A 72089-nucleotide genomic window follows, 5' to 3' on the forward strand; every position below is an offset into this window, starting at 1 on the left:
GACGCTGCTTTATCAATCGTTAAGACTAAACATTAAAACAGTTGACTTATCTAATGTTGACGCTGCTTTATCAATCCATACGACTAAACATTAAAACAGTTGACTTATCTAATGTTGACGCTGCTTTATCAATCGTTAAGACTAAACATCAACAGTTGACTTATCTAATGTTGACGCTGCTTTATCAATCGTTAAGACTAAACATCAAAACAGTTGACTTATCTAATGTTGACGCTGCTTTACCAATCCATACGACTAAACATCAACAGTTGACTTATCTAATGTTGACGCTGCTTTATCAATCCATACGACTAAACATTAAAACAGTTGACTTATCTAATGTTGACGCTGCTTTATCAATCATTAAGACTAAACATTAAAACAGTTGACTTATCTAATGTTGACGCTGCTTTATCAATCCATACGACTAAACATTAAAACAGTTGACTTATCTAATGTTGACGCTGCTTTATCAATCCATACGACTAAACATTAAAACAGTTGACTTATCTAATGTTGACGCTGCTTTATCAATCGTTAAGACTAAACATTAAAACAGTTGACTTATCTAATGTTGACGCTGCTTTATCAATCCATACGACTAAACATTAAAACAGTTGACTTATCTAATGTTGACGCTGCTTTATCAATCCATACGACTAAACATTAAAACAGTTGACTTATCTAATGTTGACGCTGCTTTATCAATCCATAAGACTAAACATCACAACAGTTGACTTATCTAATGTTGACGCTGCTTTATCAATCGTTAAGACTAAACATTAAAACAGTTGACTTATCTAATGTTGACGCTGCTTTATCAATCCGTACGACTAAACATCAACAGTTGACTTATCTAATGTCGACGCTGCTTTATCAATCCATACGACTAAACATTAAAACAGTTGACTTATCTAATGTTGAGGCTGCTTTATCAATCCATAAGACTAAACATTAAAACAGTTGACTTATCTAATGTTGACGCTGCTTTATCAATCCATACGACTAAACATCAACAGTTGACTTATCTAATGTTGACGCTGCTTTATCAATCCATACGACTAAACATTAAAACAGTTGACTTATCTAATGTTGACGCTGCTTTATCAATCCATAAGACTAAACATTAAAACAGTTGACTTATCTAATGTTGACGCTGCTTTATCAATCCATACGACTAAACATCAACAGTTGACTTATCTAATGTTGACGCTGCTTTATCAATCCATACGACTAAACATTAAAACAGTTGACTTATCTAATGTTGACGCTGCTTTATCAATCCATACGACTAAACATTAAAACAGTTGACTTATCTAATGTTGACGCTGCTTTATCAATCCATACGACTAAACATTAAAACAGTTGACTTATCTAATGTTGACGCTGCTTTATCAATCCATAAGACTAAACATTAAAACAGTTGACTTATCTAATGTTGACGCTGCTTTATCAATCCATACGACTAAACATCAACACAGTTGACTTATCTAATGTCGACGCTGCTTTATCAATCCATACGACTAAACATTAAAACAGTTGACTTATCTAATGTTGACGCTGCTTTATCAATCCATACGACTAAACATTAAAACAGTTGACTTATCTAATGTTGACGCTGCTTTATCAATCCATACGACTAAACATCAACAGTTGACTTATCTAATGTTGACGCTGCTTTATCAATCCATACAACTAAACATCAACAGTTGACTTATCTAATGTTGACGCTGCTTTATCAATCCATACAACTAAACATCCAGACCAACAGAATATTCCTGAGTTCTCTTCAATATAAAGTACTTTGTGACATGTTCTTAGGACTTTATGAACACAATGTGATTGACTGATTGTATATCTCACTCTAGTTGGCGGTGCACCACAGTAAGTCTATGTGGCGGTGCAGAGAGCCAGCAGACTGCAAGATATCTGCGCCTGATACGGACCGCACGTTGTCCTTCGTCAGGCAGATCTCCCAGCAGAGACTCATGACCCTCAGGAAGAGGAGGAGTGGTCTCAGCATCTCCCTGGGAACACAGGACAACGGTAGGAATGGCCCCCGACTGACTGAGATACTAGAGGTACAGCTGACTGAGATACTAGAGGTACAACTGACTGAGATACTAGAGGTACAACTGACTGAGATACTAGAGGTACAACTGACTGAGATACTAGAGGTACAACTGACTGAGATACTAGAGGTACAACTGACTGAGATACTAGAGGTACAACTGACTGAGATACTAGAGGTACAGCTGACTGAGATACTAGAGGTACAACTGACTGAGATACTAGAGGTACAACTGACTGAGATACTAGAGGTACAACTGACTGAGATACTAGAGGTACAACTGACTGAGATACTAGAGGTACAACTGACTGAGATACTAGAGGTACAACTGACTGAGATACTAGAGGTACAACTGACTGAGATACTAGAGGTACGACTGACTGATATACTAGAGGTTCAACTGACTGAGATACTAGAGGTACAACTGACTGAGATACTAGAGGTACGACTGACTGAGATTCTAGAGGTACAACTGACTGAGATACTAGAGGTACAACTGACTGAGATACTAGAGGTACAACTGACTGAGATACTAGAGGTACAACTGACTGAGATACTAGAGGTACAACTGACTGAGATACTAGAGGTACAACTGACTGAGATACTAGAGGTACAACTGACTGAGATACTAGAGGTACAACTGACTGAGATACTAGATCTACAACTGACTGAGATACTAGAGGTACAACTGACTGAGATACTAGAGGTACAACTGACTGAGATACTAGATCTACAACTGACTGAGATACTAGAGGTACAACTGACTGAGATACTAGAGGTACAACTGACTGAGATACTAGAGGTACAACTGACTGAGATACTAGATCTACAACTGACTGAGATACTAGAGGTACGACTGACTGAGATACTAGAGGTACAACTGACTGAGATACTAGAGGTACAACTGACTGAGATACTAGAGGTACAACTGACTGAGATACTAGATCTACAACTGACTGAGATACTAGAGGTACAACTGACTGAGATACTAGAGGTACGACTGACTGAGATACTAGAGGTACAACTGACTGAGATACTAGAGGTACAGCTGACTGAGATACTAGAGGTACAACTGACTGAGATACTAGAGGTACAACTGACTGAGATACTAGAGGTACAGCTGACTGAGATACTAGAGGTACAACTGACTGAGATACTAGAGGTACAACTGACTGAGATACTAGAGGTACAACTGACTGAGATACTAGAGGTACAACTGACTGAGATACTAGAGGTACAACTGACTGAGATACTAGAGGTACGACTGACTGAGATACTAGAGGTACAACTGACTGAGATTCTAGAGGTACAACTGACTGAGATTCTAGAGGTACAACTGGCTGAGATACTAGAGGTACAACTGACTGAGATACTAGAGGTACAACTGACTGAGATTCTAGAGGTACAACTGACTGAGATCCTAGAGGTACAACTGACTGAGATTCTAGAGGTACAACTGACTGAGATACTAGAGGTACAACTGACTGAGATACTAGAGGTACGACTGAGATACTAGAGGTACAACTGACTGAGATACTAGAAGTACAACTGACTGAGATTCTAGAGGTACAACTGACTGAGATACTAGAGGTACGACTGAGATACTAGAGGTACAACTGACTGAGATACTAGAGGTACAACTGACTGAGATACTAGAGGTACAACTGACTGAGATACTAGATCTACAACTGACTGAGATACTAGAGGTACAACTGACTGAGATACTAGAGGTACAACTGACTGAGATACTAGAGGTACAACTGACTGAGATACTAGAGGTACGACTGACTGATATACTAGAGGTTCAACTGACTGAGATACTAGAGGTACAACTGACTGAGATACTAGAGGTACGACTGACTGAGATTCTAGAGGTACAACTGACTGAGATACTAGAGGTACAACTGACTGAGATACTAGAGGTACAACTGACTGAGATACTAGAGGTACAACTGACTGAGATACTAGAGGTACAACTGACTGAGATACTAGAGGTACAACTGACTGAGATACTAGAGGTACAACTGACTGAGATACTAGAGGTACAACTGACTGAGATACTAGATCTACAACTGACTGAGATACTAGAGGTACAACTGACTGAGATACTAGATCTACAACTGACTGAGATACTAGAGGTACGACTGACTGAGATACTAGAGGTACAACTGACTGAGATACTAGAGGTACAACTGACTGAGATACTAGAGGTACAACTGACTGAGATACTAGATCTACAACTGACGGAGATACTAGAGGTACAACTGACTGAGATACTAGAGGTACGACTGACTGAGATACTAGAGGTACAACTGACTGAGATACTAGAGGTACAGCTGACTGAGATACTAGAGGTACAACTGACTGAGATACTAGAGGTACAACTGACTGAGATACTAGAGGTACAGCTGACTGAGATACTAGAGGTACAACTGACTGAGATACTAGAGGTACAACTGACTGAGATACTAGAGGTACAACTGACTGAGATACTAGAGGTACAACTGACTGAGATACTAGAGGTACAACTGACTGAGATACTAGAGGTACGACTGACTGAGATACTAGAGGTACAACTGACTGAGATTCTAGAGGTACAACTGACTGAGATTCTAGAGGTACAACTGGCTGAGATACTAGAGGTACAACTGACTGAGATACTAGAGGTACAACTGACTGAGATTCTAGAGGTACAACTGACTGAGATTCTAGAGGTACAACTGACTGAGATTCTAGAGGTACAACTGACTGAGATACTAGAGGTACAACTGACTGAGATACTAGAGGTACGACTGAGATACTAGAGGTACAACTGACTGAGATACTAGAAGTACAACTGACTGAGATTCTAGAGGTACAACTGACTGAGATACTAGAGGTACGACTGAGATACTAGAGGTACAACTGACTGAGATACTAGAGGTACAACTGACTGAGATACTAGAGGTACAACTGACTGAGATACTAGATCTACAACTGACTGAGATACTAGAGGTACAACTGACTGAGATACTAGAGGTACAACTGACTGAGATACTAGAGGTACAACTGACTGAGATACTAGAGGTACAACTGACTGAGATACTAGAGGTACAACTGACTGAGATACTAGAGGTACGACTGACTGAGATACTAGAGGTACAACTGACTGAGATACTAGAGGTACGACTGACTGAGATACTAGAGGTACAACTGACTGAGATACTAGAGGTACAACTGACTGATATACTAGAGGTACAACTGACTGATATACTAGAGGTACAACTGACTGAGATACTAGAGGTACAACTGACTGAGATACTAGAGGTACAACTGACTGAGATACTAGAGGTACAACTGACTGAGATACTAGAGGTACAACTGACTGAGATACTAGAGGTACAACTGACTGAGATACTAGATCTACAACTGACTGAGATACTAGAGGTACGACTGACTGAGATACTAGAGGTACAACTGACTGAGATACTAGATCTACAACTGACTGAGATACTAGATCTACAACTGACTGAGATACTAGAGGTACAACTGACTGAGATACTAGATCTACAACTGACTGAGATACTAGATCTACAACTGACTGAGATACTAGAGGTACGACTGACTGAGATACTAGAGGTTCAACTGACTGAGATACTAGAGGTACAACTGACTGAGATACTAGATCTACAACTGACTGAGATACTAGATCTACAACTGACTGAGATACTAGAGGTACAACTGACTGAGATACTAGAGGTACGACTGACTGAGATACTAGAGGTTCAACTGACTGAGATACTAGAGGTTCAACTGACTGAGATACTAGAGGTACAACTGACTGAGATACTAGAGGTTCAACTGACTGAGATACTAGATCTACAACTGACTGAGATACTAGAGGTACGACTGACTGAGATACTAGATCTACAACTGACTGAGATACTAGATCTACAACTGACTGAGATACTAGATCTACAACTGACTGAGATACTAGAGGTACGACTGACTGAGATACTAGATCTACAACTGACTGAGATACTAGAGGTACGACTGACTGAGATACTAGATCTACAACTGACTGAGATACTAGAGGTACAACTGACTGAGATACTAGAGGTACAACTCAGAGCAGGGCTCTATGGGGGTGTGGTCACAGCAGGGCTCTATTGGGGCGGGGTCAGAGCAGGGCTCTATAGGGACGGGGTCAGAGCAGGGCTCTATGGGGACGGGGTCAGAGCAGGGCTCTATGGGGACGGGGTCAGAGCAGGGCTCTATGGGGACGGGGTCAGAGCAGGGCTCTATGGGGACGGGGTCAGAGCAGGGCTCTATGGGGACGGGGTCAGAGCAGGGCTCTATGGGGACGGGGTCAGAGCAGGGCTCTATGGGGGCGTGATTAGAGCAGGGCTCTATGGGGGCGGGGTCAGAGCAGGGCTCTATGGGGGTGGGGTCAGAGCAGGGCTCTATAGGGACGGGGTCAGAGCAGGGCTCTATGGGGGTGGGGTCAGAGCAGGGCTCTATAGGGACGGGGTCAGAGCAGGGCTCTATGGGGACGGGGTCAGAGCAGGGCTCTATGGGGACGGGGTCAGAGCAGGGCTCTATAGGGACGGGGTCAGAGCAGGGCTCTATGGGGACGGGGTCAGAGAAGGGCTCTATAGGGACGGGGTCAGAGCAGGGCTCTATGGGGACGGGGTCAGAGCAGGGCTCTATGGGGACGGGGTCACAGCAGGGCTCTATTGGGGCGTGGTCAGAGCAGGGCTCTATAGGGCGTGGTCAGAGCAGGGCTCTATGGGGACGGGGTCAGAGCAGGGCTCTATGGGGACGGGGTCAGAGCAGGGCTCTATGGGGACGGGGTCAGAGCAGGGCTCTATGGGGACGGGGTCAGAGCAGGGCTCTATGGGGACGGGGTCAGAGCAGGGCTCTATGGGGGCGTGATTAGAGCAGGGCTCTATGGGGGCGGGGTCAGAGCAGGGCTCTATGGGGGTGGGGTCAGAGCAGAGGTCTATGGGGACGGGGTCAGAGCAGGGCTCTGTGGGGACGGGGTCAGAGCAGGGCTCTATGGGGACGGGGTCAGAGCAGGGCTCTATGGGGACGGGGTCAGAGCAGGGCTCTATGGGGACGGGGTCAGAGCAGGGCTCTATGGGGACGGGGTCAGAGCAGGGCTCTATGGGGACGGGGTCAGAGCAGGGCTCTATGGGGACGGGGTCAGAGCAGGGCTCTATGGGGACGGGGTCAGAGCAGGGCTCTATGGGGACGGGGTCAGAGCAGGGCTCTATAGGGACGGGGTCAGAGCAGGGCTCTATGGGGACGGGGTCAGAGAAGGGCTCTATAGGGACGGGGTCAGAGCAGGGCTCTATGGGGACGGGGTCAGAGCAGGGCTCTATGGGGACGGGGTCACAGCAGGGCTCTATGGGGACGGGGTCAGAGCAGGGCTCTATGGGGACGGGGTCAGAGCAGGGCTCTATGGGGACGGGGTCAGAGCAGGGCTCTATGGGGACGGGGTCAGAGCAGGGCTCTGTGGGGACGGGGTCAGAGCAGGGCTCTATAGGGACGGGGTCAGAGCAGGGCTGTATGGGGGCGTGATTAGAGCAGGGCTCTATGGGGGCGTGGTCAGGTCAGGGCTCTGTGGGGGCGTGGTCAGGTCAGGGCTCTGTGGGGGCGTGGTCAGGTCAGGGCTCTGTGGGAGCGTGGTCAGAGCAGGGCTCTATGGGGGCGGGGTCAGAGCAGGGCTCTATGGGGGCGTGATTAGAGCAGGGCTCTATGGGGGCGGGGTCAGAGCAGGGCTCTACGGGGGCGTGATTAGAGCAGGGCTCTATGGGGGCGTGATTAGAGCAGGGCTCTACGGGGGCGTGATTAGAGCAGGGCTCTATGGGGGCGGGGTCAGAGCAGGGCTCTATCGGGGCGTGGTCAGAGAAGGCCTCTATGGGGGTGTGGTCAGACCAGAAGACTGAAGGCTGTAATCGCTTCCCAAGGTGCTTTAACAAAGTACTGAGTAAATGGTCTGAATACTTATGTAAATGTTATATGTCTGTATTTAATTTTCTTCAATTTGCCCCCAAAAATTCTAAAAACCTGTTTTTGCTTTGTCATTATGGGGTATTGTGTGTCAATTGATAAGGGGGGGGGGGGGAAACGATTTAATCCATTTTAGAATAAGGCTGTAACGTAACAACATGTGGAAAAAGTCAAGTGTTCTGAATACTTTCCCAATGCACTGTAGTGCCCCATGAGACTCCGGTGGAACGTAGTGTACTATATAGGGAACGGTGTGTCATTAGGGACAGAGCCCTAGGGTAACTCATGTGTTAGTGTGTGAACCTGATCTGCCTGATCTCACCTCCACCTAATGACACACACACACACACACACACACACACACACACACACACACACACACACACACACACACACACACACACACACACACACACACACACACACACACACACACACACACACACACACACACACACACCCTGATGTCCTCCCCAGTTGGCATTGATACAAACATACAGTAGATAGATAAGCAGCTTGTAGCTGCCACTGTGATAAATGACTGGGATTTAGATTCAACTATTGGTATGAACAGTGTGAAGACAGTAACATTTATTCATCTTGATAAACCAACTGGGGTAGTTAGAGATGATTCCCTATCGGGTGGCTTATTCCCTATCGGGTGGCTTATTCCCTATCAGATGGCTTATTCCCTATCGGATGGCTTATTCCCTATCGGATGGCTTATTCCCTATCGGATGGCTTATTCCCTATCGGATGGCTTATTCTCTATCGGATGGCTTATTCTCTATCGGATGGCTTATTCCCTATCGGATGGCTTATTCCCTATCGGATGGCTTATTCTCTATCGGATGGCTTATTCCCTATCGGATGGCTTATACCCTATCGGATGGCTTATTCCCTATCGGATGGCTTATTCCCTATCGGATGGCTTATTCCCTATCGGATGGCTTATTCTCTATCGGATGGCTTATTCCCTATCGGATGGCTTATTCCCTATCGGATGGCTTATTCCCTATCGGATGGCTTATTCCCTATCGGATGGCTTATTCCCTATCGGATGGCTTATTCCCTATCGGATGACTTATTCCCTATCGGATGGCTTATTCCCTATCGGATGGCTTATTCCCTATCAGATGGCTTATTCCCTATCGGATGGCTTATTCCCTATCAGATGCCATTTAAACCAACTGGGGTAGTTAGAGATTATTCCCTTTCGGATTCCTAGTCATTTATCAGTATACCTAGAGTGTGTGTCTCTCTTTCACTCTCCATGTCTCTCTCTCTCTCTCTCTCTCTCTCTCTCTCTCTCTCTCTCTCTCTCTCTCTCTCTCTCTCTCTCTCTCTCTCTCTCTCTCTCTCTCTCTCTCTCTCTCTCTCTCTCTCTCTCTCTCTGTCTCTCTCTGTCTCTCTCTGTCTCTGTCTCTCTCTGTCTAAGTGTCTAGGTGGGTCTGAATCTGACTGTAACTAAGTGTGTGTGTCTAGGTGGGTCTTTATCTGACTGTAACTAAGTGTTTGTGTCTAGGTGGGTCTGTATCTGACTGTAACTAAGTGTTTGTGTGTCTAGGTGGGTAGCAGAGACTTGCATATTGAATGACCTTCATTTAAAAATGATGATGATGTAATGTTTGGAACAGAATCTTATATAATGCATTCTCCCATCTGGACACCAGGGGGCAGTGGTGGTCTAAGAAACAACAGTGTAGCCACAGCAACAGCAACGTTTCCAACAATAACCGAGCGCATGAAACTCACACATTACATCATCTCTGGGCCCCGGTCCAATGGAGTGCACTATATAGGAAACAGAGTGCCTTTTGAAGCACAGTCCTTGTCTCTAATAACTGTGGATGTAGTTCAGTCCCTTTCTCTAATAACTGTGGATGTTGTTCAGTCCTTTTCTCTAATAACTGTGGATGTAGTTCAGTCCTTGTCTCTAATAACTGTGGATGTTGTTCAGTCCTTGTCTCTAATAACTGTGGATGTAGTTCAGTCCTTGTCTCTAATAACTGTGGATGTTGTTCAGTCCTTGTCTCTAATAACTGTGGATGTAGTTCAGTCCTTGTCTCTAATATCTGTGAATGTAGTTCAGTCCTTGTCTCTAATAACTGTGGATGTAGTTCAGTCCTTGTCTCTAATAACTGTGGATGTAGTTCAGTCCTTGTCTCTATTAACTGTGGATGTTGTTCAGTCCTTGTCTCTAATAACTGTGGATGTTGTTCAGTCCTTGTCTCTAATAACTGTGGATGTAGTTCAGTCCTTGTCTCTAATAACTGTGGATGTTGTTCAGTCCTTGTCTCTAATAACTGTGGATGTAGTTCAGTCCATGTCTCTAATAACTGTGGATGTAGTTCAGTCCTTTTCTCTAATAACTGTGGATGTAGTTCAGTCCTTGTCTCTAATAACTGTGGATGGTGTTCAGTCCTTGTCTCTAATAACTGTGGATGTTGTTCAGTCCTTGTCTCTAATAACTGTGGATGTAGTTCAGTCCTTGTCTCTAATAACTGTGGATGTAGTTCAGTCCTTGTCTCTAATAACTGTGGATGTAGTTCAGTCCTTGTCTCTAATAACTGTGGATGTAGTTCAGTCCTTTTCTCTAATAACTGTGGATGTAGTTCAGTCCTTGTCTCTAATAACTGTGGATGGTGTTCAGTCCTTGTCTCTAATAACTGTGGATGTAGTTCAGTCCTTGTCTCTAATAACTGTGGATGTAGTTCAGTCCTTGTCTCTAATAACTGTGGATGGTGTTCATCTCTTGTCTCTAATAACTGTAGATGTAGTTCAGTCCATGTCTCTAATAACTGGGACAAAACAACATGTTTTATCACAAAGTCAGAAAGACAGTTTTGTGTCCTGTGTCAGGTCAATATGGGGGGAGAGGGAGAGGGAGAGGGAGATGGAGAGGGAGAGGGAGAGGGAGAGAGAGAGAGGGAGAATGAATACACCATACTGAATCCTCCAGGTGGACAATTGAAGGACACTCATGTCATGTACATTTAGTTGTGTAAACTCAGACCTCAGTATTTACTGTCTAATGTAACCTTGAAACCTTCAGGTCATATGAATATTAGATTGTTGCCATGTCAGAATCCCTGTTTGTCTCACTCTGTGTCCTCTATTGAAAACTGTGACCTTCACTTCAATAACACTTACACAGTGCAAGACATGCAGGCAGGCAGAGACAGACAGGCAGGCAGGCAGGCAGGCAGGCAGACAGACAGACAGACAGACAGACAGACAGACAGACAGGCAGGCAGGCAGGCAGGCAGGCAGGCAGACAGACAGACAGACAGACAGACAGACAGACAGACAGACAGACAGACAGACAGACAGGCAGACAGACAGACAGACAGACAGACAGGCAGGCAGGCAGGCAGGCAGGCAGGCAGGCAGGCAGGCAGACAGACAGACAGACAGACAGACAGACAGACAGACAGACAGTTCTCTACAGTCTTCCCTATAATGTACCATCCAGTCAGCCTTGGCAGACGGTGTGTTCAGAAGCCACATTAGACACCAGAGGTGCAGCCACATGCCACATGTCACAGTCATCTCTGGAGAGATGGTTAATAAACACAGACTGATTCACAGACATCTGTGGAGAGATGTTAACAAACACAGACTGATTCACAGACTGATTCACAGACTGATTCACAGACTGATTCACAGACTGATTCACAGACTGATTCACAGACTGATTCACAGACATCTCTGGAGAGATGTTACCAAACACAGACTGATTCACAGACTGATTCACAGACTGATTCACAGACTGATTCACAGACTGATTCACAGACTGATTCACAGACTGATTCACAGACATCTCTGGAGAGATGGTTACCAAACACAGACTGATTCACAGACGGATTCACAGACTGATTCACAGACTGATTCACAGACTTATTCACAGACTGATTCACAGACTGATTCACAGACATCTCTGGAGAGATGGTTAATAAACACAGACTGATTCACAGACTGAATCACAGACATCTCTGGAGAGATGTTACCAAACACAGACTGATTCACAGACTGAATACATTTTAATTCAATTCAATAAACTGAGTTACGACAGAGTTACAACATCATGTGTTAATGCTGCAGGAAATAGTTTAGTCTGTCCATGTCTCTGTGTCTGTCTCTGTGTCTGTCCCTGTCTTTGTCCCTGTCTTTGTCCCGTCTCTGCCCTATGTCTCTGTCCAAGTGGTCTCTATCGCTGGCTCTCTCTCTGTCCCTGTCTCTGTCACTCTCTCTCTCTGTCTTTGTTTCTGTCCCTGTCCATGTCTCTGCCTTATGTCTCTGCCTCATGTCTCTGTCCCTGTCTCTCTGTCCCTGTCTCTGTCCCTGTCTTTGTCCCTGTCTCTGTCCCTGTCTCTCTGTCCCTGTCTCTGCCCCTGTCTTTGTCCCTGTCTCTGTCCCTGCCCCTGTCTCTGTCCCTGTCTCTGCCTTATGTCTCTGTCCCTGTCCCTGTCTTTGTCCCTGTCTCTCTGTCTCTGTCCCTGTCTTTGTCCCTGTCCCTGCCCTATGTCTCTGTCCCTGTCTCTGCCCCTGTCCCTGTCTATGTCTCTGTCTCTGTCTCTGTCTCTGTCTCTGTCTCTGTCTCTCTCTCTCTCTCTCTCTCTCTCTCTCTCTCTCTCTCTCTCTCTCTCTCTCTCTCTCTCTGCCTTATGTCTCTCTGTCTCTGTCCCTGTCTCTCTGTCCCTGTCTCTCTTTCTCTGTCCCTGTCTCTGTCCCTGTCTCTGTCCCTGTCTCTGTCCCTGTCTCTGTCCCTGTCTCTGCCCCTGTCTCTGTCTCTCTGTCCCTGTCTCTCTTTCCCTGTCCCTGTCTCTGTCCCTGTCTCTGTCTCTGTCCCTGTCTCTCTGTCCCTGTCTCTCTTTCCCTGTCCCTGTCCCTGTCTCTGTCTCTCTCTCTCTCTCTCTCTCTCTCTCTCTCTCTCTCTCTCTCTCTCTCTCTCTCTCTCTCTCTCTCTCTCTCTCTCTCTCTCTCTCTCTCTCTCTCTGCCTTATGTCTCTCTGTCTCTGTCCCTGTCTCTGTCCCTGTCTCTCTGTCCCTGTCTCTCTTTCCCTGTCTCTGTCCCTGTCTCTGCCCCTGTCTCTGTCTCTCTGTCCCTGTCTCTCTTTCCCTGTCCCTGTATCTGTCTCTGTCCCTGTCTCTCTGTCCCTGTCTCTCTTTCCCTGTCCCTGTCTCTGTCTCTGTCTCTGTCTCTGTCCCTGTCTCTGTCCCTGTCTCTGCCCCTGTCACTGTCTCTGTCTCTGTCCCTGTCCCTGTCTCTGTCTCTGTCCCTGTCTCTGTCTCTGTCCCTGTCTCTGTCTCTGTCTCTGTCTCTGTCCCTGTCCCTGTCTCTGTCCCTGTCTCTGCCCCTGTCTCTGTCTCTGTCCCTGTCTCTGTCTCTGTCTCTGTCCCTGTCTCTGTCTCTGTCCCTGTCCCTGTCCCTGTCTCTGTCTCTGTCCCTGTCTCTGTCCCTGTCCCTGTCTCTGCCCCTATCTCTGTCTCTGTCCCTGTCTCTGCCCCTGTCTCTGTCTCTGTCCCCATCTCTGTCCCTGTCTCTGTCCCTGTCTCTGTCTCTGCCCCTGTCTCTGTCTCTGTCCCCATCTCTGTCTCTGTCCTGTCCCTGTCTCTCTGTCCCTGTCTCTCTTTCTTTCCCTGTCCCTGTCTCTGTCCCTGTCTCTGTCCCTGTCTCTGTCCCTGTCCCTGTCTCTGTCCCTGTCTCTGTCCCTGTCTCTCTTTCCCTGTCCCTGTCTCTGTCCCTGTCTCTGTCCCTGTCTCTGACCCTGTCTCTGCCCCTGTCTCTCTTTCCCTGTCCCTGTCTCTGTCCCTGTCTCTGTCCCTGTCTCTCTTTCCCTGTCTCTGTCTCTGTCCCTGTCTCTGTCCCTGTCCCTGTCTCTGCCCCTATCTCTGTCTCTGTCCCTGTCTCTCTGTCCCTGTCTCTCTTTCCCTGTCCCTGTCCCTGTCTCTGTCCCTGTCCCTGTCTCTGTCCCTGTCTCTGTCCCTGTCTCTGTCCCTGTCTCTGACCCTGTCTCTGTCCCTGTCTCTGCCCCTGTCTCTCTTTCCCTGTCCCTGTCTCTGTCCCTGTCTCTCTGTCCCTGTCTCTCTTTCCCTGTCCCTGTCTCTGTCCCTGTCTCTGTCCCTGTCTCTGTCCCTGTCTCTGTCCCTGTCTCTCTTTCCCTGTCCCTGTCTCTGTCCCTGTCTCTGTCCCTGTCTCTCTTTCCCTGTCCCTGTCCCTGTCTCTTTCCCTGTCCCTGTCCCTGTCTCTGTCCCTGTCTCTGTCCCTGTCTCTGTCCCTGTCTCTGTCCCTGTCTCTCTTCCCTGTCCCTGTCTCTGTCCCTGTCTCTGTCCCTGTCTCTGTCCCTGTCTCTGCCCCTGTCTGTCTCTGTCCCTGTCTCTGTCCCTGTCTCTGTCCCTGTCTCTGTCTCTGTCCCTGTCCCTGTCTCTGTCCCTGTCCCTGTCTCTGTCCCTGTCTCTGTCTCTGTCTCTGTCCCTGTCCCTGTCTCTGTCCCTGTCCCTGTCTCTGTCCCTGTCTCTGTCCCTGTCTCTGACCCTGTCTCTGCCCCTGTCCATGGTGCTGAAAAGCCCAGTTCTCTCTCTTGCTTATCAGCATTTAACCAGCCTCCATCTGGAAAACACTCTTTCAAATTCCATGTTAATACAAGACAAGCGGCCAATATGCCTTACTGTATTATATATATATATATTTTAAATGTATGAAACCCCCCCCCCCACCTCTCAGTTGAAGGCTGCGTCCCAAATGACACCCTATTGCATATATATTGCACTCCTTCTGACCATTGCTGGGCCCTGGTCAACAGTACTGCACTCAAGAGGGAATATGGTTCCGTTTGGGACACGGAGAGATGACGGAGCGTACGGTGCAAGAGGCTCACTGAACAACATCCACAGTTATTAGCTCATTAAAGCTGCCTGAAAACTTATGCCACTGTTGTTTATCACAGTAGAGCAATCTGAGACTTCTCTCTCCTCTCTTCTCACTCTCTTCTCCTTCTCTCTATCTTCTCCCTCTATTCTCTCTTCTCTCTCTCTCCTCTCTCTCCTCTCTTCTCACCCTCTTCTCTCTTCTCTTCTCTCGTTTCTCTCTTCTCTCTCTCTCTCTCTTCTCCCTCTATTCTCTCTTCTCTCTCTCTCTCTCTCTTCTCCCTCTCCTCTTCCTCTTCTCTCTCCTCACCCTCTCTTCTCTCCTTTTCTCTCTCTTCTCCCTCCTTTCTTCTCTTGTGTTTCTGCTGTCTGTCATTGAAGCCTGTTACTGTGTGATGCTCTGACAGCAGCCATTAGTCTCTGTCCAGGAGAGGAGAGGAAAAAGGAGAGGAGAGGAGAGGAGAGGAGGAGGAGAGGAGAGGAGAGGAGAGGAGAAGAGAAGAGAGGAGAGGAGAGGAGAGGAGAGGAGAGGAGAGGAGAGGAGAGGCGGATGAGAGGAGGAGGAGAGGAGGAGGAGAGGAGGAGGAGAAGAGAGGTGAGGAGGAGGAGAGGAGGAGGAGAGGCGAGCCTAGGCGGAGGAGAGGAGGAGGAGGAGAGAGGAGAGGAGAGGAGGAAAGGAGAGAGGATGTGGCGTGACCGTGAAAGGGGAGAGAGGGATGAGAGGAGAAGAAGAGAGGAGAGGAGGAGAGGTGAGGAGAGGAGTGAGAGCGGGCCACCTACAGGGAGGAGATGAGAGGGGAGAGGAGAGAGGAGGGAGAGTGGCCCTGCCATGGTAATTGCCTTTCTGGGATAATCACTCCAAGCCAGAGCCAGGACCCTCCATACACTGTTGGATTATATGACCCCCACCCCACTGCTGCTCCAAAACTGGTGCTCTGGAGAAGGAGTGTGGCGTCAGACTGATTATCTCTCTCTGCTTGTGTCCCAAATGACTGTATGTAGTGCACTACTTTTGACCAGGGCCTATAGGACTCTGGTGAAAATTAGTGCACTTTAAAGGGAGTAGTGTGCGATTTGGGATATACTTGCTCTCTCTCTCTGCATCCTTCCTCGTACATGCATGAACAACATCCTCCTGAAACACAGGGGACATTTTGATTGGTTAAGTCCTCCCGTCCCCCGTCCCCCCCCACCTCTCTCCTGGGTGCAGTTAATACTTGTCAGAAAAGGCAAATGGCTGTCTTTAAAAACGGGAGGCACGGCTCCACAGCTGTGGTGAAAATACACCACAGTGACTACGGTTACATGCACACTATAATACCATTATTGTGGATAGTCAGATTAATATAATAGTTGGATTAAAAAAACGTTTTACACACTTTGCAAGAAGAACGATTTCCCTAATAATCCTGTTTACATGGACACGTCTGAAATCTGATTGGACTATGATAAATGCATCACGTCGCCAATCAAAATAGACGTGGTACCACAGCGGCCATGTTTATTTTATTTTGTTTTGTTGTATGTGAAAACTACTTGTTAAGATGCATCCGTTTCAGTTGTTTATGAACTCACTTCACTGGTGCTGAAGAGGGAGGCTCACTTCACTGGTGCTAAAGAGGGAGGCTCACTTCACTGGTGCTAAAGAGGGAGGCTCACTTCACTGGTGCTAAAGAGGGAGGCTCACTTCACTGGTGCTAAAGAGGGAGGCTCACTTCACTGGTGCTAAAGAGGGAGGCTCACTTCACTGGTGCTAAAGAGGGAGGCTCACTTCACTGGTACTAAAGAGGGAGGCTCACTCGGCTGGTGCTGAAGAGGGAGGCTCACTTCGGCTGGTGCTGAAGAGGGAGGCTCACTTCACTGGTGCTGAAGAGAGAGGCTCACTTCACTGGTACTAAAGAGGGAGGCTCACTCGGCTGGTACTGAAGAGGGAGGCTCACTCGGCTGGTGCTGAAGAGGGAGGCTCACTTCACTGGTGCTGAAGAGGGAGGCTCACTTCACTGGTACTAAAGAGGGAGACTCACTCGGCTGGTGCTACCACGTGCTGGAGCTCTGATTTTAAGGTGTTAACATGTCCTAACAATTCGAAAAGGTGGCTCAGAAAACCAGGTGTTTTAATCGGCGTATGTTTACTTCCGATTTTGACCTGACGCCAATTTAAGATAAGCAGAGTAAGGAGTTTACACGACTAATGTATAATCTGCCTACTACCTGCCCAGGGACTGCGGATGAAAATTAGCCGCACTGGCTTTAGCCCGCACTTCCACTGAGTACGTCCAGATTAATGTGCAACTAGTCCCTGTAAAGAACAAAATCAATAAACTCAAAACAACAGCCTAGGAACAGTGGATCATCTGGTCTAGGATATCTAGTGGGTTAACTGGTCTAGGAACAGTGGGTTAACTGGTCTAGGAACAGTGGGTTAACTGGTCTAGGAACAGTGGGTTAACTGGTCTAGGAACAGTGGGTTAACTGGTCTAGGAGGAACAGTGGGTTAACTGGTCTAGGAACAGTGGGTTAACTGGTCTAGGAACAGTGGGTTAACTGGTCTAGCAACAGTGGGTTAACTGGCCGAGGAACAGTGGGTTAACTGCCTTGTTCAGGGGCAGAACGACAGATTTTGTTTTACTTTGTCAGCTCGGGGATTCGATCTAGCAAACCTTTCGGTTACTGGCCCAACGCTCTAACCACTAGGCTACCTGCCGAGCCAATATAGAGTGGATCAGAACCTAGGCTGTGTACTGGAGGTATTGTTCTATAGGGTTCTGTACATTAGAACTACCTACATGCTATTCCTCAAGAAAACAGCCTTCGTCTCATTGTCTTGTTAAGAATAGGACACACATCTCAGTGGCGCTGCTGTCTAAGGCACTGCATCTCAGTGCTCGAGGCCGTCACTACAGACACCCTGGTTCGGTTTCCGGGCTGTATCACAACCCGGCCGTGATCGAGAGTCCCAATGGTACGGCTCAACAATTGGCCCGGCGTCGTCCAGGGTTAAGGGAGGGTTTGGGCCTGGCTAGGGCCCGTCCATTGTAAAATAAGAATTTATTCTTAACTGACTTGCCGTAGTTTAAATAAAGGTTAAATATATATATTTTGTAAAATAAAACCCAAGGACAGAAGGTAGGGTTGTATTCACCGTGAACAACACCTTCTTGTTCTGAATGGAACCATGTTCAGTGTTCAAAGCATTTTCATGTCAACTCAATCAGCACTTTAGAACTGAAGGATACAGCAACATTCCGTGTTCAATGCCATTTCCCAACCACATTGTATAGACAATGAATAACACTAACAGCCAATAGAAAAGAACGGAAGTAGGAATGTGTTTCATTTTTTTATTTTATTTTAAAGACGGGTCGAGGATGTTGGCAATGAAGCTCAGTTATTTTCTTAACTTCGTTTGTGATCAGGCTTTTAAATGTTAAACCATATTTCTGTGTGTTATGAAACAGGTAGAAAGTGTTCCAGGATACTGAATGTGTTTTCTAACTGCCTCTAGCCGTAGTATCACAGCAACGTACGGTTTTATCAACCCTGGTTGATGGGACCTGGGAGAACTCAACTGTTAATCCATTATGTGTTTATACATAGTATCTGTCCCAAATGGCACCCCATTCCCTACATAGTGGACTACTTTCAACCTGAGCCCTATGGTCAAAAGTAGTGCACTATATATGGTTTAGGGTGCCGTTTGGGACGTAGCATTGGGCAGAGTGTAGTCAGAGTGTTGTCAGAGTGTAGTCAGAGTGTACAGTAGGCAGAGTAGTCAGAGTGTAGTCAGAGTGTACAGTAGGCAGGGTGTAGTCAGAGTGTACAGTAGGCAGGGTGTAGTAAGAGTAGTCAGAGTGTAGTCAGAGTGTACAGTAGGCATGGTGTAGTCAGAGTAGTCAGAGTGTAGTCAGAGTGTACAGTAGGCAGAGTGTAGTCAGAGTGTACAGTTGGCAGGGTGTAAGCAGAGTGTACAGTAGGCAGGGTGTAGGCAGAGTGTACAGTAGGCAGGGTGTAGGCAGAGTGTACAGTAGGCAGGGTGTAGGCAGTGTAGTCAGTGTACAGTAGGCAGGGTGTAGTCAGAGTGTAGTCAGAGTGTACAGTAGGCAGAGTGTAGTCAGAGTGTACAGTAGGCAGGGTGTAGTCAGAGTGTACAGTAGGCAGGGTGTAGGCAGAGTACAGTAGGCAGGGTGTAGGCAGAGTGTACAGTAGGCAGGGTGTAGGCAGTGTAGTCAGTGTACAGTAGGCAGGGTTTAGTCAGAGTAGTCAGAGTGTAGTCAGAGTGTACAGTAGGCAGAGTGTAGTCAGAGTGTACAGTAGACAGGGTGTAGTCAGAGTGTACAGTAGGCAGGGTGTAGGCAGAGTGTAGTCAGTGTACAGTAGGCAGGGTGTAGTCAGTGTACAATAGGCAGGGTGTAGTCAGTGTACAGTAGGCATGGTGTAGTCAGTGTACAGTTGGCAGGGTGTAGTCAGTGTACAGTAGGCAGGGTGTAGGCAGTGTACAGTAGGCAGGGTGTAGTCAGTGTGCAGTAGGCAGGGTGTAGTTAGTGTACAATAGGCAGGGTGTAGGCATGGTGTAGTCAGTGTACAGTAGGCAGGGTGTAGTAAAGTGTACAGTAGGCAGGGTGTAGGCAGAGTACTCAGAGTGTAGTCAGAGTGTACATTAGGCAGGGTGTAGTCAGTATACAGTAGGCAGGGTGTAGTAAGTGTAGTCAGTGTACAGTAGGCAGGATGTAGTCAGTGTACAATAAGCAGGGTGTAGTCAGTATACAGTAGGCAGGGTGTAGTCAGTGTAGGCAGAGTACAGTAGGCAGGGTGTAGTAAGTGTACAATAAGCAGGGTGTAGTCAGTGTAGTCAGTATACAGTAGGCAGGGTGTAGTCAGTGTAGTCAGTGTACAGTAGGCAGGGTGTAGTCAGTGTACAATAAGCAGGGTGTAGTAAGTGTACAGTAGGCTTGGTGTAGGCAGAGTGTAGTCAGTGTACAGTAGGCAGGGTGTAGTAAGTGTACAGTAGGCAGGGTGTAGGCAGGGTGTAGTCAGTGTACAGTAGGCAGGGTGTAGTAAGTGTGCAGTAGGCAGGGTGTAGGCAGTGTGTAGTCAGTGTACAGTAGGCAGGGTGTAGTAAGTGTACAGTAGGCAGGGTGTAGGCAGTGTGTAGTCAGTGTACAGTAGGCAGGGTGTAGTCAGTGTACAATAAGCAGGGTGTAGGCAGTGTACAGTAGGCAGGGTGTAGTCAGTGTACAGTAGGCAGGGTGTAGACAGGGTGTAGTCAGTGTACAGTAGGCAGGGTGTAGGCAGAGTACAGTAGGCAGAGTGTAGGCAGTGTACAGTAGGCAGGGTGTAGTCAGTGTACAGTAGGCAGAGTGTAGGCAGTGTACAGTAGGCAGGGTGTAGGCAGTGTACAGTAGGCAGGGTGTAGTCAGTGTACAGTAGGCAGGGTGTAGTCAGTGTACAGTAGGCAGGGTGTAGTCAGTGTACAGTAGGCAGGGTGTAGTCAGTGTACAGTAGAAGGGTGTAGGCAGTGTACAGTAGGCAGGGTGTAGTCAGTGTACAGTAGGCAGAGTGTAGTCAGAGTGTACAGTAGGCAGGGTGTAGGCAGTGTACAGTAGGCAGGGTGTAGGCAGAGTGTACAGTAGGCAGGGTGTAGTCAGTGTACAGTAGGCAGGGTGTAGTCAGTGTACAGTAGGCAGAGTGTAGTCAGTGTACAGTAGGCAGAGTGTAGGCAGTGTACAGTAGGCAGGGTGTAGTCAGTGTACAGTAGGCAGAGTGTAGTCAGTGTGTACAGTAGGCAGGGTGTAGGCAGTGTACAGTAGGCAGGGTGTAGTCAGTGTACAGTAGGCAGAGTATAGTCAGAGTGTACAGTATGCAGAGTGTACAGTAGGCAGGGTGTAGACAAGGTGTAGTCAGTGTACAGTAGGCAGGGTGTAGGCAGTGATTAATACAGAGACTGTTAATCCAGCCATCAGTGAGGTGAAAGACAGTTTTATAACCAAACCACCAGATTAAAATAACTCCCTCTCATATCATAAAAACATGGCCTTTGAGAATTATCCCAGTCTGTGTGATAGATCTATCCATGATGCCTCCTCCCAGTCAAAAAACTATGTTCAAAACACGATGGGGTAAACGTACAAACAGACATGTCAGGTCTACATGTGTCTTCTGAATGTGTCCAGTAGCTAGCAGTCTTTGAGTTAGCTATGTTGAGTCCCCCAGTACAACAGGAGAACAGTAGCTAGCAGTCTGAGTTAGCTAGGCTGAGTCCCCCAGTACAACAGGAGAACAGTAGCTAGCAGTCTGAGTTAGCTAGGCTGAGTCCCCCAGTACAACAGGAGAACAGTAGCTAGCAGTCTGAGTTAGCTAGGCTGAGTCCCCCAGTACAACAGGAGAACAGTAGCTAGCAGTCTGAGTTAGCTAGGCTGAGTCCCCCAGTACAACAGGAGAACAGTAGCTAGCAGTCTGAGTTAGCTAGGCTGAGTCCCCCAGTACAACAGGAGAACAGTAGCTAGCAGTCTGAGTTAGCTAGGCTGAGTCCCCCAGTACAACAGGAGAACAGTAGCTAGCAGTCTGAGTTAGCTATGTTGAGTCCCCCAGTACAACAGGAGAACAGTAGCTAGCAGTCTGAGTTAGCTATGCTGAGTCCCCCAGTACAACAGGAGAACAGTAGCTAGCACTCTTTGAGTTAGCTATGCTGAGTCCCCCGGTACAACAGGAGAACAGTAGCTAGCAGTCTGAGTTAGCTATGCTGAGTCCCCCAGTACAACAGGAGAACAGTAGCTAGCAGTCTGTGTTAGCTATGCTGAGTCCCCCAGTACAACAGGAGAACAGTAGCTAGCAGTCTGAGTTAGCTATGCTGAGTCCCCCAGTACAACAGGAGAACAGTAGCTAGCAGTCTGAGTTAGCTATGCTGAGTCCCCCAGTACAACAGGAGAACAGTAGCTAGCAGTCTGTGTTAGCTATGCTGAGTCCCCCAGTACAACAGGAGAACAGTAGCTAGCAGTCTGAGTTAGCTATGCTGAGTCCCCCAGTACAACAGGAGAACAGTAGCTAGCAGTCTGAGTTAGCTATGCTGAGTCCCCCAGTACAACAGGAGAACAGAAGCTAGCAGTCTGAGTTAGCTCTGCTGAGTCCCCCAGTACAACAGGAGAACAGTAGCTAGCAGTCTGAGTTAGCTAGGCTGAGTCCCCCAGTACATCAGGAGAACAGTAGCTAGCAGTCTGAGTTAGCTATGCTGAGTCCCCCAGTACAACAGGAGAACAGTAGCTAGCAGTCTTTGAGTTAGCTAGTCTGAGTCTCCCAGTACAACAGGAGAAACTGGAGTCTACCAAATGGCACCCTATTCCTTGCCTAGTGCACTTCTTTCAACCAGAGCCCTATGGGCCCAGCTCAGAAGTAGTGCACTATATAGTGAATACGGTGGCATTTGTGTTGCTGTTACATGTTACAGTGAGGAGTGTCTTAGACGTTAGACAACATGGCAGACAGGAAACAGGACTTAATGTGATCCCCTTCATCTCTCCATTCAGAATGCAAAGGTTTCTGATGACCCTTTGAAGGTCGATTAGGGGATTAAGAGAATAGAGGTTAGTCTGTCACGCTGATCTGGTAACCAACGTTTTTTTAGCTGACACACAGACGGCATCTCATCTACACACTGGAGGCTGGTGTCATTTTGAATCGGAGGCCGTCCCACTTTTGCAAGCCAAGCCGTCCCACTTTTGCAAGCTGTGCAAGCCAAGCCAATCCAATCCAAGCAAATCCAAACCAAGCCAATCCAGGCCAATCCAAGCACATCAGATGTTTTCTGGATCACAGAGAGAGGGCTCCTGGCCCCAGGTGAAATTACATACTATGGAGTAGTATATGTTGCCAAAATGCAGAGTAGTATCTAGTATTCATATTGACATTATACAGAGTAGTATCTAGTATTCATATTGACATTATACAGAGTAGTATCTGGTATTCATATTGACATTATACAGAGTAGTATCTAGTATTCATATTGACATTATACAGAGTAATATCTAGTATTCATATTGACATTATACAGAGTAGTATCTGGTATTCATATTGACATTATACAGAGTAGTATCTAGTATTCATATTGACATTATACAGAGTAGTACCTGGTATTCATATTGACATTATACAGAGTAGTATCTGGTATTCATATTGACATTATACAGAGTAGTATCTGGTATTCATATTTCCTCCTTATGCATTAAGTCAGTACTGTAGCAGTGATGATTCTATACAGTCAGAGGTGAGGAAGTGAAGGGGTTTTAACAGTAATGACTCTATACAGTCAGAGGTGAGGAAGTGAAGAGGTTTTAGTAGTGATGATTCTATACAGTCAGAGGTGAGGAAGTGAAGGGGTTTTAACAGTGATGATTCTATACAGTCAGAGGTGAGGAAGTGAAGGGGTTTTAACAGTAATGATTCTATACAGGAAGTGAAGGGGTTTTAGTAGTAATGATTCTATACAGTCAGAGGTGAGGAAGTGAAGGGGTTTTAACAGTAATGATTCTATACAGGAAGTGAAGGGGTTTTAGTAGTAATGATTCTATACAGTCAGAGGTGAGGAAGTGAAGGGGTTATAACAGTGATGATTCTATACAGTCAGAGGTGAGGAAGTGAAGGGGTTATAACAGTAATGATTCTATACAGTCAGAGGTGAGGAAGTGAAGGGGTTTAGTAGTGATGATTCTATACAGTCAGAGGTGAGGAAGTGAAGGGGTTTTAACAGTGATGATTCTATACAGTCAGAGGTGAGGAAGTGAAGAGGTTTTAGCAGTAATGATTCTATACAGTCAGAGGTGAGGAAGTGAAGGGGTTTTAACAGTAATGATTCTATACAGTCAGAGGTGAGGAAGTGAAGGGGTTTTAACAGTGATGATTCTATACAGTCAGAGGTGAGGAAGTGAAGGGGTTTTAACAGTAATGATTCTATACAGGAAGTGAAGGGGTTTTAGTTGAACGAGACATTGGCACATTTTATCAAAGACATTTGCGTAACTTTATTAACATATTTCTGTAGTTACGTTTCAAAATCACTCCACTCTGCTGCACTGAAAGACACATCCAAGCAGATAGTAGAATAATTGCCTTTGGTGTCATTACCCAGTCTAGTCAGATAGTGTAATAATTCCCTGTGGTGTCATTACCCAGTCTAGTCAGATAGTAGAGTAATTCCCTGTGGTGTCATTACCCAGTCTAGTCAGATAGTGTAATAATTCCCTGTGGTGACATTACCCAGTCTAGTCAGATAGTGTAATAATTCCCTGTGGTGACATTACCCAGTCTGGGCAGATAGTAGAATAATTCCCTGTGGTGACATTACCCAGTCTAGTCAGATAGTAGAATAATTCCCTGTGGTGTCATTACCCAGTCTAGGCAGATAGTAGTATAATTCCCTGTGGTGTCAATACCCAGTCTAGTCAGATAGTAGAATAATTCCGTGTGGTGTCATTACCCAGTCTAGTCAGATAGTAGAGTAATTCCCTGTGGTGACATTACCCAGTCTAGGCAGATAGTAGAATAATTCCCTGTGGTGTCATTACCCAGTCTAGTCAGATAGTAGAATCATTCCCTGTGGTGTCATTACCCAGTCTAGGCAGCTAGTAGAGTAATTCCCTGTGGTGTCATTACCCAGTCTAGGCAGATAGTAGAATAATTCCCTGTGGTGTCATTACCCAGTCTAGGCAGCTAGTAGAGTAATTCCCTGTGGTGTCATTAGCCAGTCTAGTCAGATAGTAGAATAATTCCCTGTGGTGACATTACCCAGTCTACTGTGTCATCCTCCCAGAGCAGAGAGAGGGAGAGAGAGGACTTCACATTTCATTATTTACATCAAAACTGGGTTTAAATATTATTTGAAATAATTTCAAATTCTTTAGCTGGTCTTGATTTAGCTTTCTTGACGTAATGGACCAATAGAAAAAAATCCCAAAACGTCAAACCCAACCTACTTGGCCCTCCAGGCAAGATAGAGGAAACGCTTGGAAGTATTTGAAAGATTTCAGATAGTATTTGAACCCAGGTCTGATTCAGCCTACACCGTCTATCGTGTTGTGTTGTTGACTGTATAATGCAGATGGACGTTCAGTTGGACTTCACTGAGCCACAGGAGGCTGTAACTCTAATCCAGAAATACCCATGGCAACGTGTTGTTGGTGTGTGTCGTTAGCGTGTTGTTACCACGTTGTGACTATGTTGATACTTGGTGTTAAGAGCTGTGTATGTTCTTCTTCTTGATTTACAGGGATTGGACAAATCATACCAAAGCACCTGCCTGGACGACATACACTAGTATACCTTAACGATCCATCTTCAGGTGTTTTCAACCGTCTTGTTTGATACCTGGGGGTGTTAAGAGTAGTGGTTGTCTCGGTGGTTCCTTCAGGTGTTTTCAACCGTCTTGTTTGATACCTGGTGGTGTTAAGAGTAGTGGTTGTCTCAGTGGTGTCTTCAGGTGTTTTCAACCGTCTTGTTTGATACCTGGGGGTGTTAAGAGTAGTGGTTGTCTCAGTGGTGTCTTCAGGTGTTTTCAACCGTCTTGTTTGATACCTGGTGGTGTTAAGAGTAGTGGTTGTCTCGGTGGTGTCTTCAGGTGTTTTCAACCGTCTTGTTTGCTACCTGGTGGTGTTAAGAGCAGTTGTTGTTGCCTTCAGGTGTTTTCAACCGTCTTGTTTAATAGCTGGGGGTGTTAAGAGCAGTGGTTGTCTCGGTGATGTCTTCAGGTGTTTTCAACCGTCTTGTTTGATACCTGGGGGTGTTAAGAGTAGTGGTTGTCTCGGTGGTTCGTGTCTTCAGGTGTTTTCAACCGTCTTGTTTGATACCTGGGGGTGTTAAGAGTAGTGGTTGTCTCAGTGGTGTCTTCAGGTGCTTTCAATTGTCTTGTTTGATACCTGGGGGTGTTAAGAGCAGTGGTTGTCTCAGTGGTGTCTTCAGGTGTTTTCAACCGTCTTGTTTGCTACCTGGTGGTGTTAAGAGCAGTTGTTGTCTCGGTGGTGCCTTCAGGTGTTTTCAACCGTCTTGTTTAATACCTGGGGGTGTTAAGAGCAGTGGTTGTCTCGGTGATGTCTTCAGGTGTTTTCAACCGTCTTGTTTGATACCTGGGGGTGTTAAGAGTAGTGGTTGTCTCGGTGGTTCGTGTCTTCAGGTGTTTTCAACCGTCTTGTTTGATACCTGAGGGTGTTAAGAGTAGTGGTTGTCTCGGTGGTTCCTTCAGGTGTTTTCAACCGTCTTGTTTGATACCTGGGGGTGTTAAGAGCAGTGGTTGTCTCAGTGGTGTCTTCAGGTGTTTTCAACCGTCTTGTTTGCTACCTGGTGGTGTTAAGAGCAGTGGTTGTCTCAGTGGTGTCTTCAGGTGTTTTCAACCGTCTTGTTTGCTACCTGGGGGTGTTAAGAGTAGTGGTTGTCTCGGTGGTGTCTTCAGGTGTTTTCAACTGTCTTGTTTGATACCTGGGGGTGTTAAGAGCAGTGGTTGTCTCAGTGGTGTCTTCAGGTGTTTTCAACTGTCTTGTTTGATACCTGGTGGTGTTAAGAGCAGTGGTTGTCTCGGTGGTGTCTTCAGGTGTTTTCAACCGTCTTGTTTGATACCTGGGGGTGTTAAGAGTAGTGGTTGTCTCGGTGGTGTCTTCAGGTGTTGTTAAAGGCATTAGACAAGGAAGCTTAAGTAACACCAAAGCCTAGTAAAGAAATGGAATGGAATACACCTCCTGTTCATCTCAATTAAACGGCTCTTTCAAGTGTTGTTGACACAACCGCCTTGTTTGTCAGAGAAATTCGTTTTTAGTGAACTATTTTTTTTTTTGCTCTTTAACTGTGAAAATATACTGAGGATTGACAGAGAGTACGATCATAGGTTTTCCTTCGAAAAAGCATATTAACCCTGTAGCTCATATCATAGTGAAATACAGTGACATCAATTTACAAGAGTAGCAGATAGCAGAATATTGCTCCTGTCCGGTATTCCCTGCTTTAAACAGATAATGACTTTACCAGCCCAGCCTAGCTATGTAAATTAGCCAGGGTCTGATATCTTGACTATACTGAGCAGCTCTGTCGTTGAACCGTATGGCTGTTTCCCCAATTCGCACCCTATTCCCTACATAGTTCACTACTTTTGACTAGAGTCCAATGGGCCCTGGTCAAAAGTAGTGCCCTATGTAGGGAATAGGGTGCCGTTTGGAACGTATTCTATGTCTGTCTGAGGGAAGCAGACACCAAAGTACCTAGTCATCCAGTCATCTTCAATGCCCAGCCAAATCTAATGGATATAATGAAGGGGATATATATTTTTTTTAATGTTGTATTTAATTTGATTTAGCATTTTTATGAGACACCCCCCCCCCCTCTCCATTCCCCATTCTAAATCACATTTAAATGTTCAGAGTTTGTAGTCACGTTAACTCTTCTGCTCACAGTGTGTCTGTGTGGTTGGTTGGAAGGAACAGCTAGTGTTAATGAATGCAAAAACATTTCCATAAAATATTCAAAGAAGACCCATTATTGCTGTGGCTGTTTCATCTTTGCTGCTAAACTTCAATCCGTTTTGCATTTAAAATGCATTAAATGCCTTTGGTAATCTAGTCTAATCTGCAAAGCAACATTTTTTGTCAAACTGGTTTTGACTTATATTATTATTATTATTAAACACAAAAATATGTAACATCATTTTATGATGGTAATTTTTTAAAATGTCTCTGTTATAATTAGAATCCTTGCTCATCAAGTACTTAAAACAAGCATGTAATTGTCTTGTTTATCAGATCCTTTAATCTTATTCTATGTACGAATCTTAAACAAATTACTCCAAAAACACAGAATTAGTGTCAACGCAATTGTAAAACTGTGTGCAAATGTTCTTTTTTTTACTGAGCTAAATATATGTTAATAATGAGATAATATCTAAATACTATGTCTTTAAAGCCACATTGCAGGGTCTTATTTTCAGCCCAAATGGCAGCCCTGACACTCTGTTTGAGATCTACTCCTATGAGCCGTGCTGTCTGAAGGGCTGTTAATACCATGAATAATGTTCCTTATGTGTACTGTCTGTGTCTGTGTTAATACCATGAATAATGTTCCTTATGTGTACTGTCTGTGTCTGTGTTAATACCATGAATAATGTTCCTTATGTGTACTGTCTGTGTCTGTGTTAATACCATGAATAATGTTACTTATGTGTACTGTCTGTGTCTGTGTTAATACCATGAATAATGTTACTTATGTGTACTGTCTGTGTCTGTGTTAATACCATGAATAATGTTCCTTATGTGTACTGTCTGTGTTAATACCATGAGGTGTCAGTGTTGTGCTGCGGCTGGTTAATGGTAACGCCTCCTTCCTCTGATGCAGACGGGGAGGTGCAGACTGATGAAGGCCCTTTAGAGAACGCAGACCAGTCTCCACAGAGTGACCTGTCCTCTGACGAGGTTAAACACACCTCTCCACAGAGTGACCTGTCCTCTGACGAGGTTAAACACACCTCTCCACAGAGTGACCTGTCCACTGAAGAGGTTAAACACACCTCTCCACAGAGTGACCTGTCCACTGACGAGGTTAAACACACCTCTCCACAGAGTGACCTGTCCACTGACGAGGTTAAACACACCTCTCCACAGAGTGACCTGTCCACTGAAGAGGTTAAACACACCTCTCCACAGAGTGACCTGTCCACTAATGAGGTTAAACACACCTCTCCACAGAGTGACCTGTCCACTGAAGAGGTTAAACACACCTCTCCACACAGTGACCTGTCCACTGAAGAGGTTAAACACACCTCTCCACACAGTGACCTGTCAACTGAAGAGGTTAGACAAACCTCACACTTACATATATTGCTTACTACTGTACATGTGTACCAAGTTTCATGCTTTAAAAAAAAGTGTACATTATTTTCTATATTATCTATAGCTCAAATACAATTTCAACTGTTTGAATGTTCAACATATTGTGTCTGAAAGACTTATGATAGGCTCACGATAATAGAATCATATTAATTTGCTAATGTACAATTAATTTCAGAAGCCAACAGAGGACAGTAAATCTACTGACACAGAGGAGAGTCCAGAGGGAGAAAAATGTGAAAAGGAGGAGACTGCAATATCTGAGAACTCCACCGAGGAACAAGGTGATAACAAGGAAGAGTCTACTGAAACCACAGAGGAACAAGGTGATAACAAGGAAGATATCACTAAAACCACAGAGGAACAAGGTGATAACAAGGAAGAGAATACTAAAACCACAGATGAACAAGGTGATAACAAGGAAGAGTCTGCTAAGACCACAGAGGAACAAGGTGATAACAAGGAAGATATCACTAAAACCACCGAGGAACAAGGTGATAACAAGGAAGAGAATACTAAAACCACCGAGGAACAAGGTGATAACAAGGAAGATATCACTAAAACCACAGAGGAACAAGGTGATAACAAGGAAGATATCACTAAAACCACAGATGAACAAGGTGATAACAAGGAAGATATCACTAAAACCACAGATGAACAAGGTGATAACAAGGAAGATATCACTAAAACCACAGAGGAACAAGGTGATAACAAGGAAGATATCACTAAAACCACAGAGGAACAAGGTGATAACAAGGAAGATATCACTAAAACCACCGAGGAACAAGGTGATAACAAGGAAGATATCACTAAAACCACAGAGGAACAAGGTGATAACAAGGAAGATATCACTAAAACCACAGAGGAACAAGGTGATAACAAGGAAGATATCACTAAAACCACAGATGAACAATGTGATAACAAGGAAGATATCACTAAAACCACAGAGGAACAAGGTGATAACAAGGAAGAGTCTACTAGGACCACAGAGGAACAAGGTGATAACAAGGAAGAGTCTACTAGAACCACAGAGGAGGACTCAGACAGTGTGGTTGGGGAGAAGAGCCTGCAGACCAAGCAACAGGGAAGTCTGGAGAACCTGGTCCTGGAGAAATGAAGGATGGAGAGGAGAAGGAGGCGGAGGCACAGGATTAAGCTGAGGAGGTTGGAGAAGCAGGGTATGACGGTCCATCTTCAACAGATGGAAAAGAGGAGAAAGAGAAAGTGGATAGAGGAGGACGAGATGATTCATACCATGTGGAGAAAAAAGATGAGGAGGAAGTAGACAAGGAACCTGGAACTGAGACAGATTCTGAGACAGAGGAGGGAGGAAGTAGACAAGGAACCTGGAACTGAGACAGATTCTGAGACAGAGGAGGGAGGAAGTAGACAAGGAACCTGGAACTGAGACAGATGAGGGAGGAAGTAGACAAGGAACCTGGAACTGAGACAGAGGAGGGAGGAAGTAGACAAGAAACCTGGAACTGAGACAGAGGAGGGAGGAAGTAGACAAGGAACCTGGAACTGAGACAGAGGAGGGAGGAAGTAGACAAGGAACCTGGAACTGAGACAGAGGAGGGAGGAAGTAGACAAGAAACCTGGAACTGAGACAGAGGAGGGAGGAAGTAGACAAGGAACCTGGAACTGAGACAGAGGAGGGAGGAAGTAGACAAGGAACCTGGAACTGAGACAGATTCTGAGACAGAGGAGGGAGGAAGTAGACAAGGAACCTGGAACTGAGACAGAGGAGGGAGGAAGTAGACAAGGAACCTGGAACTGAGACAGAGGAGGGAGGAAGTAGACAAGGAACCTGGAACTGAGACAGAGGAGGGAGGAAGTAGACAAGAAACCTGGAACTGAGACAGAGGAGGGAGGAAGTAGACAAGGAAGATGGAGGGTGATGCTTCAGAGACAGGAGAAGATAGAGAGGTGAAGGGAGAGAAAGATGGAGGTAAAAAGGAGGAGAGGGATGATGCAGCTACTCTTCTTTTTTTTAAAGATACCAAAACAGACAAGTCTGCAAAGGAGAAAGGAGAGGGGGGTGACAAAGAGGAGAGAAATGGGGAGAATCAGAATCCGATTCCAGTGAAGAAGAAGAAACGGGGAAAGAGAACAGAGACCAGGTAAAAGGTTCTGATGAGAAAAGTCAACAAGCAAAGAAGAGTTAAAGTGTTGTTTAAAACCTTTTGTCAATAGGGGGAGCTGTTAGCATTATTTTTTTTTTTACATTTCCAAATTAAACTGCCTCGTACTCAATTCTTGATCGTACAATATGCATATTATTGTTATTATTGGATAGAAAACAGTCTATAGTTTCTATAGGAGTTGAAATTTTGTCTCTGAGTGGTACAGAACAATTTCTACAGCACTTTTCATGACAGGGTTCAGATTTCAGAAATTTTTACCTCTGATCTGGGGTCTGTTTATAAGGCCACAGTGAATGCTATGAAGAAACCGACACTACCTACGTCTTCCTCTGGGTGTCTGTACGTCATCACGTTTTCAATGAACTCTATGGGACGTTCACAGCCATTATAAATGACAAAAATGTACAGAGACCCCTCTTTCTCAACGTGCGCCTCAAGCGTGAAGGCCATCGGACCTGCCTCGTTCCAAATCGTTTTCTAACCAGCAGTATTTCTCCGGTCATGTTTTCAGTCGTTATAGTTGTTAAAAACATCATAAGGTAGTGAATTTTAACCGTTTTATAGCAATTTATATCCGTTTAGTGCGATTCTGAGGAATTTATTTGTCGTGCACTTTCTAGCTTTGGGAACGTTTCGCGGTCTCGGTCGTTGTTAGTGGACATTTCGAAGGACAGAGGACATCTATCGACCAAAAGACGTTTATAACATAGAAAGGATACATTGCCCAAGAATATGATGGAAGATCAGCTCAAAGTAAGCAATATTTAATATGATAAACCGTGTTTCTGTCGAAATATTTTAAACGCATACATCGCCATTTTGTTTGGTATAGCTTCACTTGGCCAACCCTGTATTGAAAAGTAAGGATAATTTTAAAAATGTAAATCAGCGGTTGCATTAAGAACTAATTTGTCTTTCGATTCCTGTCAACCCTGTATTTTTTAGTCAAGTATATGATTAGCTTTTAATTAAACTAGATCACTCTGATAGATGACGTCAGACATATTGAGGCTTGATTTCCTAGTATTTTCATTGTGTAACCACGGTTTTGTATGGCTAAATATGCACCTTTTCGAACAAACTGTATATGTATGTTGTAAAATGATGTTACAGGAGTGTCATCGGAAGAATTCTGAGAAGGTTAGTGAAAAAATTAATATCTTTTGGCGGTGGTTACGTTATAGCGCTCTTTGGCTGGAATCGATGCTCTGGTAACGTTGGAACATGTAGTATGCTAACTTATCGATTTATTGTGTTTTCGCTGAAAAACGCTTAGAAAATCTGAAATATGGTCTGAAATCACAAGAACTGGGTCTTTCCATTGCTATGCTTTGTCTATTTTTATGAAATGTTTTATGATGAGTAAATTGGTCATACACGTTGCTCTATCTAGTAATTCTAGTGGATTTGTGATGGTCGGTGCAATTGTAAACTGTGATTTCTACCTGAAATATGCACTTTTTTCTAACAAAAACTATCCTATACCATGAATATGTTATCAGACTGTCATCTGATGGTTTTTTTTATAGGTTATTGGCTATCAATATCTTAGTTGAGCCGAATTGGTGATAGCACCTGAAGGAGTAAGAAACTGATGGAGTTAGAATAGTGGTGTATTTTGCTAACGTGTTTAGCTAATAGATTTACATATTTTGTCTTCCCTGTAAAACATTTTAAAAATCTGAAATGGTGGCTTTATTCACAAGATCTGTATCTTTCATCTGGTGTCTTGGACTTGTGATTTAATGATATTTAGATGCTACTATCTACTTCTGAAGCTATGCTATCTATGCTAATCAGTGTGTGGGGGGTGGGGGGTGCTCCCGGATCCGGGTTTCTGAGGCAGTAAAAGTTAAGAAAAGCCTTCGGGAGAAAGGTGACACGACTAGCATGTAGGGAACAAAGAACAATATCCTTATAATCCACCACAACAAAACAATATTACATATCAGGGTTCTCAACAGGATTTTATTTAACAAGGTGTTGCTGCTGAGCAAAACGCCTCTCTTACATTCTTTGGCGAATACCCTGGATATCATATGGGATTATATGTGGGATGATATATGAATGGTTGTTTAGTTGCGTAGGGGTACGCAGCTATAGGGGAGTTTCTATTATATGGTATAAATGTATGTCGGCATCACCAGCGGGACGATGATCCAACAGCTGTTATAACAACCACACAGTGCCTTTCTTCATCAAATAACCACGTACATCTGTGCTAACTCATTATTCTGAAATGGTCAATAAGTAGTGAGTGATGATACATGACTACGTTCAAATAGTTTCCAAGTGGTTATTATCTGTTGAAACACTGTTAAAAGGAAGCACTGTATTCTCTTTGAGAGATGTGTCTGTTAGGCTTTTAATGTGATATCATGTTCTGTACTCTGTGAATGATATGAAGGCGAGAGAGATACAGAGAGAGAGGGGGGGGGGGGAGAAGAGGAGAGAGAAAGAGGAGAGAGAGAGGGGGGGAGAGAGAGAGAAGAGGCGAGAGAGATGAGGAGAGAGAGCGAGAGAAGAGGAGAGAGAAGGGGGAGAGAGATACAGAGAGAGGAGAGAGAGAGAGAGGGGGGAGAGAAAGAGAAGGGGAGAGAGAGAGAGAAGAGGAGAGAGCGAGAGGGGAGAGAGAGAGAGAAGAGGAGAGGATAGAGGGAGAGAGAGAGAGAGGGGGAGAGAAAGAGAGAAGAGGAGAGAGAGGGGGGAGAGAGGAGAGAGAGAGAAGAGAAGAGAGAGAGAGAAAGAGAGAGCGAGAGAGAGAGAGAGAAGAGGAGAGAGAGATTATTCTTTATGTCTGTCTGTCTGAAAACGTCTGAAAACGGGTATGCTTATGCTATTACATTCTGTATGATTTGCCAATGTTTTACCATATAGTAGTTAGTATTATGAATAAGCTACAACCAGCGATACAGTACCTCATCAAGCAATAAGAACTAAACAAGACAATAGTGTACATGTGTCTGTTTCTGCAATGCTGTACCACATTGTGGTGCTTCACCCTGTAAAAGATCATCTGTTCTCTGAAACTGTCTTGTAAACAGAAGTTGAATAAACTGAAACTAAGAAAAACAATATGTGTATGTATTGGAATTATTATTATTATTATTATTTATAATTGACAAATAACACTAGTTCACCTTTGAACCTTCTTACTGCAGTGGGTTTAATCAGGGTCACACAGAGGGGTTCTGGGTAGTCTTAAACACATCTACTTTGAAATAAAAGTATAAACCTCACACACATGGTTATGGTCACTTTAACCATACATCCATGTACATACTACCTCAATTGGCCCGACCAACCAGTGCTCCTGCACATTGGCTAACTGGGCTATCTGCATTGTGTCCCACCTCCCGCCAACCCCTCCTTTTACGCTACTGCTACTCTCTGTTCATCATATATGCATAGTCACTTTAACCATACCTACATGTACATACTACCTCAATAAGCCTGACTAACCGGTGTCTGTATATAGCCTTGCTACTCTTATTTTCAAATGTATTTTTACTGTTGTTTTATTTCTTTACTTACCTACACACACACACACACACACACACACACACACACACACACACACACACACACACACACACACACACACACACACACACACACACACACACACACACACACACACAAAACACACACACAAAACACACACACACACAAATACCTTTTTTCCGCACCATTGGTTAGAGCCTGTAAGTAAGCATTTCACTGTAAGGTCTACACCTGTTGTATTCGGCGCACGTGACAAATAAACTTTGATTTGATTTGATTTGATGGCCTTAAAAAAAAAACTTCATCTGAACATAATTATAAAGCAACTTGCAACAATTTCAAAGATTTTGCTGAGTTACAGTTCAAATAAGGAAATCAGTCAATTGAATTAAATTCATTAGGCTCTAATTTATGGATTTCACATGACTTCGGCAGGGGCACAGCCATGTGTGGGTCTGGGAGGACATAGGCCCAGCCACTGGGGGGTCCAGACCCAGCCAATCATAAGGGAGTTTTTCCCCACAAAAGGGATTTCTTACAGACAGAAATACTCCTCAGCACCAAAAAAAGTGTTATATTTGAGATTCTTCAAAGTAGCCACTCTTTGCCTTGATGACATTTTTGTACATTCTTGGCATTCTCTCAACCAGCTTCACCTGGACTGCTTTTCCAACAGTCTTGAAGGAGTTCCCACATATGCTGAGCACTTGTTGGCTGCTTTTCCTTCACTCTGCGGTCCAACTCATCCCAAACCATCTCAATTGGGTTGAGGTCAGGTGATTGTGGAGGCCAGTTCATCTGATGCAGCACTCCATCACTCTCCTTCTTGGTCAAATAGCCCTTAGACAGCCTGGAGGTGTGTTGGGTCATTGTCCTGTTGAAAAACAAATGGTGGTCCCACTAAGCACAAACCTGATGGGATGACGTATTGCTGCAGAATGCTGTGGTAGCCATGCTGGTTAAGTGTGCCTTGAATTCTAAATAAATCACTGACAGTGTCACCAGCAAAGCACCCCCACACCATCACACCTCCTCCTCCATGCTTCACGGTGGGAACCACACATGCGGAGATCATCTGTTCACCTACTCTGCGTCTCACAACGGAACCAAAAATCTCAAATTTGGACTCATCAGACCAAAGGACAGATTTCCTCCGGTCTAATGTCCATTGCTCGTGTTTCTTGGCCCAAGCAAGTCTCTTCTTATTATTGTTGTCCTTTAGTAGTGGTTTCTTTGCAGCAATTCGACCATGAAGGCCTGATTCACAGTCACAGTCTCCTCTGAACAGCTGATGTTGAGATGTGTCTGTTACTTGAACTCTGTGAAGCATTTATTTGGGTTGCAATTTCTGAGTCTGGTAACTCTAATGAACTTATCCTCTGCAGCAGAGGTAATTCTGAGTCTTCCTTTCCTGTGGTGATCCTCATGAGAGCCAGTTTCATCATAGAGTTTGATGGTTTTTGTGACTGCACTTGAAGAAACTTTCAAAGTTCTTGAAATTTTCCGTGTTGACTGACCTTCATGTCTTAAAGTAATGATGGACTGTCGTTTCTCTTTGCTTATTTGAGCTGTTCTTGCCATAATATGGACTTGGTCTTTTACCAAATAGGGCTATCTTCTGTATACCCCCCCTACCTTGTCACAACACAACTGATTGGCTCAAGCGCATTAAGAAGGAAAGAAATTACACAAATAAACTCTTAACAACCTGTTAATTGATTCTAGGTGACTACCTCATGAAGCTGGTTGAGAGAATGCCAAGCGTGTGCAAAGCTGTCATCAAGGCAAAGGGTGGCTACTTTGAAAGATCTCAAATATTAAATATATTTTGATTTGTTTAACACTTTTTTGGGGTTACTACATGATTCCATGTGTGTTATTTCATAGTTTTGATGTCTTCACTATTATTCTACAATGTAGAAAATAGTAAAAACAAAGAAAAACCCTGGAATGAGTAGGTGTGTCCACGTTTTTGGATGGTACTGTATATATTTTTGTTCAGTATATATATATTTTAGTTCAGTATATATATATATTTTAGTTCAGTATATATATATTTTAGTTCAGTATATATATATATTTTAGGTCAGTATATATATATTTTAGGTCAGTATATATATATTTTAGGTCAGTATATATATATATTTTAGTTCAGTATATATATATATATTTTAGTTCAGTATATATATATTTTAGGTCAGTATATATATATTTTAGTTCAGTATATATATATTTTAGTTCAGTATATATATATTTTAGTTCAGTATATATATATATATTTTAGTTCAGTATATATATATATTTTAGTTCAGTATATATATATATTTTAGTTCAGTATATATATATATTTTAGTTCAGTATATATATATATTTTAGTTCAGTATATATATATATTTTAGGTCAGTATATATATATTTTAGTTCAGTATATATATATTTTAGTTCAGTATATATATATATTTTAGTTCAGTATATATATATATTTTAGTTCAGTATATATATATTTTAGTTCAGTATATATATATATTTTAGTTCAGTATATATATATATTTTAGTTCAGTATATATATATATTTTAGTTCAGTATATATATATATTTTAGGTCAGTATATATATATTTTTGTTCAGTATATATATATTTTAGTTCAGTATATATATATTTTAGTTCAGTATATATATATATATTTTAGTTCAGTATATATATATATTTTAGTTCAGTATATATATATATTTTAGTTCAGTATATATATATATTTTAGTTCAGTATATATATATATTTTAGTTCAGTATATATATATATTTTAGGTCAGTATATATATATTTTAGTTCAGTATATATATATTTTAGTTCAGTATATATATATATTTTAGTTCAGTATATATATATATTTTAGTTCAGTATATATATATATTTTAGTTCAGTATATATATATATTTTAGTTCAGTATATATATATATTTTAGTTCAGTATATATATATATTTTAGGTCAGTATATATATATTTTAGTTCAGTATATATATATTTTAGTTCAGTATATATATATATTTTAGTTCAGTATATATATATATTTTAGTTCAGTATATATATATTTTAGTTCAGTATATATATATATTTTAGTTCAGTATATATATATATTTTAGTTCAGTATATATATATATTTTAGTTCAGTATATATATATATTTTAGGTCAGTATATATATATTTTAGTTCAGTATATATATATTTTAGTTCAGTATATATATATATTTTAGTTCAGTATATATATATATTTTAGGTCAGTATATATATATATATTTTAGTTCAGTATATATATATATTTTAGTTCAGTATATATATATATTTTAGTTCAGTATATATATATATTTTAGTTCAGTATATACAGTTGAAGTCAGAAGTTTACATACACTTAGGTTGGAGTCATTAAAACTCGTTTTTCAACCACTCCACAAATTTGTTGTGAAAAAACTATAGTTTTGGCAAGTCGGTTAGGACATCTACTTTGTGCATGACATAAGTAATTTTTCCAACAATTGTTTACAGACAGATTATTTCACTTATAATTCACTGTATCACAGTTCCATTGGGTCAGAAGTTTACATACACTAAGTTGACTGTGACTTCAAGCTTGGAAAATTCTAGAAAATTATGTCATGGCTTTAGAAGCTTCTGATAGGCTAATTGACATCATTTGAGTCAATTGGAGGTGTACCCGTGGATGTATTTCAAGGCCTACTTTCAAACTCAGTGCCTCTTTGCTTGACATCATCGGAAAATCAAAAGAAATCAGCCAAGACCTCAGAAAAATAATTGCAGACCTCGACAAGTCTGGTTCATCCTTGGGAGCAATTTCCAAACGCCTGAAAGTACCGCGTTCATCAGTACAAACAATAGTACGCAAGTATAAACACCATGAGACCACGCAGCCGTCATACCGCTCAGGAAGGAGACGCGTTCTGTCTCCTAGAGATGAACGTACTTTGGTGCGAAAAGTGCAAATCAATCCCAGAACAACAGCTAAGGACCTTGTGAAGATGCTGGAGGAAACAGGTACAAAGGTATCTATATCCACAGTAAAACGAGTCCTATGTCGACATAACCTGAAAGGCCTCTCAGCAAGGAAGAAGCCACTGCTCCAAAACCGCCATAAAAAAAGACAGACTACGGTTTGCAACTGCACATGGGGACAAAGATTGTACTTTTTGGAGAAATGTCCTCTGGTCTGATGAAACAAATAAGAACTGTTTGGCCATAATGACCATCGTTATGTTTGGAGGAAAAAGGGGGAGGCTTGCAAGCCGAAGAACACCATCCCAACCGTGAAGCACGGGGGTGGCAGCATCATGTTGTGGGGGTGCTTTGCTGCAGGGGGGACTCGTGCACTTCACAAAATAGATGGTATCATGAGGCAGGAAAATTATGTGTATATATTGAAGCAACATCTCAAGACATCATTCAGGAAGTTAAAGCTTGGTCGCAAATGGATCTTCCAAATGGACAATGACCCCAAACATACTTCCAAAGTTGTGGCAAAATGGCTGAAGGACAACAAAGTCAAGGTATTGGAGTGGCCATCACAAAGCCCTGACCTCAATCCCATAGAAAATTTGTGGGCAGAATTTTAAAAGTGTGTGCGAGCAAGGAGGCCTACAAACCTGACACAGTTACACCAGTTCTATCAGGAGGAATGGGCCAAAAATCACCCAACTTATTGTGGGAAGCTACCCGAAACGTTTGACCCAAGTTAAACAATTTAAAGGCAATGCTACCAAATACTAATTGAGTGTATGTAAACTTCTGACCCACTGGGAATGTGATGAAATAAATAAAAGCTGAAATAAATAATTCTCTCTACTATTATTATGACATTTCACATTCTTAAAATAAAGTGGTGATCCTAACTGACCTAAGACAGGGATTTCGTACTACGATTAAATGTCAGGAATTGTGAAAAACTGAGTTTAAATGTATTTGGCTAAGGTGTATGTAAACTTCCGACTTCAACTGTGTATATATATATAATATATACACTATCGTTCAAAAGTTTGGGGTCACTTCGAAATGTCCCTGTTTTTTAAAGAAGAAAAAAAAAATGTTTTTTTAAATAACATCAAATTGATCAGAAATACAGTGTAGACATTGTTAATGTTGTAAATTACTATTGTAGCTGGAAACGACAGATTTCTTATGGAATATCTACATAGGCGTACAAAGGCCCATTATCAGCAACCATCACTCCTGTGTTCCAATGGCACATTGTGTTAGCTAATCCAAGTTTATCATTTTAAAGGGCCAATTGATCATTAGAAAACCCTTTTGCAATTATGTTAGCACATCTGAAAACTGTTGTACTGATTACAGAAGCAATAAAACTGGCCTTCTTTAGACTAGTTGAGTATCTGGAGCATCAGCATTTGTGGGTTCGATTACAGGTTCAAAATGGCCAGAAACAAATAACTTTCTTCTGAAACTCATCAGTCTATTCTTGTTCTGAGAAATGAAGGCCATTCCATGCGAGAAATTGCCAAGAAACTGAAGATCTCGTACAACGCTCTGTACTACTCCCTTCACAGAACAGCGCAAACTGGCTCTAACCAGAATATATTATATATATTTTAGTTCGCATTATATTTAGATTTTAGTTCAATATATATATTTTAGTTCAGTATTTATATTTTAGGTCAGTGTACATAACAAAATACTGAAATATAGCAAAATACTGAAATATAGCAAAATACTGAAATATAGCAAAATACTGAAATATAGCAAAATACTGAAATATAGCAAAAATACTGAAATATAGCAAAAATACTGAAATATAACAACATTTTTTAAATAAATATATCATGTTTGTTCATTATAAAAAGTATTAATAACATTCCACCCATGAGGCCACTAGGTCATTGGACAGCCGGAAAGGGCTTCTCCACAGCAATACCTGACAAAACATTTAGTTGTCCTGGATAAAATCCAAATTCTTGTGATAGCAGGCTGATCCAATCACTTACCATGTTTTTTTCCTAGCGGAGAGAGACGTGTCTGGATAAACAACATTATTGCAAAAGCCTAGTCACAGAGAATCCTCACATCTCCCCACAATTCTACACTCTTCCTCACAGCTTCCCACTCTCCTCCAGGAACAGCCTGTTCATTCACCAGGGACAGAGGACTTCAGTACGCAGCCAGTCAGTCAGACCATCCCTGTGTATCTCATAACGTATAGCCTCTGTTACTGCGACTGACTGTACTAGAGACTGGTGCTGTAACTACAATAGTATGCTGCAATAATGTAATAATGTAATGCTGTAATAATGTAATAATGTAATGCTGTAATAATGTAATGCTGTAATAATGTAATGCTGTAATAATGTGATGCTGTAATAATGTAATAGTGTAATGCTGTAATAATGTAATGCTGTAATAATGTGATGCTGTAATAATGTAATGCTGTAATAATGTGATGCTGTAATAATGTAATGCTGTAATAATGTGATGCTGTAATAGTGTAATGCTGTAATAATGTAATGCTGTAATAATGTAATGCTGTAATAATGTGATGCTGTAATAATGTAATAGTGTAATGCTGTAATAATGTGATGCTGTAATAATGTAATAATGTAATGCTGTAATAATGTAACGCTGTAATAATGTAATAGTGTAATGCTGTAATAGTGTAATGCTGTAATAATGTGATGCTGTAATAGTGTAATGCTGTAATAATGTGATGCTGTAATAATGTAATAGTGTAATGCTGTAATAATGTAATGCTGTAATAATGTGATGCTGTAATAGTGTAATGCTGTAATAATGTGATGCTGTAATAATGTAATAGTGTAATGCTGTAATAATGTAATAATGTAATGCTGTAATAATGTAATGCTGTAATAATGTGATGCTGTAATAATGTAATAGTGTAATAGTGTAATGCTGTAATAATGTAATAATGTAATGCTGTAATAATGTGATGCTGTAATAATGTGATGCTGTTATTATTACAGACCAGTATCCCTTCTTTCTTTTCTCTCCAAAACTCTTGAACGTGCCGTCCTTGGCCAGCTCTCCTGCTATCTCTCTCAGAATGACCTTCTTGATCCAAATCAGTCAGGTTTCAAGACTAGTCATTCAACTGAGACTGCTCTTCTCTGTGTCACGGAGGCGCTCTGCACTGCTAAAGCTAACTCTCTCTCCTCTGCTCTCATCCTTCTAGACCTATCGGCTGCCTTTGATACTGTGAACCATCAGATCCTCCTCTCCACCCTCTCCGAGCTGGGCATCTCGGGCGCCGCCCACGCTTGGATTGCGTCCTACCTGACAGGTCGCTCCTACCAGGTGGCGTGGCGAGAATCTGTCTCCGCACCACGTGCTCTCACCACTGGTGTCCCCCAGGGCTCTGTTCTAGGCCCTCTCCTATTCTCGCTATACACCAAGTCACTTGGCTCTGTCATATCCTCACATGGTCTCTCCTATCATTGCTATGCAGACGACACACAATTAATCTTCTCCTTTCCCCCCTCTGATAACCAGGTGGCGAATCGCATCTCTGCATGTCTGGCAGACATATCAGTGTGGATGACGGATCACCACCTCAAGCTGAACCTCGGCAAGACGGAGCTGCTCTTCCTCCCGGGGAAGGACTGCCCGTTCCATGATCTCGCCATCACGGTTGACAACTCCATTGTGTCCTCCTCCCAGAGTGCTAAGAACCTTGGCGTGATCCTGGACAACACCCTGTCGTTCTCAACTCACATCAAGGCGGTGACCCGTTCCTGTAGGTTCATGCTCTACAACATTCGCAGAGTACGACCCTGCCTCACACAGGAAGCAGTGCAGGTCCTAATCCAGGCACTTGTCATCTCCCGTCTGGACTACTGCAACTCGCTGTTGGCTGGGCTCCCTGCCTGTGCTATTAAAACCCTACAACTCATCCAGAACGTCGCAGCCCGTCTGGTGTTCAACCTTCCCAAGTTCTCTCACGTCACCCCGATCCTCCGCTCTCTCCACTGGCTTCCAGTTGAAGCTCGCATCCGCTACAAGACCATGGTGCTTGCCTACGGAGCTGTGAGGGGAACGGCACCTCCGTACCTTCAGGCTCTGATCAGGCCCTACACCCAAACAAGGGCACTGCGTTCATCCACCTCTGGCCTGCTCGCCTCCCTACCTCTGAGGAAGTACAGTTCCCGCTCAGCCCAGTCAAAACTGTTCGCTGCTCTGGCACCCCAATGGTGGAACAAACTCCCTCACGACGCCAGGTCAGCGGAGTCAATCACCACCTTCCGGAGACACCTGAAACCCCACCTCTTTAAGGAATACCTAGGATAGGATAAAGTAATCCTTCTAACCCCCCCCTCCCCCTTAAAAGAGTTAGATGCACTATTGTAAAGTGGTTGTTCCACTGGATATCATAAGGTGAATGCACCAATTTGTAAGTCGCTCTGGATAAGAGCGTCTGCTAAATGACTTAAATGTAAATGTTAAATGTCTGTAATAATGTAATGCTGTAATAATGTAATGCTGTAATAATGTAATGCTGTATTAGTGTAATGCTGTAATAGTGTAATGCTGTAATAATGTAATAATGTAATGCTGTAATACTGTAATGCTGTAATAATGTAATGCTGTAATAATGTAATGCTGTAATAGTGTAATGCTGTAATAATGTAATGCTGTAATAATGTGATGCTGTAATAATGTAATGCTGTAATAATGTAATGCTGTAATAATGTAATGCTGTAATAATGTAATGCTGTAATAATGTAATAATGTAATGCTGTAATAGTGTAATGCTGTAATAATGTAATAATGTAATGCTGTAATAATGTAATGCTGTAATAATGTAATAATTTAATGCTGTAATAGTGTAATGCTGTAATAATGTAATGCTGTAATAATGTAATAATGTAATGCTGTAATAATGTAATAATGTAATGCTGTAATAATGTAATGCTGTAATAATGTAATAATTTAATGCTGTAATAATGTAATGCTGTAATAGTGTAATTATGTAATGCTGTAATAGTGTAATTATGTAATGCTGTAATAATGTAATGCTGTAATAATGTAATAATGTAATGCTGTAATAGTGTAATTATGTAATGCTGTAATAGTGTAATTATGTAATGCTGTAATAGTGTAATTATGTAATGCTGTAATAATGTAATGCTGTAATAATGTAATAATGTAATGCTGTAATAATGTAATAATGTAATGCTGTAATAATGTAATGCTGTAATAATGTAATAATTTAATGCTGTAATAATGTAATGCTGTAATAGTGTAATGCTGTAATAGTGTAATTATGTAATGCTGTAATAGTGTAATTATGTAATGCTGTAATAGTGTAATTATGTAATGCTGTAATAATGTAATGCTGTAATAATGTAATAATGTAATGCTGTAATAGTGTAATTATGTAATGCTGTAATAGTGTAATTATGTAATGCTGTAATAATGTAATTATGTAATGCTGTAATAATGTAATGCTGTAATAATGTAATGCTGTAATAGTGTAATTATGTAATGCTGTAATAATGTAATAATGTAATAATGTAATAGTGTAATTATGTAATGCTGTAATAGTGTTATGCTGTAATAATGTAATACTGTAATAATGTAATGCTGTAATAGTTACCTGTAATGATTCTGCAGTGAATTAATTGTGGGAGAAGTAAGGAAAGGAGACTACTGCCTGTAAAGAAATAGCACTGGGAGGAAGTGAATGAATTGTGTGAGAAGTAAGGAAAGGAGACTTCTGCTGGTGAAGAAATAGCACTGGGAGGAAGTGAATGAATTAATGAAGTCATCAGCTCGGTACCGGAAGGAAGTCAGAAGAAGTGAGCAGAGACCCAGTGATGTGAAGACATCATTACAGTTGCAGAGAATGCTGCTGCTTCCTCTCTGTGATGTCAGGGAGGAAGACCTACATTATGGATGAGCTGTATGCCTCTCTGTGATGTCAGGGAGGTAGACCTACATTATGGATGAGCTGTATGCCTCTCTGTGATGTCAGTGAGGTAGACCTACATTATGGATGAGCTGTATGCCTCTCTGTGATGTCAGGGAGGAACGTAGACCTACATTATGGATGAGCTGTATGCCTCCCTGTGATGTCAGGGAGGAAGACCTACATTATGGATGAGCTGTATGCCTCTCTGTGATGTCAGGGAGGAAGACCACCATTATGGATGAGCTGTATGCCTCTCTGTGATGTCAGGGAGGTAGACCTACATTATGGATGAGCTGTATGCCTCTCTGTGATGTCAGGGAGGTAGACCTACCTTATGGATGAGCTGTATGCCTCTCTGTGATGTCAGGGAGGTAGACCTACATTATGGATGAGCTGTATGCCTCTCTGTGATGTCAGGGAGGTAGACCTACATTATGGATGAGCTGTATGCCTCTCTGTGATGTCAGGGAGGTAGACCTACATTATGGATGAGCTGTATGCCTCTCTGTGATGTCAGGGACGTAGACCTACATTATGGATGAGCTGTATGCCTCTCTGTGATGTCAGGGAGGTAGACCTACATTATGGATGAGCTGTATGCCTCTCTGTGATGTCAGGGAGGTAGACCTACATTATGGATGAGCTGTATGCCTCTGTGATGTCAGGGAGGAAGACCTACATTATGGATGAGCTGTATGCCTCTCTGTGATGTCAGGGAGGAAGACCTACATTATGGATGAGCTGTAGGCCTCTCTGTGATGTCAGGGAGGAACGTAGACCTACATTATGGATGAGCTGTAGGCCTCTCTGTGATGTCAGGGACGTAGACCTATATTATGGATGAGCTGTATGCCTCTCTGTGATGTCAGGGAGGTAGACCTATATTATGGATGAGCTGTATGCCTCTCTGTGATGTCAGGGAGGTAGACCTACATTATGGATGAGCTGTATGCCTCTCTGTGATGTCAGGGAGGTAGACCTACATTATGGATGAGCTGTAGGCCTCTGTGATGTCAGGGAGGAAGACCTACATTATGGATGAGCTGTATGCCTCTCTGTGATGTCAGGGAGGAAGACCTACATTATGGATGAGCTGTATGCCTCTCTGTGATGTCAGGGAGGTAGACCTACATTGTGGATGAGCTGTATGCCTCTCTGTGATGTCAGGGAGGAAGACCTACATTATGGATGAGCTGTATGCCTCTCTGTGATGTCAGGGAGGTAGACCTACATTATGGATGAGCTGTATGCCTCTCTGTGATGTCAGGGAGGAACGTAGACCTACATTATCGATGAGCTGTTTGCCACAGCTTTGAAGAGTAGCTGTGGTGAGTTTCTGTGGTATAAATTTGTGAATACATGTTGATGTTATGGATGGAAGGTCTGTGTAATGAGTTATTACATGATGTTAAAGGATGGAAGGTCTGTGTAATGAGTTATTACATGATGTTAAAGGATGGAAGGTCTGTGTAATGAGTTATTACATGATGTTAAAGGATGGAAGGTCTGTGTAATGAGTTATTACATGATGTTAAAGGATGGAAGGTCTGTGTAATGAGTTATTACATGATGTTAAAGGATGGAAGGTCTGTGTAATGAGTTATTACATGATGTTAAAGGATGGAAGGTCTGTGTAATGAGTTATTACATGATGTTAAAGGATGGAAGGTCTGTGTAATGAGTTATTACATGATGTTATAGATGGAAGGTCTGTGTAATGAGTTATTACATGATGTTATGGATGTAAGGTCTGTGTAATGAGTTATTACATGATGTTATAGATGGAAGGTCTGTGTAATGAGTTATTACATGATGCTAAAGGATGGAAGGTCTGTGTAATGAGTTATTACATGATGTTATGGATGTAAGGTCTGTGTAATGAGTTATTACATGATGTTAAAGGATGGAAGGTCTGTGTAATGAGTTATTACATGATGTTATGGATGTAAGGTCTGTGTAATGAGTTATTACATGATGTTAAAGGATGGAAGGTCTGTGTAATGAGTTATTACATGATGTTATAGATGGAAGGTCTGTGTAATGAGTTATTACATGATGTTATAGATGGACGGTCTGTGTAATGAGTTATTACATGATGTTAAAGGATGGAAGGTCTGTGTAATGAGTTATTACATGATGTTAAAGGATGGACGGTCTGTGTAATGAGTTATTACATGATGTTATAGATGGAAGGTCTGTATAATGAGTTATTACATGATGTTATAGATGGAAGGTCTGTGTAATGAGTTATTACATGATGTTAAAGGATGGAAGGTCTGTATAATGAGTTATTACGAAAGAGCACATGACACAACACCTGAAAATAAAATGTCTAAAATTTGCTTTTGAATCGTCATGGATTGATTACCGTAAGAGACCGTTTGCAGCAGCCCCTTTCCCCCGTCCTATCTGCAGTCGCATAGGTTTAGAATGAGACAGAGAGAGTCACACACAGCCTAGAGAAACCATTAACCTGGTGAGTCATCAGACGCTGTGAGCGTCCTCGAGTTCTATTTCTAGGAGCACCGTTTATACCCTCTGTCCCTCTCCCTCGCGCCTCTCTCTCCCTCGCACCTCTCTCTCCCTCGCGCCTCTTTCCCTCGCGCCTCTCTCTCCCACCAGCCTCTCTCTCCCTCGCGCCTCTCTCTCCTTCGCGCCTCTCTCTCTCTCGCGCCTCTCTCCCACCAGCCTCTCTCTCCCTCGCGCCACTCTCTCCCTCGCGCCTCTCTCCCACCAGCCTCTCTTTCCCTCGCGCCTCTCTCTCCCACCAGCCTCTCTCTCGCTCGCGCCTCTCTCTCCCTCGCGCCTCTCTCTCCCTCGCGTCTCTTTCTCCCTCGTCCTCGCGCCTCTCTCTCCCTCGCGCCTCTCTCTCCCACCAGCCTCTTCAAGCTGCTAGAAATAACAAGGTCATGTCTCTACTTCCCTTCAAAAGTCCTCTTCCTGTGTCTATACAGGATGTTGATAATAACAGATGTTATGTAAGACAATAACAGTGGTTGGGTATATACTATATATTACTATTATGATAACAAAGAGGTTAAGGACATAAAAGGGCGGACAGAGATGAGACAGTTGATCAGAAAACAGAATCGTCACCAGGAGTAAGCAGCTGATAATTCCAAGTTGTATTTATTATGTTATATGAAAAATAGACATGTAATATAGGACAGAGTTATCTTTGCTAGTTCCTTCTTTCTCTGAATAGGTAGAATCCATTTTTATAACAAATATTCCCTTCGATTTAACACAACTCTCATCTGTAATATTTTGGAACAGGGTTTTATGAATAAAGGTTTTCAATTTACTCCATTTAAAATGTTACTATAAATGTATTCACAACATGGCACTATATGGATACATCAAGCCAAACTGACCAATCAGAAGTGACTGGTATAATCACTGTTATAGTTATATGTCTCTTTAGTCAGCTTGTAATGTTATTCTCACTGTGTTTTTTTTTGTAAGCTTTATCTCACACCCATGACTTGTCGTCTATAGATTGACATGTTGTTTACCTTGGTTACAGGTCAGTGGAGGCTGGTGGGTGGGTGATGTAGTTAGGACAGGCTCATCATAATGGTTACCTTGGTTACAGGTCAGTGGAGGCTGGTGGGTGGGTGATGTAGTCAGGACAGGCTCATCATAATGGTTGGAACGGAACGGATACGAAAGTTGTCACGTGTTTTGACACCCCTCCGTTTATTCCATTCCCAGCCGTTAACAATGAGCCCGTCCTCCGATATCTCCGCCCCACCAGCCTCCAGTGTTCCAGGTGAGGTGTCATCGTTAGTTACAGGTGATCTCTTGTTTTGTCTGTTTTCACACCTGGCCTGCGTTGTGTCTAGTACAGGATGAGTTTGGATGATGTCACATCTCACAGTTATAAAAATAAAAGAGGAAAGGAAGGAAGGGGTCAGGGGTCAGTTCGAATGTGAAAGGTCAGTTCATCAGATCACACACTATGGTACTTGGTATTTTACAATAATGGTATTTTACAAACATGAAAAATCAAAGCTGATATATTCATTTGAAGAGAAATTGATCCAAAAGGTTAAAGAAAACTGCAACACAGAATATTCGGCTCTTGTTATGTCCCAGATCACCTGGTTTCCCCTATAAACAAAACGTGGCAGCTTTTAGTCTCCATTCTACCCCTGCCAGAGCTCCGTTGTGTCTGAACTGACAGAACAGTAGTCTAAAGTAACGTCACGTCCAGCGTCTGGTGCATCAGGATGTCCTCAGCAGCCCAGTATCTTTATCACCCTGCCTTGTGTCTATAGATTCTATGTTGTGATTTATAACAACATGACATAGGGGTTTAAAGCCAACTGTCTATAGATTCTATGTTGTGATTTATAACAACATGACAGGGGTTTAAAGCCAACTGTCTATAGATTCTATGTTGTGATTTATAACAACATCACATAGGGGTTTGAAGCTAACTGTCTATAGATTCTATGTTGTGATTTATAACAACATGACATAGGGGTTTGAAGCTAACTGTCTATAGATTCTATGTTGTGATTTATAACAACATGACATAGGGGTTTGAAGCTAACTGTCTATAGATTCTATGTTGTGATTTATAACAACATGACATAGTGGTTTAAAGCCAACTGTCTATAGATTCTATGTTGTGATTTATAACAACATGACATAGGGGTTTAAAGCCAACTGTCTATAGATTCTATGTTGTGATTTATAACAACATGACATAGGGGTTTAAAGCCAACTGTCTATAGATTCTATGTTGTGATTTATAACAACATGACATAGGGGTTTGAAGCTAACTGTCTATAGATTCTATGTTGTGATTTATAACAACATGACATAGTGGTTTAAAGCCAACTGTCTATAGATTCTATGTTGTGATTTATAACAACATGACAGGGGTTTAAAGCCAACTGTCTATAGATTCTATGTTGTGATTTATAACAACATGACATAGGGGTTTGAAGCTAACTGTCTATAGATTATATGTTGTGATTTATAACAACATGACATAGGGGTTTGAAGCTAACTGTCTATAGATTCTATGTTGTGATTTATAACAACATGACATAGGGGTTTGAAGCTAACTGTCTATAGATTCTATGTTGTGATTTATAACAACATGACATAGGGGTTTAAAGCCAACTGTCTATAGATTCTATGTTGTGATTTATAACAACATGACATAGTGGTTTAAAGCCAACTGTCTATAGATTCTATGTTGTGATTTATAACAACATGACATAGGGGTTTAAAGCCAACTGTCTATAGATTCTATGTTGTGATTTATAACAACATGACATAGGGGTTTGAAGCTAACTGTCTATAGATTCTATGTTGTGATTTATAACAACATGACATAGTGGTTTAAAGCCAACTGTCTATAGATTCTATGTTGTGATTTATAACAACATGACATAGGGGTTTAAAGCCAACTGTCTATAGATTCTATGTTGTGATTTATAACAACATGACATAGAGGTTTAAAGCCAACTGTCTATAGATTCTATGTTGTGATTTATAACAACATGACATAGTGGTTTAAAGCCAACTGTCTATAGATTCTATGTTGTGATTTATAACAACATGACATAGGGGTTTGAAGCTAACTGTCTATAGATTCTATGTTGTGATTTATAACAACATGACATAGGGGTTTGAAGCTAACTGTCTATAGATTCTATGTTGTGATTTATGATAACATGACATAGGGGTTTAAAGCCAACTGTCTATAGATTCTATGTTGTGATTTATAACAACATGACATAGGGGTTTAAAGCCAACTGTCTATAGATTCGATGTTGTGATTTATAACAACATGACATAGGGGTTTAAAGCTAACTGTCTATAGATTCTATGTTGTGATTTATAACAACATGACATAGGGGTTTAAAGCCAACTGTCTATAGATTCTATGTTGTGATTTACAACAACATGACATAGGGGTTTGAAGCTAACTGTCTATAGATTCTATGTTGTGATTTATGATAACATGACATAGGGGTTTGAAGCTAACTGTCTATAGATTCTATGTTGTGATTTATAACAACATGACATAGGGGTTTAAAGCCAACTGTCTACAGATTCTATGTTGTGATTTATAACAACATGACATAGGGGTTTGAAGTTAACTGTCTATAGATTCTATGTTGTGATTTACAACAACATGACATAGGGGTTTAAAGCTAACTGTCTATAGACTCTATGTTGTGATTTATAACAACATGACATAGGGGTTTGAAGCTAACTGTCTGTAGATTCTATGTTGTGATTTACAACAACATGACATAGGGGTTTAAAGCTAACTGTCTATAGATTCTATGTTGTGATTTATAACAACATGACATAGGGGTTTAAAGCCAACTGTCTATAGATTCTATGTTGTGATTTATAACAACATGACATAGGGGTTTAAAGCCAACTGTCTATAGATTCTATGTTGTGATTTATAACAACATGACATAGGGGTTTGAAGCTAACTGTCTATAGATTCTATGTTGTGATTTATAACAACATGACATAGGGGTTTAAAGCCAACTGTCTATAGATTCTATGTTGTGATTTATAACAACATGACATAGGGGTTTAAAGCTAACTGTCTATAGATTCTATGTTGTGATTTATAACAACATGACATAGTGGTTTAAAGCCAACTGTCTATAGATTCTATGTTGTGATTTATAACAACATGACATAGGGGTTTAAAGCCAACTGTCTGTAGATTCTATGTTGTGATTTATAACAACATGACATAGGGGTTTAAAGCTAACTGTCTATAGATTCTATGTTGTGATTTATAACAACATGACATAGTGGTTTAAAGCCAACTGTCTATAGATTCTATGTTGTGATTTATAACAACATGACATAGGGGTTTAAAGCTAACTGTCTATAGATTCTATGTTGTGATTTATAACAACATGACATAGGGGTCTGAATCCAAGAGAGGTAGTGACAGATCAGAATGTAAATATAAGATTTATCCTTTAGAGACGTTTCAACTGTTTGATAAAACCTATATCGCTTCTACCTTATCTGGGAACTGAGGAGGATTCTTTTTTTTTTGTTGCAAAGATACATTATTTGTACGTAATTAAAACCACAACACAACTACAGTAGCAATCCCGTTGTTATTGTACCACTGTGGAACACAAATCCTCTGTGTTAAAGGCTTTTCCTCACTCTGTGTGCTTCCTGTCTGCTGTTACAATGAGCTGTGTTACTTTGAACTGAGTAGGAAATTAAAATCAATCACAGGACTACACATCAAACACCACAGCTGCTGCTAGTTACATCACAGCTGCTGCTAGTTACATCACAGCTGCTGCTAGTTACATCACAGCTGCTGCTAGTTACACCACAGCTGCTGCTAGTTACATCACAGCTACCGCTAGTTACACCACAGCTGCTGCTAGTTACACCACAGCTGCTGCTAGTTACATCACAGCTGCTGCTAGTTACATCACAGCTGCTGCTAGTTACATCACAGCTGCTGCTAGTTACACCACAGCTGCTGCTAGTTACACCACAGCTGCTGCTAGTTACATCACAGCTGCTGCTAGTTACACCACAGCTGCTGCTAGTTACACCACAGCTGCTGCTAGTTACACCACAGCTGCTGCTAGTTACACCACAGCTGCTGCTGGTTACATCACAGCTGCTGCTAGTTACACCACAGCTGCTGCTAGTTATACCACAGCTGCTGCTAGTTACACCACAGCTGCTGCTAGTTACACCACAGCTGCTGTTAGTTACATCACAGCTGCTGTTAGTTACACCACAGCTGCTGTTAGTTACACCACAGCTGCTGCTAGTTACACCACAGCTGCTGCTAGTTACACCACAGCTGCTGCTAGTTACATCACAGCTGCTGCTAGTTACACCACAGCTGCTGCTAGTTACACCACAGCTTCTGCTAGTTACACCACAGCTGCTGCTAGTTACACCACAGCTGCTGTTAGTTACATCACAGCTGCTGCTAGTTACACCACAGCTGCTGCTAGTTACACCACAGCTGCTGTTAGTTACACCACAGCTGCTACTAGTTACATCACAGCTGCCGCTAGTTACACCACAGCTGCTGCTAGTTACACCACAGCTGCTGCTAGTTACACCACAGCTGCCGCTAGTTACACCACAGCTGCTGCTAGTTACATCACAGCTGCCGCTAGTTACACCACAGCTGCTGCTAGTTACACCACAGCTGCTGCTAGTTACATCACAGCTGCTGCTAGTTACACCACAGCTGCTGCTAGTTACACCACAGCTGCTGCTAGTTACATCACAGCTGCTGCTAGTTACATCACAGCTGCTGTTAGTTACACCGCAGCTGCTGTTAGTTACATCACAGCTCCTGCTAGTTACACCACAGCTGCTGCTAGTTACACCACAGCTGCTGCTAGTTACACCACAGCTGCTGCTAGTTACATCACAGCTGCTGTTAGTTACACCACAGCTGCTGTTAGTTACATCACAGCTCCTGCTAGTTACACCACAGCTGCTGCTAGTTACACCACAGCTGCTGCTAGTTACACCACAGCTGCTGCTAGTTACATCACAGCTGCTGTTAGTTACATCACAGCTGCTGTTAGTTACATCACAGCTGCTGCTAGTTACACCACAGCTGCTGCTAGTTACACCACAGCTGCTGCTAGTTACATCACAGCTGCTGCTAGTTACACCACAGCTGCTGTTAGTTACGTCACAGCTGCTGTTAGTTACACCACAGCTGCTGCTAGTTACATCACAGCTGCTGCTAGTTACATCACAGCTGCTGCTAGTTACACCACAGCTGCTGCTAGTTACACCACAGCTGCTGCTAGTTACACCACAGCTGCTGCTAGTTACACCACAGCTGCTGTTAGTTACATCACAGCTGCTGCTAGTTACACCACAGCTGCTGCTAGTTACACCACAGCTGCTGTTAGTTACACCACAGCTGCTGCTAGTTACATCACAGCTGCCGCTAGTTACACCACAGCTGCTGCTAGTTACACCACAGCTGCTGCTAGTTACACCACAGCTGCTGCTAGTTACACCACAGCTGCTGCTAGTTACATCACAGCTGCCGCTAGTTACACCACAGCTGCTGCTAGTTACACCACAGCTGCTGCTAGTTACATCACAGCTGCTGCTAGTTACACCCAGCTGCTGCTAGTTACATCACAGCTGCTGCTAGTTACACCACAGCTGCTGCTAGTTACACCACAGCTGCTGCTAGTTACATCACAGCTGCTGCTAGTTACATCACAGCTGCTGCTAGTTACATCACAGCTGCCGCTAGTTACACCACAGCTGCTGCTAGTTACATCACAGCTGCTGTTAGTTACATCACAGCTGCTGCTAGTTACACCCAGCTGCTGCTAGTTACACCACAGCTGCTGTTAGTTACATCACAGCTGCCGCTAGTTACATCACAGCTGCTGTTAGTTACATCACAGCTGCTGCTAGTTACACCACAGCTGCTGCTAGTTACACCACAGCTGCTGCTAGTTACACCACAGCTGCTGCTAGTTACATCACAGCTGCTGCTAGTTACACCACAGCTGCTGTTAGTTACACCACAGCTGCTGCTAATTACATCACAGCTGCTGCTAGTTACATCACAGCTGCTGCTAGTTACATCACAGCTGCTGTTAGTTACACCACAGCAATTATAGAACAACAGTTGGCAGCAATTGCTTAGGCTCAATATAGATAGTTTTGGGAAAAAGGGACCCCCATTCTTTGAATTCTTCACTGCTGAAGATGACACTCATAAATCCAGTCAAGATGGAAAACCTACGCTAGACAGTGACTGAGTGTCACTGATAAAGAGTTAGCTCAAAGGAGCTGTGTGATGCCTCCAGCCGTTAGCGGAGACACTGAGTTGGACAAAACATTAAGAACACCTTCCTAATATTGAGTTGCAGAACAGCCTCCATTCGTCTGGGCTCGTGGACTCTACAAGGTGTTCGAAAGCCGTCCCACAGTGATGTTGACCCATGTTGACTCCAACGCTTCCCACAGTTGTGTCAAGTGGGCTGGATGTCCTTTTGGGTGGTGGACCATTCTTGATAAACACGGGAAACAGTTGAGTGTGAAAAACCCAGCAGCGTTGCAGTTCTTGACACACTGAAACTGGTGAGTCTGGCACCTACTACCAGACCACGTTCAAAGGCACTTAAATCTTTAGTCTTGCCCCGTTCACCCTCTGAATGGCACACGTATACAATCCATGTCTCTAATTGTCTCAAGGCTTAAAAATCCTTCTTTAACCCGCCTCCTCTCCTTCATCTACACTGATTGAAGTGGATTTAACAAGTGACATCAATAAGGGATCATGGCTTTCACCTGGATTCACCTGGTCAGTCTATGTCATGGAAAGAGCAGGTGTTCTTAATGTTTTGTCCCCTCAGGGCATGTCCTCTATATTAGTGGTTTGCTACCTTCTTTGTTTACTGTACCCCAGAAGTACCCCCTCATTTGACCAGTAGGCCTACGTTCTGATGAGTCTTCCCAAGTACCCCCTGTGGATAGGATAAGTTCTGCCTGTGGATAGGATAATTCTGCCTGTGGATAGGATAAGTTCTGCCTGTGGATAGGATAAGTTCTGCCTGTGGATAGGATAAGATCTGCCTGTGGATAGGATAAGTACCCCCTGTGGATAGGATAAGTTCCCCATGTGAATAGGATAAGTTCTGCCTGTGGATAGGATAAGTTCTGCCTGTGGATAGGATACGTTCTGCCTGTGGATAGGATAAGTACCCCCTGTGGATAGGATAAGCACCCCCTGTGGATAGGATAAGTACCCCATGTGGATAGGATAAGTACCCCCTGTGGATAGGATAAGTACCCTCTGTGGATATGATAAGTACCCCCTGTGGATAGGATAAGTTCTGCCTGTGGATATGATAAGTACCCCCTGTGGATATGATACGTTCTGCCTGTGGATATGATAAGTACCCCCTGTGGATAGGATAAGTACCCTCTGTGGATAGGATAAGTACCCTCTGTGGATAGGATAAGTACCCTCTGTGGATAGGATAAGTGCCCTCTGTGGATAGGATAAATACCCCAGGGTGAGAACCACTGCTCTATACAGTGAGTCTGTTAGTTTCTTGGTCTAGGTACATTAATCATGTAGGCTGATTGTAACCCAGCTAGTAGTTGACACTAACACAGATTTACAGGAAAGGAGCTGTGTGAGACCTCCTGCGGCCTTTATAACACAGCGTTACATGAAAGGAGCTGAGTGAAACCTCCTGCAGCCTTTATAACACAGCGTTACATGAAAGGAGCTGTGTGAGACCTCCTGCAGCCTTTATAACACAGTGTTACATGAAAGGAGCTGTGTGAGACCTCCTGCAGCCTTTATAACACAGCGTTACATGAAATGAGCTGTGTGAGACCTCCTGCTGCCTTTATAACACAGCGTTACATGAAAGGAGCTGTGTGATTCCTCCTGCAGCCTTTATAACACAGCGTTACATGAAAGGAGCTGTGTGATTCCTCCTGCAGCCTTTATAACACAGCGTTACATGAAAGGAGCTGTGTGAAACCTCCGGCAGCCTTTATAACACAGCATTACATGAAATGAGCTGTGTGAAACCTCCTGCAGCCTTTATAACACAGCGTTACATGAAAGGAGCTGTGTGAAACCTCCTGCAGCCTTTATAACACAGCTTTACATGAAAGGAGCTGTGTGAAACCTCCTGCATCCCTTAATTACACAGCGTTACATGAAAGGAGCTGTGTGAAACCTCCTGCAGCCTTTATAACACAGCGTTACATGAAAGGAGCTGTGTGATTCTTCCTGCGGCCTTTAGTGTAAGTGCTGGATATACAGGGTTTGTTTTTAAGGAGAAGCACTAAGGTGACGTAAGCTGACCTTTAGAAGGGTAAGGAAACAAGGACACATGAACACCACTGATGATCTACCTCTCACTACTACACCGATAGCTGTTATGTCTCTGAGTTGGGCTGGACACTTTGCACTTTAGACAGGGTGACAGGGATCTTACTCTCCCCCGGAGTAGGAGCTCTGGTGATGGGATGGACGCTATTCTGGATATCAACCAGCCTCTCCTTGAACTTCTGCTGCAGGTACAGCTCCTCCTTGGAGTAGCTCTTAGAGAAGGCCGAGAGGAGGAGACCTACGGCCATCAGGCCGCCGCCCACGCAGAACAGCACGGCGCCCGTCAGCTTGCACACGTCCAAGGCTCGGTTGAAGCGCACGGCGTGGCTGTCCACGAAGAGGAGCTCGTCTTCCCCGAACGCTTCGATCTTAGTCGGGGTGGAGTAGCCCACCAGTAGGACAATGAGGCCTGTCACCAGAATCAGGGTTCCTAACGCTAGACAGACCTGGGGGAGAGAGAGACAGGATCAGGGTTCCTAACACTAGACAGAACTGGGGGAGGGAGAGACAGGATCAGGGTTCCTAACACTAGACAGACCTGGTGGAGAGACAGGATCAGGGTTCCTAACACTAAACAGACCTGGGGGGGAGAGAGACAGGATCAGGGTTCCTAACACTAGACAGACCTGGTGGAGAGACAGGATCAGGGTTCCTAACACTAAACAGACCTGGGGGAGAGAGAGACAGGATCAGGGTTCCTAACACTAGACAGACCTGGGGGAGGGAGAGACAGGATCAGGGTTCCTAACACTAGACAGACCTGGGGGAGGGAGAGACAGGATCAGGGTTCCGAACACTAGACAGACCTGGGGGAGGGAGAGACAGGATCAGGGTTCCTAACGCTAGACAGACCTGGAGGAGAGAGAGACAGGATCAGGGTTCCTAAAAATAGACAGACCTGGGGGAGGGAGAGACAGGATCAGGGTTCCTAACACTAGACAGACCTGGGGGAGGGAGAGACAGGATCAGGGTTCCTAACACTAGACAGACCTGGGGAAAGGATGGATGAGAGACAGGATCAGGGTTCCTAACACTAGACAGACCTGGGGGAGGGAGAGACAGGATCAGGGTTCCTAACACTAGACAGACCTGGGGGAGGGAGAGACAGGATCAGGGTTCCTAACACTAGACAGACCTGGGGGAGGGAGAGACAGGATCAGGGTTCCTAACACTAGACAGACCTGGGGGAGGGAGAGACAGGATCAGGGTTCCTAACACTAGACAGACCTGGGGGAGGGAGAGACAGGATCAGGGAACCTAACATTAGACAGACCTGGGGGAGGGAGAGACAGAATCAGGGTTCCTAACGCTAGACAGACCTGGAGGAGGGAGAGACAGGATCAGGGTTCCTAACGCTAGACAGACCTGGGGGAGGGAGAGACAGGATCAGGGTTCCTAACACTAGACAGACCTGGGGGAGGGAGAGACAGGATCAGGGTTCCTAACACTAGACAGACCTGGGGGAGAGAGAGACAGGATCAGGGTTCCTAACACTAGACAGACCTGGGGGAGGGAGAGACGGGATCAGGGTTCCTAACACTAGACAGACCTGGGGGAGGGAGAGACAGGATCAGGGTTCCTAACAATAGACAGACCTGGGGAGGGAGAGACAGGATCAGGGTTCCTAACACTAGACAGACCTGGGGGAGGGAGAGACAGGATCAGGGTTACTAACACTAGACAGACCTGGGGAAGGAGAGACAGGATCAGGGTTCCTAACACTAGACAGACCTAGGGGAGGGAGAGACAGGATCAGGGTTCCTAACACTAGACAGACCTGGGGGAGGGAGAGACAGGATCAGGGTTCCTAACACTAGACAGACCTGGGGAGGGATAGACAGGATCAGGGTTCCTAACACTAGACAGACCTGGGGGAGGGAGAGACAGGATCAGGGTTCCTAACGCTAGACAGACCTGGGGGAGGGAGAGACAGGATCAGGGTTCCTAACACTAGACAGACCTGGGGGAGAGAGAGACAGGATCAGGGTTCCTAACACTAGACAGACCTGGGGGAGGGAGAGACAGGATCAGGGTTCCTAACACTAGACAGACCTGGAGGAGGGAGAGACAGGATCAGGGTTCCTAACACTAGACAGCCCTGGGGGAGGGAGAGACAGGATCAGGGTTCCTAACGCTAGACAGACCTGGGGGAGAGAGAGACAGGATCAGGGTTCCTAACACTAGACAGACCTGGGGGAGGGAGAGACGGGATCAGGGTTCCTAACGCTAGACAGACCTGGGGGAGGGAGAGACAGGATCAGGGTTCCTAACACTGGACAGACCTGGGGGAGGGAGAGACAGGATCAGGGTTACTAACACTAGACAGACCTGGGGAAGGAGAGACAGGATCAGGGTTCCTAACACTAGACAGACCTGGGGGAGAGAGAGACAGGATCAGGGTTCCTAACACTAGACTGACCTGGGGGAGAGAGAGACAGGATCAGGGTTCCTAACACTAGACAGACCTGGGGGGGAGAGAGACAGGATCAGGGTTCCTAACACTAGACAGACCTGGTGGAGAGACAGGATCAGGGTTCCTAACACTAAACAGACCTGGGGGAGAGAGAGACAGGATCAGGGTTCCTAACACTAGACAGACCTGGGGGAGGGAGAGACAGGATCAGGGTTCCTAACACTAGACAGACCTGGGGGAAGGAGAGACAGGATCAGGGTTCCGAACACTAGACAGACCTGGGGGAGGGAGAGACAGGATCAGGGTTCCTAACGCTAGACAGACCTGGAGGAGAGAGAGACAGGATCAGGGTTCCTAAAAATAGTCAGACCTGGGGGAGGGAGAGACAGGATCAGGGTTCCTAACACTAGACAGACCTGGGGGAGGGAGAGACAGGATCAGGGTTCCTAACACTAGACAGACCTGGGGGAAGGATGGATGAGAGACAGGATCAGGGTTCCTAACACTAGACAGACCTGGGGGAGGGAGAGACAGGATCAGGGTTACTAACACTAGACAGACCTGGGGGAGGGAGAGACAGGATCAGGGTTCCTAACACTAGACAGACCTGGGGGAGGGAGATACAGGATCAGGGTTCCTAACACTAGACAGACCTGGGGGAGGGAGAGACAGGATCAGGGAACCTAACATTAGACAGACCTGGGGGAGGGAGAGACAGAATCAGGGTTCCTAACGCTAGACAGACCTGGAGGAGGGAGAGACAGGATCAGGGTTCCTAACGCTAGACAGACCTGGGGGAGGGAGAGACAGGATCAGGGTTCCTAACACTAGACAGACCTGGGGGAGGGAGAGACAGGATCAGGGTTCCTAACACTAGACAGACCTGGGGGAGAGAGAGACAGGATCAGGGTTCCTAACACTAGACAGACCTGGGGGAGGGAGAGACGGGATCAGGGTTCCTAACACTAGACAGACCTGGGGGAGGGAGAGACAGGATCAGGGTTCCTAACAATAGACAGACCTGGGGAGGGAGAGACAGGATCAGGGTTCCTAACGCTAGACAGACCTGGGGGAGGGAGAGACAGGATCAGGGTTACTAACACTAGACAGACCTGGGGAAGGAGAGACAGGATCAGGGTTCCTAACACTAGACAGACCTAGGGGAGGGAGAGACAGGATCAGGGTTCCTAACACTAGACAGACCTGGGGGAGGGAGAGACAGGATCAGGGTTCCTAACGCTAGACAGACCTGGGGGAGGGAGAGACAGGATCAGGGTTCCTAACACTAGACAGACCTGGGGGAGAGAGAGACAGGATCAGGGTTCCTAACACTAGACAGACCTGGGGGAGGGAGAGAGAGGATCAGGGTTCCTAACACTAGACAGACCTGGAGGAGGGAGAGACAGGATCAGGGTTCCTAACACTAGACAGACCTGGGGGAGGGAGAGACAGGATCAGGGTTCCTAACGCTAGACAGACCTGGGGGAGAGAGAGACAGGATCAGGGTTCCTAACACTAGACAGACCTGGGGGAGGGAGAGACGGGATCAGGGTTCCTAACACTAGACAGACCTGATGGAGGGAGAGACAGGATCAGGGTTCCTAACACTGGACAGACCTGGGGAAGGAGAGACAGGATCAGGGTTCCTAACACTTGACAGACCTGGGGGAGAGAGAGACAGGATCAGGGTTCCTAACACTAGACAGACCTGGGGGAGAGAGAGACAGGATCAGGGTTCCTAACACTAGACAGACCTGGGGGAGAGAGAGACAGGATCAGGGTTCCTAACACTAGACAGACCTGGGGGAGAGAGAGACAGGATCAGGGTTCCTAACGCTAGACAGACCTGAACAGGCAGATGTTCACAGTAACCTGGCTCAATACACTACCCAGACCATGTCAGGATGTTGTCAGCACCTTGGCCCCAATATCCCAATATCCCAATATCCCAATATCCCAATATCCCAATATCCCAAAATCCCAATATCCCAATACCCCAATATCCCAATATCCCAATATCCCAATACCCCAATACCCCAATATCTCTTCTCTCACGTTTCATACCTTCCAGAGGACAGAGCTCCACCGACTAGGCGATCTCTGAATCTGAAAGTCTTCGTCGCGTTCCCAGATGGAGGCGGTACACTCCTCGTAGAACTGGTGGAGGTATGATCTGACGCCGTATCGCTGGTCGTGCTGCGTCGTCTGTTCAGCGTGGTCTGACCCACAGATCTCAGCACAGGCTGATGCCATCCTGACCCTTTCACCTCAGCTCTGTCTAGAGAGAGAGAGAGAGAGAGAGCACCACACTAACCTCACACACACCGGGTGCCACTGCCTGCACACAACACACACACACACACACACACACACACACACACACACACACACACACACACACACACACACACACACACACACACACACACACACACACACACACACACACACACACACACACACACACACACACACACACACACACACACACACACACACACATATAAACAGTTTTATTATGGGAGAGAGATATAATGCTGAATGATCAGTCACAGTGTTGCTCCCATTTTGAATCATCCATCTGTTTCCTGTTCAGGATATTAGGTTGTGTATCTACCTGCTTCCTGTTCAGGATATTAGGTTGTGTTGCTGCCTGCTATCTGCTACCTGTTCAGGATATTAGGTTGTGTTTCTGCCTGTTACCTGTTCAGGATATTAGGTTGTGTTGCTGTCTGCTACCTGTTCAGGATATTAGGTTGTGTTTCTACCTGCTTCCTGTTCAGGATATTAGGTTGTGTTTCTACCTGCTACCTGCTACCTGTTCAGGGTATTAGGTTGTGTTTCTGCCTGCTACCTGCTACATGTTCAGGATATTAGGTTGTGTTTCTGCCTGCTACCTGCTACCTGTTCAGGATATTAGGTTGTGTTTCTGCCTGCTACCTGCTACATGTTCAGGATATTAGGTTGTGTTTCTGCCTGCTACCTGCTACATGTTCAGGATATTAGGTTGTGTTTCTGCCTGCTACCTGCTACATGTTCAGGATATTAGGTTGTGTTTCTGCCTGCTACCTGCTACCTGTTCAGGATATTAGGTTGTGTTTCTGCCTGCTACATGTTCAGGATATTAGGTTGTGTTTCTGCCTGCTACCTGTTCAGGATATTAGGTTGTGTTTCTGCCTGCTACATGCTGCCTGCTACCTGCTACATGCTACCTGTTCAGGATATTAGGTTGTGTTTCTACCTGCTACATGTTCAGGATATTAGGCTGTGTTTCTGCCTGCTACATGCTACAGGCTACCTGTTCAGGATACCACGTTGTGTTTCTGCCTCCTGAATAGTAATGTTCAAGCTGCTGCTTATGTAGAAACAACAACATGCAGGAATAACAAATCCACATCAACTCAGTCCATGGTGTATAACCATTATTTTTTTATATATATATTTTTAAATGTAACCTTTATTTAACTAGGTAAGTCAGTTAAGAACAAATGCTTACTTACAATGACGTCCTACCCCAGCCAAACCCGGACGACGCTGGGCAAATTGTACGCCCACCCTATGGGCCTCCCAATCACGGGCTGGTTTCTATCACATTGTGGTTCCATGGGACATAAGGGCTGGGTTCTATCACAACGTGGTTCCATGGGACATAAGGGCTGGTTTCTATCACAATGTGGTTCCATGGGACATAAGGGCTGGTTTCTATCACGCTGTGGTTCCATGGGACATAAGGGCTGGTTTCTATCACAACGTGGTTCCATGGGACATACGGGCTGGTTTCTATCACAACGTGGTTACATGGGACATAAGGGCTGGTTTCTATCATAACGTGGTTACATGGGACATAAGGGCTGGTTTCTATCATAACGTGGTTACATGGGACATAAGGGCTGGTTTCTATCATAACGTGGTTACATGGGACACAAGGGCTGGTTTCTATCAAACTGTGGTTACATGGGACATAAGGGCTGGTTTCTATCACATTGTGGTTCCATGGGACATAAGGGCTGGTTTCTATCACATTGTGGTTACATGGGACATAAGGGCTGGTTTCTATCATAACGTGGTTACATGGGACATAAGGGCTGGTTTCTATCATAACGTGGTTACATGGGACACAAGGGCTGGTTTCTATCACACTGTGGTTACATGGGACATAAGGGCTGGTTTCTATCTCATCGTGGTTCCATGGGACATAAGGGCTGGTTTCTATCACAACGTGGTTCCATGGGACATAAGGGCTGGTTTCTATCACAACGTGGTTCCATGGGACATAAGGGCTGGTTTCTATCACGCTGTGGTTCCATGGGACATACGGGCTGGTTTCTATCACAGCGTGGTTCCATGGGACATAAGGGCTGGTTTCTATCATAACGTGGTTACATGGGACATAAGGGCTGGTTTCTATCATAACGTGGTTCCATGGGACATAAGGGCTGGTTTCTATCACATTGTGGTTACATGGGACATAAGGGCTGGTTTCTATCATAACGTGGTTACATGGGACATAAGGGCTGGTTTCTATCACATCGTGGTTCCATCGGACATAAGGGCTGGTTTCTATCACATTGTGGTTACATGGGACATAAGGGCTGGTTTCTATCACATCGTGGTTCCATGGGACATAAGGGCTGGTTTCTATCACACTGTGGTTCCATGGGACATAAGGGCTGGTTTCTATCACATTGTGGTTCCATGGGACATAAGGGCTGGTTTCTATCACGTTGTGGTTCCATGGGACATAAGGGCTGGTTTCTATCACATTGTGGTTCCATGGGACATAAGGGCTGGTTTATATCACATCATGGTTACATGGGAGATAAGGGCTGGTTTCTATCACACTGTGGTTCCATGGGACATAAGGGATGGTTTTTATCACATTGTGGTTCCATGGGACATAAGGGCTGGTTTCTATCACATTGTGGTTCCATGGGACATAAGGGCTGGTTTCTGTCACACTGTGGTTCCATGGGACATAAGGGCTGGTTTCTATCACGTTGTGGTTCCATGGGACATAAGGGCTGGTTTCTATCACACTGTGGTTACATGGGACATAAGGGCTGAATTCTATCACATTGTGGTTCCTTGGAACATAAGGGATGCTTTCTATCACGTTGTGGTTCCATGGGACATAAGGGCTGGTTTCTATCACAATGTGGTTACATGGGACATAAGGGCTGGTTTCTATCACATTGTGGTTACATGGAACATAGGGGCTGGTTTCTATCACATTGTGGTTACATGGGACATAAGGGCTGGTTTCTATCACATCGTGGTTACATGGGACATAAGGGCTGGTTTCTATCACATCGTGGTTCCATGGGACATAAGGGCTGGTTTCTATCACATTGTGGTTCCATGGGACATAAGGGCTGGTTTCTATCACATTGTGGTTACATGGAACACAGGGGCTGGTTTCTATCACGTTGTGGTTACATGGGACATAAGGGCTGGTTTCTATCACATCGTGGTTACATGGGACATAAGGGCTACCTGTTACCTTCTACCTGCTACCTGCTACCCATTTTACCTGCTTTGCTACCTGCTGCCTATTACCTGCTACCTGCTGCCTATTACCTGCTGCCTGCTGCCTATTACCTGCTACCTGCTGCCTATTACCTGCTACCTGCTGCATATTACCTGCTGCCTGCTGCCTATTACCTGCTACCTGTTTTACCTTCTACCTGTTTTACCTGCTACCTGCTGCCTATTACCTGCTACCTGCTTCCTGCTGCCTATTACCTGCTGCCTTCTACCTGCTACCTTCTACCTGCTGCCTATTACCCGCTACCTGCTTCCTGCTGCCTATTACCTGCTACCTGCTTCCTGCTGCCTATTACCTCCTACCTGCTTCCTGCTGCCTATTACCTGCTACCTGCTTCCTGCTGCCTATTACCTGCTACCTGCTTCCTGCTGCCTATTACCTGCTACCTGCTTCCTGCTGCCTATTACCTGCTACCTGCTTCCTGCTGCCTATTACCTTCTACCTGCTTCCTGCTGCCTATTACCGGCTACCTGCTTCCTGCTGCCTATTACCTGCTACCTGCTTCCTGCTGCCTATTACCTGCTGCCTGCTTCCTGCTGCCTATTACCTGCTGCCTGCTACCTGCTACCTTCTACCTGCTGCCTATTACCTGCTACCTGCTTCCTGCTGCCTATTACCTGCTGCCTGCTACCTACTACCTGCTGCCTATTACCTGCTGCCTGCTACCTGCTACCTTCTACCTGCTGCCTATTACCTGCTACCTGCTTCCTGCTGCCTATTACCTGCTGCCTGCTACCTACTACCTGCTGCCTATTACCTGCTGCCTGCTACCTACTACCTGCTGCCTATTACCTTCTATCTGCTACCTGCAACCTGCTACACTACCTGCTGGATGTTTTGTAGACTCTATCTGAATGAATAACACTGCTGTTGTCTACATGTAATCAGTGTTGAAGGATGTTATGTAGACTATCTGAATGAATAACACTGCTGTTGTCTACATGTAGTCAGTGTTGAAGGATGTTATGTAGACTATCTGAATGAATAACACTGCTGTTGTCTATATGTAGTCAGTGTTGAAGGATGTTATGTAGACTATCTGAATGAATAACACTGCTGTTGTCTACATATAGTCAGTGTTGAAGGATGTTATGTAGACTATCTGAATGAATAACACTGCTGTTGTCTATATGTAGTCAGTGTTGAAGGATGTTATGTAGACTCTATCTGAATGAATAACAGTTATATTGTCTACATGTAGTCAGTGTTGAAGGATGTTATGTAGACTATCTGAATGAATAACACTTCTGTTGTCTACATGTAATCAGTGTTGAAGGATGTTATGTAGACTATCTGAATGAATAACAGTTATGTTGTCTACATGTAGTCAGTGTTGAAGGATGTTATGTAGACTATCTGAATGAATAACACTGCTGTTGTCTACATGTAGTCAGTGTTGAAGGATATTATGTAGACTCTCTGAATTAAAAACACTGCTGTTGTCTACATGTAGTCAGTGTTGAAGGATGTTATGTAGACTATCTGAATGAATAACACTGCTGTTGTCTATATGTAGTCAGTGTTGAAGGATGTTATGTAGACTCTCTGAATGAATAACACTGCTGTTGTCTACATGTAGTCAGTGTTGAAGGATGTTATGTAGACTATCTGAATGAATAACACTGCTGTTGTCTACATATAGTCAGTGTTGAAGGATGTTATGTAGACTCTCTGAATGAATAACACTGCTGTTGTCTATATGTAGTCAGTGTTGAAGGATGTTATGTAGACTCTCTGAATGAATAACAGTTATGTTGTCTACATGTAGTCAGTGTTGAATGATGTAGTTGTATTTGTTGTTATTTTGTAAGTTATGTGTATGCAGGACTTGTCTGTGAAAGAGACCTTGGTCTTTAAAATAAAGGTCAAATAAAATCGAATGTGCATATGGCAAAAATAATGACTTTAAATATTCAGCATTTAGTATTATGCAAAATGCTAATAATGAGATATGCAATATGTATAGTTTGTGTACTCCTTGACAATCTCTATCATACATAATAAATATGTCTCTGAAGAGCCCACAGCGTCATTTTGTTTCAATCCAATGCTTTGATGAGTAATATAACCATGTAAACACAAACCTAGTTGTCAAGTAAACAAACACAACAGAAACGACAACGTAGCCGATACAATAACCTCTGTCATACCAATTATAAGGTCACGTGGAAGCCAGTGGTCAATACACCTGATCGTGTTCTCTCACCGATTGGAACCCAACCCATTCTAGAATCTCAAATAATGAACATTTAAACCGAAACACGAAGGAAACAGTGCTATTTGCGGGGCGGTGAACATGTAGCGTAAATATGCGACCTTCTTTTATAGCTGCGACTACCAGAGCGAGAGAGAGAGAGCTGTCGCTGTCCATGGTGCTGAATGTGAATCCGCTCTACCCAAGGAGGGCAGGGACGTAAGACATGACGCCATACTGCTCTGACACACACGTCCTTCCTTCGTCTTGCCTTCACAGTCCCCTTGAGACATCTTTTTTATCTAAGATAATAGCATCAAACCATGTAATCGATTAGGCTACAAGCTGTTATCGTCAAAGTAAACGGATTTGCTTTTGGATTCTAAGAGCCACACCAGGCGCATGCTATAGGCTAAATAAAGTTGAGATTGGGAAGTCAACTGTCTATTTACAAAACTACAAACACTATTGATCTGAGTCTGACAACACGTCTTCTGTCTAGTTCTTTCAAAAATAAATACATAACTCGACAGTTAATCCCACTCTAAATGTTGACACAGTAGATCAAGACATTTTCTCATTTTAAATGTTACTTCCAGATGTTGAAATGCCATACAATGAATCATATTTCCACCACTATTATGTAATCCACATCAGATAGCCTAGTACAGTCGTTTCCACTATGAACCCGTTTTAAAAAACCGTTAAAACAATATCCGAATGCATAGAAGGCTGAAATCTACCTGTCATAACCGGCTTGGAGAGTGATCACTCGCGGCTGTTCCTTCACTCAGGTCCCATCACTCTAGATTCTTAGCTCCGACAGTCTCCCTATCGATGATTCAGACTCACGCTGGCTTCTGCGCAGGCGTCAGATCCATGTCTTGTCGACATGCTCAAAAGAGGATCACAGTATAATGGCGTCATTTTGTAGGCACTAACTCCGCCATGGTTCGTTGGATAAAGTCTATGGGAAATACGTTTTTTTTTTTTTTTTTTTTTCGATAAACGCTGAAACTAAGGTATGTGGTAAACACAGGCTTAGGAGATCTGAAATGTTTTGTTCTATGAGATAGTTTTCGTCAGTTTTCTTCACTTTTTGTGAATTTTGAACCATTTATGTAATACAAAAATAACAACATATAAAGCACATACAAATCAAATCAAATTATAATATATATTATTAATTATTATTATTATATTAATAATTATAATTATATAACAAACTGACCCTAGCCCCCCGACACATAAACTACTGCAGCATAAATACTGGAATCCTAGCTTCATAAGTCATAAAGGTCATGTTAGATGACTCATATTACCTCATATAATTTATAAGATGTTCTAAGCCTAAGCAGATCTTATTTCCAGCGTTTATCCCAAAACCCTATTCTTTCCCCATTAACTTCTCTAGAGGTAACTCATTTCCTGGTTTTAGGACTGCAAGCTGGTGAGCCCCGTGGCAGGTAGAGGTGGGGCCGCGTGATGATTGGTTGGTTGCGACTGGAGGTAGTCTGGGCTCATAATTCTGATGTTTTGAGCAGTCGACAGAAACACAGCCTAAAAGCCCAAAGAGCAAGCAATGCAGAGGCAGAAGCACGTGCAACGTGTGTATGATATCAGTGATTACATTTAAGATAAAACAAAAAGTTGGTACATAGGAACAGCAGAACATGGAGCTCAGTCCTTATCTTATACGTGGAAGACGATGGAGAAAATCTAAAATTGATATTCAAATATTGTATGTGACTGGGTCTGGGTATCTGGTGGACCCTGACTGTGAAAACCTGAATACCTAAAGCCTTATCCTGACTGTGATAACCTGAAGACCTAAAGCATTATCCTGACTGTGATAACCTGAAGATCTACATCCTGACTGTGATAACCTGAAGACCTAAAGCCTTATCCTGACTGTGATAACCTGAAGACCTAAATCCTTACCCTGACTGTGATAACCTGAAGATCTACATCCTGACTGTGATAACCTGAAGACCTAAAGCCTTATCCTGACTGTGATAACCTGAAGACCTAAATCCTTACCCTGACTGTGATAACCTGAAGACCTACAGCCTTATCCTGACTGGGATAACCTGAATACCTAAAGCCTTACCCTGACTGTAAATAACCTGAAGACCTAAATCCTTATCCTGACTGTGATAACCTGAAGACCTAACTGACTGTGATAACCTGAAGATCTACATCCTGACTGTGATAACCTGAAGACCTAAAGCCTTATCCTGACTGTGATAACCTGAAGACCTAAATCCTTATCCTGACTGTGATAACCTGAAGACCTAACTGACTGTGATAACCTGAAGATCTACATCCTGACTGTGATAACCTGAAGACCTAAAGCCTTATCCTGACTGTGATAACCTGAAGACCTAAATCCTTATCCTGACTGTGATAACCTGAAGACCTAAAGCCTTATCCTGACTGTGATAACCTGAAGACCTACATCCTGACTGTGATAACCTGAAGACCTAAATCCTTACCCTGACTGTGATAACCTGAAGACCTAAAGCCTTATCCTGACTGTGATAACCTGAAGACCTACATCCTGACTGTGATAACCTGAAGACCTAAATCCTTATCCTGACTGTAATAACCTGAAGACCTGAAGCCTTATCCTGACTGTGATAACCTGAAGACCTAAATCCTTATCCTGACTGTAATAACCTGAAGACCTGAAGCCTTATCCTGACTGTGATAACCTGAAGACCTAAATCCTTATCCTGACTGTAATAACCTGAAGACCTGAAGCCTTATCCTGACTGTGATAACCTGAAGACCTAAATCCTTACCCTGACTGTGATAACCTGAAGACCTACATCCTTATCCTGACTGTGATAACCTGAAGACCTGAAGCCTTATCCTGACTGTAATAACCTGAAGACCTGAAGCCTTATCCTGACTGTGATAACCTGAAGACCTACATCCTTATCCTGACTGTAATAACCTGAAGACCTGAAGCCTTATCCTGACTGTAATAACCTGAAGACCTGAAGCCTTATCCTGACTGTAATAACCTGAAGACCTACATCCTGACTGTAATAACCTGAAGACCTGAAGCATTATCCTGACTGTGATAACCTGAAGACCTAAATCCTTACCCTGACTGTGATAACCTGAAGACCTACATCCTTATCCTGACTGTGATAACCTGAAGACCTGAAGCCTTATCCTGACTGTAATAACCTGAAGACCTGAAGCCTTATCCTGACTGTGATAACCTGAAGACCTACATCCTTATCCTGACTGTAATAACCTGAAGACCTGAAGCCTTATCCTGACTGTAATAACCTGAAGACCTGAAGCCTTATCCTGACTGTAATAACCTGAAGACCTACATCCTGACTGTAATAACCTGAAGACCTGAAGCATTATCCTGACTGTGATAACCTGAAGACCTAAATCCTTATCCTGACTGTAATAACCTGAAGACCTGAAGCCTTATCCTGACTGGGATAACCTGAATACCTAAAGCCTTACCCTGACTGTAAATAACCTGAAGACCTAAATCCTTATCCTGACTGTGGTAACCTGAAGACCTAAAGCCTTATCCTGACTGTGATAACCTGAAGACCTAAATCCTTACCCTGACTGTGATAACCTGAAGACCTACAGCCTTACCCTGACTGTGATAACCTGAAGACCTACAGCCTTATCCTGACTGGGATAACCTGAATACCTAAAGCCTTATCCTGACTGTGATAACCTGAAGACCTACATCCTTATCCTGACTGTGATAACCTGAAGACCTACATCCTTATCCTGACTGTGATAACCTGAAGACCTGAAGCCTTATCCTGACTGTGATAACCTGAAGACCTAAATCCTTATCCTGACTGTGATAACCTGAAGACCTGAAGCCTTATCCTGACTGTGATAACCTGAAGACCTAAATCCTTATCCTGACTGTGATAACCTGAAGACCTACATCCTCATCCTGACTGTGATAACCTGAAGACCTACATCCTTATCCTGACTGTGATAACCTGAAGACCTAAATCCTTACCCTGACTGTAATAACCTGAAGACCTGAAGCCTTATCCTGACTGTGATAACCTGAAGACCTGAAGCCTTATCCTGACTGTGATAACCTGAAGACCTGAAGCCTTATCCTGACTGTGATAACCTGAAGACCTGAAGCCTTATCCTGACTGTAATAACCTGAAGACCTGAAGCCTTATCCTGACTGTAATAACCTGAAGACCTGAAGCCTTATCCTGACTGTGATAACCTGAAGACCTGAAGCCTTATCCTGACTGTAATAACCTGAAGACCTGAAGCCTTATCCTGACTGTAATAACCTGAAGACCTGAAGCCTTATCCTGACTGTAATAACCTGAAGACCTGAAGCCTTATCCTGACTGTAATAACCTGAAGACCTGAAGCCTTATCCTGACTGTGATAACCTGAAGACCTGAAGCCTTATCCTGACTGTGATAACCTGAAGACCTGAAGCCTTATCCTGACTGTAATAACCTGAAGACCTGAAGCCTTATCCTGACTGTGATAACCTGAAGACCTGAAGCCTTATCCTGACTGTAATAACCTGAAGACCTAAATCCTTATCCTGACTGTAATAACCTGAAGACCTGAAGCCTTATCCTGACTGTGATAACCTGAAGACCTACATCCTTATCCTGACTGTAATAACCTGAAGACCTGAAGCCTTATCCTGACTGTAATAACCTGAAGACCTAAATCCTTATCCTGACTGTAATAACCTGAAGACCTGAAGCCTTATCCTGACTGTGATAACCTGAAGACCTACATCCTTATCCTGACTGTAATAACCTGAAGACCTGAAGCCTTATCCTGACTGTAATAACCTGAAGACCTGAAGCCTTATCCTGACTGTGATAACCTGAAGACCTGAAGCCTTATCCTGACTGTAATAACCTGAAGACCTGAAGCCTTATCCTGACTGTAATAACCTGAAGACCTACATCCTTATCCTGACTGTAATAACCTGAAGACCTGAAGCCTTATCCTGACTGTGATAACCTGAAGACCTAAAGCATTATCCTGACTGTAATAACCTGAAGACCTGAAGCCTTATCCTGACTGTGATAACCTGAAGACCTGAAGCCTTATCCTGACTGTGATAACCTGAAGACCTGAAGCCTTATCCTGACTGTAATAACCTGAAGACCTGAAGCCTTATCCTGACTGTAATAACCTGAAGACCTGAAGCCTTATCCTGACTGTGATAACCTGAAGACCTGAAGCCTTATCCTGACTGTAATAACCTGAAGACCTACATCCTTATCCTGACTGTGATAACCTGAAGACCTGAAGCCTTATCCTGACTGTGATAACCTGAAGACCTGAAGCCTTATCCTGACTGTAATAACCTGAAGACCTGAAGCCTTATCCTGACTGTAATAACCTGAAGACCTGAAGCCTTATCCTGACTGTAATAACCTGAAGACCTGAAGCCTTATCCTGACTGTAATAACCTGAAGACCTGAAGCCTTATCCTGACTGTGATAACCTGAAGACCTGAAGCCTTATCCTGACTGTAATAACCTGAAGACCTGAAGCCTTATCCTGACTGTGATAACCTGAAGACCTGAAGCCTTATCCTGACTGTAATAACCTGAAGACCTGAAGCCTTATCCTGACTGTAATAACCTGAAGACCTGAAGCCTTATCCTGACTGTGATAACC

At 43.7% G+C, this 72089-nt stretch overlaps 2 protein-coding genes across 4 annotated transcripts; one reads left to right on the forward strand and one right to left on the reverse strand.

The window, feature by feature from the left end:
• The first annotated feature begins 1886 nt into the window (after positions 1–1886).
• On the forward strand, positions 1887–31889 carry LOC139572886 (cylicin-2-like). Of its 2 annotated transcripts, none has more exons than XM_071395729.1 (3): positions 1887–2046; positions 28292–28746; positions 28961–31889. In XM_071395729.1, the coding sequence occupies exons 1-3, from the start codon at positions 1893–1895 to the stop codon at positions 29897–29899; spliced, it is 1548 nt and encodes a 515-aa protein (XP_071251830.1). In that variant the 5' UTR covers positions 1887–1892; the 3' UTR covers positions 29900–31889. The 2 variants fall into 2 exon arrangements, with proteins under 2 accessions (XP_071251830.1, XP_071251831.1); XM_071395730.1 differs by having other exon boundaries at positions 28292–28704.
• Positions 31890–55457: 23568 nt separating this feature from the next.
• Positions 55458–67266, reverse strand: LOC139572887 (neurensin-1-like). 2 transcript variants are annotated; one of them, XM_071395731.1, is made up of 3 exons: positions 67154–67266; positions 60736–61009; positions 55458–56704 (listed from the first exon to the last, which is right to left on the reverse strand). In XM_071395731.1, exons 2-3 carry the CDS (start codon positions 60922–60924, stop codon positions 56306–56308), a joined length of 588 nt encoding a protein of 195 aa, XP_071251832.1. In that variant the 5' UTR covers positions 60925–61009; positions 67154–67266; the 3' UTR covers positions 55458–56305. The 2 variants fall into 2 exon arrangements, with proteins under 2 accessions (XP_071251832.1, XP_071251833.1); XM_071395732.1 differs by having other exon boundaries at positions 60736–60949; positions 67154–67254.
• Positions 67267–72089: the final 4823 nt, after the last annotated feature.

Source organism: Salvelinus alpinus, chromosome 4 (genome assembly GCF_045679555.1).
Source record: "Salvelinus alpinus chromosome 4, SLU_Salpinus.1, whole genome shotgun sequence".
Classification (NCBI taxonomy): Eukaryota; Metazoa; Chordata; class Actinopteri; order Salmoniformes; family Salmonidae; genus Salvelinus; species Salvelinus alpinus.

Excerpts from the sequence above, each read along its gene's own strand:
- LOC139572886 (XM_071395729.1), top strand. The coding sequence starts at position 1,893 with ATGTGGCGGTGCAGAGAGCCAGCAGACTGCAAGATATCTGCGCCTGAT. Across the intron at positions 2,047-28,291 it reads CCTGGGAACACAGGACAACG|ACGGGGAGGTGCAGACTGAT; the intron begins GTAGGAATGGCC and ends CCTCTGATGCAG. Across the intron at positions 28,747-28,960 it reads GTGACCTGTCAACTGAAGAG|AAGCCAACAGAGGACAGTAA; the intron begins GTTAGACAAACC and ends AATTAATTTCAG.
- LOC139572887 (XM_071395731.1), bottom strand. The coding sequence starts at position 60,924 with ATGGCATCAGCCTGTGCTGAGATCTGTGGGTCAGACCACGCTGAACAG. Across the intron at positions 56,705-60,735 it reads GGAGCTCTGTCCTCTGGAAG|GTCTGTCTAGCGTTAGGAAC; the intron begins GTATGAAACGTG and ends TCTCTCCCCCAG.